The sequence below is a fragment of the Poecile atricapillus genome, chromosome Z (genome assembly GCF_030490865.1).
Source record: "Poecile atricapillus isolate bPoeAtr1 chromosome Z, bPoeAtr1.hap1, whole genome shotgun sequence".
Lineage (NCBI taxonomy): Eukaryota > Metazoa > Chordata > Aves > Passeriformes > Paridae > Poecile > Poecile atricapillus.
Genome location: NC_081289.1, coordinates 133,167,225 through 133,228,172, shown reverse-complemented (window position 1 = coordinate 133,228,172; position 60,948 = coordinate 133,167,225). Strand labels below are relative to the sequence as shown.

Here is a 60,948-nt window from a genome sequence, read left to right as displayed (position 1 = left end):
TAATATAACATTACTTGTCAAAATGTTCAAATATGAATCTAACAATTCATAAGTTCAATATGGTGGTTGATCAAAGGTGGTATCAAATCACAGGTTTAAGTGAAATATGTAAGTGAACTTACTCATCACTTTACCAAGTGCATTTCTGAAATGCCCCAAATATTGGCTGAGCATTTATTCTAAACTGCAGTAACGCATTTAAAGAGGCTGCTTACCTGATTTCGAGGAGCACAACTATTTCCCTTCCTCACAGGGCCGTTTTTCAATGCTTTCTCCCTGGCATGGTCTTCCATTGGGCCCTGGTGCAGGATTATTACAGTGGCGAGTTCGAGTGCTCTCTCCATTGATGCAGGTGGACCAGGCACTCCAACAGCTCCAGCCTCCATCAGTCACAACTGGTATTAAGACATCATGTAGGATTAGGCCATCTACCACTTACAAGGTAGACCAGGATTCAACTCAGTTATGGTGACTCTGCAGATCACTGCAGCCTCCTAAACACAACCCATCACAAAGATTTGGCATTTAAAAATGCATTTGTCAGTGGCAATGCTTAAGAGCCCTGGGCTTTCAAAATTTTTGTCATGCTAGTAAACAAGCTCTAAGGTCCATTTTGGGCACCTGTGCATTAAAAACCTGGCCACAGAGAATGAATTTATTGCACAATAATTTTTTTACATTGGTGGTTGTGGAACTGCATTGTTTTCCCCTTTCTCCAACCTAATGTTAAACTAGCACAGTAACTGTGAAACATGATCATGTGCTAGCAGACATCAAGCTTTTGCAGAGAACTGAAGACAAAGTAGTTTAAGACATGGTGAGATTGCTTTTGTCTGAAATCAGTTCACCAGTACTGCACCAGGCTTCAATAATACTCCTGTGTACTTAAATGAACTTTGTGTCATTCCAAGACACAGTAATGTATGTGGGACAATGAACTCCAGATTAGAGTACCCTCTTTATGGAAAGAACCCAGTAATTTACCTTAACTTCCACACCTTGCTCTTGAGATTTGACAGCAGTAGGTATAAGGAAGTGCTATGAAATGCTTCTGTTCTTATGAAGGCTCATTTTGTCAGCATGTTGCTACAACAGATTCATTTCAGTTTATTTGGAGTATTTACTAACCTTTCACTAATGTAGACTTGGGAATTTGACAAGCAATTCCCTTAAAATAACTTGAGCATAGGCATGTACAAACTCCATCTACCAGCACAAGGGTGCCTCCATTTTTACAGGGCTCACATTTGCACACACTGTATTCAGTAATGTAGTCTTCAATTGCTCTTTCCAAATTTTGTTTCTTTAAATATGCATCTCTCATCTTAACTGGAACAAGTACATGTATGGGAGAAGGCTGTAGAAGGAAAAAAAGCCCACGTATCAAAGTTCTGAATCCTTTTGATATAACCATCACTAGAATAAAAATCGGAAGAAACAGTTAAGATAAAGACAATGAGTGAAAGTACATTATAAACTTGGAGTCTCACCTCCATCTTAGGACAAAAGCTTTCAAACTGTAAAAAGCCACAGCTTTGAATAATCTGTACTTACCCGTTGCTGTATCACTACTGGAGCATCAACCAAAGATTTAGCCCACTGTATGTAATCCTCTACATCAACCACTTTGGATCCTCGCAGTAACATTTCTTTGATTTTAACTGAAAAGTCAATCTTTCCCCCCTCAACTAAGGAAAGGACATCATCAATGACAGCGTTATCATTCATTTCTGCTGCAGAAAAAAAAAAGAGGATGAAGAAGGATGTTTAATGTTCATGCAACTGGAAGAACAGCTGTCCTCCTAGTACAGCCAGTCCCTCTATGTAAAATGATTATAGAAAAACTCTTCATTGTAACAGAATTCAATATCTCTTTGCTCATTCCTCTTATGTGGGAGGAAATCTTTTATTTTGCAATTAAATTAGAAAGCTCTAGATCTGAAAGGAAAAGAAAGGATAGGACAAACTGAGATGCATTATGGAGATCACAGTCCTTTGATGACAAGCAAAAGATAATGAGTTTGATCTGTGTTCTACTGTAATTCTTCTGTATCCCCTGAGCTAAACCAAAATAGGGCAGGAATTAGAATAATAGGAGCTTTTGCTTCATAATTAAAATACAAGAGCAGAGCACTGAAAATTATTACCTCTTATGCACTTAGTAGTAATTATCCTTCCCTTTTGCAATTCTTATTCTAAACAAAGCCCATCTCCAGACACATAAAAGAGCAGAGGGCAACAATGAGAGGCAGGGGAACACAAACAGGGCAATCAGAGAAAGGGAGCCCCTGCTTTGACTCCTCCCAGGCCTGCTCCAGCAGAGCCATTAGCCCTGCAGGATGGTGCTGAGGATGAATCAGCAGCAAGATGAGTCAACAGAAGGGCTCTCTGGATGCACAGAATGGCATTTTGGGATTGCACTAACTTAAATACTTAACTATATAACTATATTTACAGGAGTGCCATTGAAAAGGTAAGGGGGGGGGGTGTTTCAAGCTGGCTTTGGGAGGAACAAAGTAGAGAAAATAAAGAAAATAAAAGGGGACTGATTTAATATAGAAAAATGGCTGATCTGTGAGCTTCTCTGCTGTGTACTGTCCTTCATCTTTGCAATCTGTCCCAGCTCACCATTAAATTATGTTCTAACTCTTTCCTAGTGTAAAGGGACTCTATTCTGTGTGCATGCATGTGTATAGAGCCCTGTGTGCCAGCAGGTAGAGCTGGACAAGGGCTGATAGGCACCTGGTGTTTGTGTCAGTAACAAGTGGAGCAAGTGACAATACATATACCAGTGTGTGATGACTAACAGGTTTCAAACCAGACTAGCAGGTGAAGATAAGTGGCTTGGGATCCAAGTAGCAGAGCAGCTGTTGCTGTGGCCTAAATCTGGTGGCTATCTGTGATGCAGTGAGAGCAGCAGTCAGCAAGAGATGACCAACAGATGTCATCTACCTGGTCTTCTGCAAGACCTTTTGTACAGTCCCACATGACTTCATTGTCTCTCAATTGAGACATAAGAACCTGAAGGATGGACTTATTGGTGGACAAGAAACTGGCTGTATGGGCACAACCAGAGGGTTGTGGTCAATGGCTCTATGTCTGGGTGGAGGCTGGTGATGGGTGGTGTTCCTCAGGGTTCTGTTTGGGACCGATGCTCATCAGTATCTTCATCAATGACAGAGTGGGGCCAGGTGCACCCTCAGAAAGTTTCCAGATGACACAAAACTGAGCCATTAACACAACAGAAGGATTGGATTCCATCCTGAGACACCCAAACAAACCTGAGAAGTGACCCCACAAAAACCTCATGCAGTTTAGCAGGTCCAAGTGCAAAGTGCTGCACCTGGGTCAAGCAATAGCAGGCCTGAGCACAGTCTGGGAGAAGAACTCATGGAGAGCAATCCTGGCCAGAAGGACCTGGGGGTGCTGTGGGTGAGAGGATGGACATGCCCCAGCCATGGCACTCACAGCCCAGAGAGCCAAACGTGTCCTGGGCTGCATCCAGAGCCCTGTGGGCAGCAGGGCAGGAGAAGAAATTTTGCCCCTCTAGTTTGCTTTCATGAGATCCCACATGAGTTCAGCTCAGAGGTCTCCAGCAAAAGGAAGATGTGGGCCCTGTGGAGCAGGCACAGAGGAGGCCATAGAAATGGACAGAGTGCTGGAAGAGCTTTCCTATGTGGGATGGGCTGAGAGAGACAGCCTGGAAAAGAGAAGACTCTGGGGAGACCTCCTTGCACTCTTCCAGTACTTGAAGGCGGCTTATTGAGAGGAGGGCAATATTTTTACTCGGTTAGATAGTGACAGAACAAGGAGTTTTTAAACTAAAAGAGGACAGATTTTGATTAAATTATAGAAGGAATTTCTTTACTCAGAGCACAGTAAAGCAATGGAACAAATTACCCAGAGAAAATGTGCCTTGTCCCTGTAAGTGTTCAAGGCCAGGTTGGATGGGGCTCTGGACAGCCTGATCTAGTGTGTTGAAACCCTTTCCAAAATGATGTGTTGGAACTAGATGATCTCTAAGGTCCCTTCCAACCCAAACCATTCTATGATTTTATGTCTCCAGAGTGAGACAAGTGGAGGAGCTGGATACTGGGTTTCTAGGCCAAATACTGGAGAGACTTCAGGTTTCTGGGTTTGACTGAGATTTGTTTGCATATGAGTGCATTTCTGTCTAAGGCAACTGGAGGTAAGAGGGTCTGTGGGCCAATTGCTGGATCAAGTGAGCACCTTTTGGCCAGTCCCTGGAGACATCCACAGTGTGTGTTTGTCTTGGTGTGCATCAGAGAAACTGCACCAGCCATCGGAGTGGAGCTGTGGGCCTGGTGTTGTATATCTGTCACTAACAGGAGAGGCCAACAATGCAGTTTCTGCGTCAACTGGCTATTTAAGGCCAGCTGCTGGAGTTATCTGTACTGATTATATATAAATATTGTGGGGGGACTGAAATACCCAAGGCTTGTGTTGCCTTGGACAAGGTGGCCTCCAGAGGACCCTCCCAACACTCGACCATCCTGTGATTCTGTGATATTGCCCACTAAAAGACTTTCTCCCTGATCAGATGCAGAGGGAAAAAGAAGGAAGCCATTTGTGACATTTGTGTTTGCGAGTGCTGTATTTTGTCTGTATTTATTTGTGACCAGTGATGTGTGTATGTATGTATATATGAATCATGCTGGTGTATTCATGTGTGTGCACACTGGGAAGACATTCTCAGGCTGTCATGACTTGGGAGCATGGAAGAATGTGAATCCCACCTGTATTGCTCTACTGGATTTGTCTTTTTCCTAACAGCAATAACTATATTGATTATTCAGGAGAAGCAACTGGTATTATCTTTCCAGAAGCAAAAGATACAACGTAAATCAAGGATATACTTACATTTCTCCTTCACATGAATATTTTCACATTTACCACTATCAACATTAAAATTGGCATGTATGTTTTTATATGCAATATTGGCATCTAAGTGATAGCCAAGACATTTTTTCACATCTTCTACAGTGATTCCTGGAAGTAGAAATAGATAATTAGATAAATAAGATGATCATAAATAATGAGACATTATTATTCTTACAGAATACATTTCAGGGCTATTGGAAATGTTACTGCCTTTCGTTTTCCCATTTATTTTTTACTTTTTCCTTGTCTATGTAGTGAATATGAGGATGACTGTAATTGAAGTGCCTGAAAAGATGCAGGTGAGATTTATGGTGACTAGGAAAATACCAAAACTTAATATCTGTTTTCCCTTATCTAGTTGAAAGCAGGTGTCTATTTAGGAACCATGTTTTTTCCTTTTATTATATTGCAATTTCGTCTTTTGCAGTTGCTCAATGTTTATTCTTTTTATATACTAAATTACTGAATTCTCTCTGTCTCTCTTCTAACCTCAATTATATTTCTACACTAACTTTCCCCATAAAATTAATCAAAGCCACTGATCTCTTAAAAGCATGATTTTCCCATTAATTCTAATCTTCCTTTACCCACTACTGTTTCCAGCACCTTCTTTCTTCTTATTAAACCCAGGCATATCATCTGCAACTTCAGCATCTTGTTCAGAAAGAATTTTGCTTAAAATTGGGGCTTAAAAAATCCAGAAATACAATCTTGAGGTGCTAACAGACTAATAGTGGGAAATGAAAGGGACATATTTGTTCCATGTCACTTTTCATAGCCTGAATATTTGATAGTAATATTGTTATTGGTGCTGCAAGCAGCAGATGCTTATTTTCTGATCTCTAAAATCAATGCAAGAATTGCCTTTTCCCACTTTATGCCAATGCTATCACTTTAATCTGGCAAGAGCCCGCATATATCTGAACTGCAAATGTGGGAAGATTAAATTTCTACTTTGCTATTTTAATGAGGGTAAGGAATATTCCAGTGTGAATGTTGAAAGCTATGAAATCAATTTCAGCTTACTCACATGCTCTGTGTGGTTTCTAGAGAACACTTCAATTTATTCCTTGTTTTTTGTCACCACCATACTCTTAGAGTGACTGTACCACAAAAGGGTACCAACTACCAAATAGGATTTCAGGTTTAGGCCAGTTTTCTTTGGCTCTGAAGATCTCTTGTGAATCATGCAATTATTGATAATATATTCACAAGGTTTGTTTAAGTTTTTTTTTCCCCTCTTAGTCACAGACTTAAAACAGAGGTTTCAAATAGTTCTGTAAGTTATAAAGGTTGACTCTTCGTTAACTCATGTAATTCTGTAATGTCACTTGTCTGCCAAAGCAGCATGCACTTAACTGTGCTGTTCTCAGTATTTTCCACATACACAGATCTACGATCACATGTCTCTTTGAAAGTCTGGGAACTTGGTTATAGCAAGGCCAACAGAAATACCAATACAATAGCAAGGCCAATACCTAGTCGAGACATAGCATGATCATCCAGCACATAAACAAGTTCATATTTTCCTCCTACAGTTCCAGAGACCGCATAGTGAGTTCCATAATCTTCTAGGAATTTGAAATACTCCCCCTTGTCATATTCAGCAGGCAGAAATTTCAAATCTTCAAGGAAACTATCCGTGAGACGGACATCACGACTCCGAATTTGGAACCTTCCCAGCTGAATCTGACCTTTTACATGCAGAAAGGTTTGGTTCTGAATGCAGGGAGAAGAAAAGAGAAGAGAGTGCCATTCTGGTGTTCAGCACAGCATGAAAATCTATTTTACTTGTAAAGAAGCTGCAGCAGTTTTTAACATGGCATTCAATCTAGCATTATGGAAATGGGACAAACTTATTCGTAAAAATTAAAAAGCACTCTGATATAAATTAAGGAAGCAGCAAGAGAGTCATTTTAGTTCTTCCAGTTTTGTAGAACTCTTCCCTTACTCATTTCAGCAAGGTCTTTGTGATCTATTTGACAACAGGTCTCTTGAAGCACAATGCCTACCGAAAAGGGGCTTTCTGACTTTCATGTTATGAAAGTTCTATGTAGCCTGCTAAATAGAAGAAGCTGCCCACTCAGGTCAGATGGAGTTTCCTCTTTGTTTGTAGTCAGAGCAGACCTAAGTTCTCTCTCTTTTTGGATCACTTCCCTGTTATTCTCAGACTGGGAGAAAGAGGGGCACAGCTCCAATTAAAACCAAAAAAACCCACCAAACCAACATCATAAAAGGAAAATTAATGAGGACAAAACTCCATATTATATATTTGAGCCATACATACAGTGTAAGTCTAGGTACAGCAATTGATATTTTTAAATTACACACCAGGTGATTTTATATCATATTCTAAATTGGGACCTAGCTGCTGCCTGTAACTTGTGAAGTAAAATCTTGTGAAATAGTTGCACTTAAGATTCTAACGGAACACATGCCTTCCAAACCCCATTATTATTTTCAGTATTTATGTGACTCCCTTAATAGTAGTGCCTAATAGGAGGTATGTAAAAGGGAGCTAGCACCTGACCGTGTTATCCAGCACCATTTAAAGGATCTTAAACTGCTGACTCAGATGCTGCTTACGACTGGCAGAAATCTTCAGGCACCTAGATCACTGTGAGGAAATTTTTGTAGGTGCAGTATTTTTACCAACCAGCATACACAGATCGTTTCTCTCCAGGTGCCTCCAGGCACCTCCAGGATTCTGACTTTAACTTTCAGGTGTGCCCTGAAGGGAGCTCCTGCAGGGACTGTTACTTCATTATCCTGCAGCCACATGACTTTGCAGTGATAGAACTCTGCTTGTGGCAGATTGTGACTAGTTCTCTGAACTTATCTCTCAGCAAGAATTTGAGTTCAGAATTCCTATCACTAGCCACTAGACTATAAACAGACATTAAAACCCCCTGAGCTATAGAGCTTGATCTTTTCTGCCTGTGAAGATTCATGGTTTGAGGTTTGTTTCCATCCCAAGAAAACTCATACCAGTACAAAGGCAATGCTGAATTCAGCTTACCTTTATAGTGCAGATCTTTGTCTTCAGCATTGTTTTAATTAATCAGTGATAAAACTTAGCTTAGCTTTCCCTTGTATCTATTTGACCTCTAGAGCTCTGAATGGGTCATAGACAACAAGACTGACAAACGTGAGAAGTTTAATTAGTTGAGGCAAATCTAGTATTCCTGGCACATGGTGTACTTCAGTTGTATGGAGCTGATATGCCTTGCATATTATGGCATATTGTAATCACAGTCCTTGGCATAAAGTGTGGAAAAGGACCTGATCAATTAATCCCATTAGCACACAGCAGCCGGATTACGCCGTAATGTTGTGTTCTCTTCATTTTAGCTGAGGAAAAAGTTTATTTTCTTCACAGTGGCTAGCATGGGACTATGTTTGGGTTTTGTGCTGAACACAGGGCTGATAATACAGAGATGTTTTTGTTATTGTTGAACATTGCTTACACACGGCCAAGACCTTTTCTGCTTTTGTACTTCTGTGCTGGCAAGGGAGTTGGAGGTGGTGGGGGGAGACACAGATGGGACAGGTGACTTACACTGATCCAAAGGATTTTCCATACCATATGACGCTGGGCTCTGTGTATAAAGTGGGTTGAAGAAGGAGGGAAGTGGGGATATTTGGAGTGATAGTATTTGTTTTCCCAAGTCACATTACATGTGATAGAGCCCTGCTTTTCTGGAGAAGCCTGAACACCTGCCTGCCCATGGGAAGCAGTGACAGAATTCCTTGTTTTTCTTTGCTTGTGTGCATGAGTTTTGCTTTCCTGTTAAACTTTATCTCATCAGTTCTCTTGTTTTTACCCTTCTCATTCTCTCCCTGAGCCTGATGGTGGAGGAGTGAAGGAGCAGCTGCCTGGGGCTTGTCTGCTGCCTGGGACTTAACCACAACATGTCTAGCATCAATTTTTGTGGTTTATCTCATTTTGGCCTCAATAATGTTAAGCTTACTTCTTTACTATCAAATAAAATGGAGTAGGGTCTTTCCACTGTTTCTAAGGGCAGGAGATGTGTGGTTTATGCACAATCCCAAAATGGATTTGCTTTTCTCCAGACTGCCTACGAGAACATTCCCTTCAAACATGCTGTGGGGAAGTGCAGGATGGGAACTGCTTATGAGAACTAGCACTGACTAAAGTCGTGGCAGCATGCTGGTAAAACTGTGGATTATCATGTACCAGTGCTAGTGCCCGTGCCTTATAGCTCTGGCTAGTTTATTAGTACAAATGTACACAAATGTCTGAGATCTGACCTTTTGGTCATTATTCCTAAAATTTATTCTGTGTTTATATAGTGTAGGTGTGCTCAGTGACAATTTTTCGTCACAAGACTTGATCTAATTTTCCCACATTGCACTAGATCAGGGCTGGTCTTTAATCAGGATGAAACCAGAGGTCTTGATCCTTTCTAACACCAAGCCCTTGATGAAGATGAGGGTGCTTGCTAGTCAAAGATAAACTGTGGGAAAAAGAAGATTCTTTGAACTGACATTTGTCCATGTCTGAAATCTTAACCCTATTGTCATCAGTATTTAATTTCTTAAAAAATAAATTTTTAAAAAAAGCAGCAGCAACTGACTAGAATATTTAGATTATTATTTCCTAATTCTAACACTGCATAAACTCTGTACCATTTGTAAAATAGTTACATTAAAACCTTTAGAAGAATTAATCTCACCCTTTCTGTGTAGCTTTGCAGGATGGAACCAAATGTGTAATTCTTTCTGTAGTCATATCTGAAATTTCCTTCTGAAGCATTTTTGTTACTTCCATCAGTAGGTGTGTATTTCAGAGAGAAGTCAGCACTAAAATGTTTCCGCTTTTCTATGTAAACCTCTCGTAACATATTCACACGATCATGGTAGTACACAGATGAGAAAGTTTTGTCTGCTTTCGTCTGAGAAAAGATAGGAAAAAAGATTGTATGAGAAAACAACAGACAATAGTAGAAAAATCTGTGTAGCACTTTAAAGCTGTACTTTTTGCAGATCATATCAATGCATTTTCTTACAGCTATTTTTCCTTCTAAACCAAAACAAATGGAAATAGGACTCCCTCCACAAACTACCTCATCAGGATCAGATCAGTTATTCAAAAGTGAACAGAAAACTGCAATGACAATAATTTAGTGAATATTAAATCTCAGCATGTAACATTGTCAAAGTAATTTATGTGTGTCAACAGTCCCTATACACTGTCTACAGCTTCCTTGTGAGGGAAGAGGAAGGGCAGGCAATGATCTCTTCTCCCTGGTGACCAGTGACAGGACTTGAAGAAATGGTCTGAAGTTGTGTCAGGGGAGGTTTAGTTTGGATATTCAAAAAGTTTCTTCACACAGATGGTGTTTGGGCACTGGAACAGACTCCCCAGGGTGGTGGTCACAGCTCCAGCCTGACAGAGCTCAAAGAAGTGTTTGGACAATGCTCTCAGGTGTGACCCTTATGGTATCCTGTGCAGAGCCAGGAGCTGGACTCAATGATCCTTGTGGATCCATTCCACCTCAGGAGATTCTATGACTCTATGTGAGGAATAAGAGTCTCTCTTTCCTAAAACATGGTTAAGATTTGCTAAGAGCTCCTTGTCACAGGTGGCTTCCTGTGACTCCGGGACTGCTCTGGCCAGGTGGGCCTGGCAAAATAGAGGGATTGGAACAATGGAGTTGCCTGAAGTACTTTAATGGTGGTAAAATAACAAACCACAGAAACTGCGTGTTCTGGGGTAAAGCTCCAAAGACCAAGGGATGTGGTGAACTTAACAATATTTAGGGGTAAGTGAGGGCAGGGGTCCAATCACGAACACAGACCAGGGGTGTAATCTTATATGTGACAGGTCCTGAACAAACTGAGAGCCAGAACCAGAAACATGGCCTATTATGGAATGATCCCAGTAGCATTCTAGTTTCCGTCCTTTCAGTATCTTTCCTCCCAGGTCTCAGGTTTATGTTGTCTGTACAAGTCACCTAAGCTAAGCCACTATTCATCCCAGCTGGTTCAGTTCCCATAGCTCCTGACTTGGGAAATAAGTCAGAATTATGATTCTGACTTCTTTTCTTAAGGCAAACAATAACTAATTCAGAATACCTGTTTCAGTGTTGTTTACTTTATTATACTTTAGCAGAACATTTTAACGACTGAAAATTGTTATACATCAAAAGCAAACATAACCAGAGATCTCTGGGTCAGATTTATTCATTTTAGGAATGACCTGGTTTAAATTGTATTTCTTTTATCAAGTTTCCACTTACAGTAATTTAGGAGGAAAAGTTGTGCTTTGATTTCTTAAAAGTATCTGACTTTTTTTCAACAATCAACATTTTTGGTTTTCAAGCCTCGCTGAAAATCACATTCTGAAACTTAAAAGCCTAAATTTTTTTTTTTTCCCAGTGGGACAGAGAAAATCATCACTGGTTAAAAAAAACAAGTAGGACCAGAATATTGTCATATTATGTCTGCCTTTTTATCAGTGGCTTTTACATATCCTTGAAAATATAGATTATTTGCTCTTTTACCTAGTAAAAGTTGGGTACTGTAATCCTTTCTGTAATCTTCTGTTCATTTCTTCTGCTCATATTTTAAACATTCCAGAAAGATAGTTTCATTTATTGGGCAAAGGTGCAGCATGAAGATATGGGAATTTGTCTGGCACAACTGAGCTTAACTGCCAAAGTAAATGACAAACCTCTTTTCCTCTGGACTTTAGCACAAGCTTGAGCCTAAAAAGCTGGTGCCTGGCTCAAGAGATATGCTGAGTCTTCCAAGAGTATGCCAAGATCAAACACATCTTATCTTGCAAAGGACCTGAACTTACATCATAAGTGAGAACAGCCACATTCCATGGCTTGCGGTAGTATGTCCGTGTGTTCCCATCACGCACCCGTTCACAAAGACCATTGAAAAAGTCATTGTCAAATGGGCTGGCCATTGGTTGCATCCCTAAAACATTGATTCTACAAGAGAAATACAAGAGAAGTTATACTTCAAAAGAGGACGTGTCAGCACAAATGACCTGTAGACTGGAAAAGCTGTATTCTGTTAGAGATGGAGACTGTGAAACTGAATCCTGCTCTGTCCAAGCAGCTTGCCTCCCTCATCTCTTGTGGTTTCTCATCTGTGTACTAGAGATAGTTACATCTTTTGTAATGTTCTTAAAGGATCATGTATGAGAAATAAACAAATAAAAGACATTAAACCTTGAATGCAGAGAAAACCTTAGGCATAACAGAAGGTAAAAAATATTTTTGCTTGACCAATATATTTGTGAGAAAAAACATTTGTTCTTGACAAGTACATCTGTGAGAAAGCATTCCTTGTAGATTTAAAATGTACTTCTCAACAGCTATATATTTTAATAACTTATATATTTTTTTGCTGGTAGGTGCTTGTTTATCAAGCCTGTACAACATCCATCAAATCTTTAGAAGGAATGTACAGCTACTCTTAGCATTGTCTCTTCTTGCTGGATGTGACCAAGTGGAACAGCAGCATTTCCTGGAGCATAAGAGAGGAAATCCAAACTATTACAAAACCAGGGAGGCTGGCACATCAGCTGTATAACTCTATGCATCTAAATACTGATGTGCAAGAAATACTTCCAAAAATAACTCCTTGGAGGATTCAGTATAATTTGTTTGCCCTTTTGTGCCTGTTTCATATATTTCAATCTTTTCAGTATTTCCAATATTTACATGTGGCAAATGTATGGGTACCTTTGTGAGGGCAGAAAGCGGTAAAGAAGTCATCAAACTCACCAGTGTCATTATTGCATCTCTGTATGACATTTTCGCATGCAAAATTTTAGTAACAGATTGTAATAGAATCTTCTAAAATTGCCTATATATTTGGTTTACTTCCCCATGCTAAAAAAGCACAATTTTTGCTCTTGCAAAGTAAGAAATTAAATTAATAGGATATATAATTTTCATTAAACACATGGTGGTGCTGTAGTATACTTTTCTGTTCAGTTTGGATTGCTGCCTTGTAACTCTATTTGTAGGTAAGCAATATGTTTTCTTTCTGTTAGAGATGAAAGAAATCCATCAGGATCTGAGAACAGAAAGATTCATTTTCAGCTTAGATTAATGATGAAATCTCCTGTAAACAACAAAGATCTGGGAAGTGGACAATGCAATACTGTTAGAAAGCTGCACATAAAGTGTTATTGCAGTAGGGCATCCCATTGTATAAATAGTCAAGAAATATTTTCTCCCTTGAAGACAGGCCTTTTAGCAAAGTAATTTACAATTACCGATTGGTTGTGAAATATCATTAGAAACAAATCTATATATGTATAAACTTTACATTTAAATAAAATCTAAGTTTATTCATGTGACGTGTATGCATGATTCTGTTTACTGACATTATGATTGATTTACACTGTCTGCATATTTTACCCTCACAAGTACACAAAATAAATATGGTAGTTAAGTGTTTTTGCAAATGCTACTTAGCATTTCTGAATAGACATGCTACCATGACTCATATTCCACTTTTGGGAATGTCATGGTGCCCCAGTTTTTTCAGCTGGCTTTTGAGACAATCCCAAACTCTTCACTAGGTTCAATATTACTTTTTACTACATACCCGTGTCCTGCAGTCCTGCCAACTTCAGACACATCAATATCATGGTTTCGACAAGGTGATTGTGGGTCAGATTCACAGTCGTCTTCATCAGAATAGTCTCCACAGTCATTGTCTACATTGCACACAAGTCTTCGCTTTATACATCGACCTGATCGAGGAATAAGACATTACCTGAATGCGTTTTTGTCAACTTGGTCTCTAAATGGCACCCTCAGCTAATCTTTATTAAGATCTTCCTTTAATATATTTCTACTGTTGTCATGAGGGATTAAAATCCTATGCTCTGGCACTTTCAAATAAAAAAAACCTGCAAGCTACTGTTACATACAAGTTAGTGGGATGACTGAGAAAAGTGAGTGGAAGGGTAACTGCTGTCATCTGAAGAAAATTGTTGCATCCTAGACTGTTCCATAGTAAACTTCAAATGTTAGGTTGTTTGGGGGGAAATATCAATTCAACATCAACAAAAAAATATTTATAAATCATTTAAATCGTTGCTATTTGGGCTATATTATTTAAATAATATGGACATGTAGTGTCCAAAACTATAGTGATTTGTGTTCTAAAGCAACAGGGAAGTAGTAACTTTTCTGAGTTTACATATCCCAAGTTTTACAAAGACTAATTTATTTTTTCTCTACAGGATTTAAAGACTTTGGTAAATTAGCTGTACCATAATAAAATAACACTTTGATATAATCAACCTCACCTGTAAATGCCACACAATCCCTGTGAACTAGTAGTTAAAGGCCTACTTTCTAATTTTAAATTGCTTTATTTGCACTTTTCAATATTCAAATTAAAAGTAATCTAAAAAAAATGGCTTGGAATTTCAAGTTTATTTACCAGCTTTCTGTTTTTGTTTTGATTAGTTTTATTATTATTAATTTTGCCTACTTTATTTTGAATTCTGATTAATCTTGAGCACTACAGTATCACTTTACAAAATTTGTATCACTTTATAAATTTATATCTATTTTGTATCTAGATGCATGCTGATCTCCAACTAGCATCTATCATACAGTTAGATATGTAAACGTACATATCCATTTGTTAAAAATCCTTTAGTCCAGGTTTTTATCCTGGTGATTTGTCACAAAACCTAGTGATTCAGTGGCAAGAGGGGCAGTTAAGCCAGAAGAAAGGATACTGTCAGTATGGTCAGCTTCTAACCATGGAGCAGAAGTTACAGAAGAATTTAAACTAGTTGCAAACTAAAATGGAAGATGAGAGGAATGTGCCCCTTCTTAAGCAGTTTTGCTGCTGTGGTTTTGGCATTGTGGCTTTGAACCCACCTGTCCATGGACTGTTTTTAAATGCTAGCATGAGGCTGATGTAACTTTTTCACAGAACTAAAATGTGGTTTCTGAGCTACTGCTTTACTTGCTATGGCATGAGAACAAAAACTACCTGAACTGCACTGAAAGTCAGTGCCACAGTCTGGTTCTGGTTCTTCAGGACAGACTTCACTGGTTTTACAGATCTGTGTGTCTCCTAGGGCCTCCAGGCATGCTTTTCCACCAAACTGCCCGAATCTTTCGATACGTCTGGAGCGAAACTTGAAAGAAAAATAACACTATTAATATTGCTCAGAGGGAAAAGAGAACTATACCAGAACATCATGGTTTCCAGCGGAGCTTAGAGCTTTTCAAAACTGAACATCTTTGGTGAATTTTTTTATTGACAATCCACAAGCACACTTCATAAATTAAATAACTTTGAATCAATAATTATGGTTAATAATACATAGCTAGAATGTAAAGCTACATTTTCACTATGTAGTTTACTTCACTATTTTTTTTTATTTTTCTCCAGTGTGAATAATTTATATTTTGTACGTTTTCAAGCCTTTGATCTTTTAAAACCTTAAAATAACTCCCCTAAGAAAATAAAATTTGCTTTGGAAAAGAAGTGGTGAGTTTTGTTGTTGTTGTTGTTGTTGTTGTTGTTGTTTGGGGGGGTTGTTTGTTTGTTTGTTTTTAATTTAAAAAGGGAAAAATGTATTGAAAAATAATGTTTTAAGTATACACATGGCCAAAATAGATACTTTCTATGAAGGAAACTTTTTGAATGAGAACGTTTGAGCAGTAATGCACAACTGGATATAGTTTTTTCTTACTCTGTGGTCCCAAATCTGACATTATTGTGGGTTTCATCAAATCACGAACATACGGTATTAAAAGCTGCAGTCTGACACTTTCTCATAGCCAACAGGCAGACAGACATCCCTTTGGTTGTGACTTTGGAACAAAGACTTCCAAGGACAGCTTACCCTTTGGTTGGTGCATGGGTCGCAGGGCCCCCATGCGCTCCAGCTGCTCAGTTTGCAGTCTATTGAAGATGGAGCATTCAGTTCCCTTGTTCCCCTGTGGAAAGCTTTTTCTGAAGAGCTGTCAAACAAAACATTCCAGTACAGTCCTGGGCAGTATACTAAAATGACATGTGAGTTTGTATTTAAACCATAGACCAATATTTTGGAAGAATCTTCAAGCTGATTTCTGTTTCACTTTCATACCAGATGTATCAACAGCTGCCTAATATTAAATTCTTTGGTTGTTTAAAATTACATTAAAAACAACTTTGAAGACTTAATAAGCCACGTCTTTTCCCCTTTTGTAGATTTTTGTGCATACAAATGCTCTTCTGGTGGGTCATGTTATTGAAGAGAATGAAACAATAATACACAGAGAACATCTGCAGTCTCCTATTCAGACAGTGGTTGTGCTCCCCAATATGTAAAGCTAGAGACTGACTCATAGCAGCACATCTCATGTGTGTCAAACATCTTTGTGATTTTAGCTAATTGACTTCTATGGTGCTGCTCTTAACCCTGGATAAAAGCATAAATGCCTTTCAGAGTTGAAAGTAGACTCATAAATAAAGGAACAGGATAACTTACGTTGCTAGAAAACAAAAGAAATGCTTTGCTATCTTATTATTCTTCAGCTTGCCAAGTTGAATACTCTTGCAGTTAGGCCTATTTTTTTTTTTTTTTTTTTTGTTTTAGAGTGACTTGTCATTTTGGGGCTCAGTTTTAAATATCATCAAACTTTCAGCTCTCAGTATATGTAAGGCCATTCCTTAACTGAAATCAAGTTTCTTTAAAGCACCCACTGGCAGATATTAGAAACTGATGCCTTATAGAATGACTTATCAAAAAGTCTATTTTAAAAGCCAAGGCTAGTTATTTACTGGTGACCTTATCTTCTATGGTAAATAACAGAGTATTGTAGTACAAAACACTTGCTCGCCGTAAGAGACTTCTCCAGGGTCAAGCTGTTGAGGTGTAAGCAGTTTATTAGACGGGTAAAGAGAGGGAGAGACCTGGGTCCGCCACCAGCCTCGGTGAACACATGTTCAGGGGATAGGGAGCAGAGTGGAGCAGGGAGAGCAGGAGAGGAGAGGTTAAAGATGAGGAGGGAGGAATCAAGAGAGAGAGGGAGAGCAGGAGGAACAAGGGAGGCTTAGGAGAGAGGGGGCGAACAAGAGAGGGGTAAGAGGGGGAAAAACAAGAGGGAGAAAGAGGAAAAAACAAGAGAGCGAAGTTCCTGTTACAATACCATATCTCTTTTTCTATAGTGAATATTCTAATTCCCAGTAACCAATCACTATGAGACACACCCACTAAATAATTTACATATACCTTATAAGAATTACTGCATTACCATACAGTGTTACATTTCAACCTCTAAAAGCTTTGCAAATTCTTATCTTGCTGCTGGACCTTTGGATTCTTTATCAGCAGAAGGACATTGTTTCATCAACCGGGATTCTCCTTTAGCTGGCTAGGCTATTGTTCTTTGGATAGCACTCAGTATCCTATGACTCAAAGCTAGCTCTCATTTCTACTTCGATTTTAGGCTTCATATTTTCAGAATCTTTTGCTGAACAATCATATTCATAAGGTTTCTCTGTTTCATCCTCCCCAACAGCAGAGGAATAAAGGAGCACTGAAGTCTGACTTGTCTTTTTTACTCTCAGTAACTTATTCCAATTTGGCCTTACATTATGAGTATTCACTCCCTGTGAAGCAATTCTCTCTGTATCTCTCTAAGTTAATGCTCTTGTCTTTGCTCTACAATGGGGCTTTCTTTGCTGAGCCCAGCTGGTTGGCAGATCTGCAGCTCCTTCAGTGCAAGGTACCTATGGGTTTTCATTGCAGGCAGGGCTCTGCCCTCTGCTCTTTGATCCTCTTACATTGCACAAATATCACAGCAGTCCAAACAAATGTAACCTGATTCCATAAGATTAAGAAATCTGCTGTTTGGACGACGAAGACATAGCTTTCTGGTGCCACTTATTCTATGTAAAGTTTACATATCTACTAAGTTGTTATTGAGAAATAAATCTACCTCTTTTCAGCTATCAAGCCTTAACAAGCTCAGGGATCAAAGACTTGCCCAAAATTTTGCCATGAGAGCTACTAAACACAGAAATTGGTTACCCAGGGAAATGGAAGAATGTCCTTCTCTGGAAGTATGCAACACTATTATCGGGACCCCTGGGTGACCTAATCTAAAGTCCTGTTTTGAGCAGATCTCCAGAAGTTCCTTCCAACCTAGACTTTCCCATGTATTTAAATTTCCAGTTGACTGAAAAGTTGTATTGTACTTGAAATTTTCATGTACAATACATAAAATTAGCCTCTTCAAAACCAAGTCTTTCATATGTAAGCAGCTCATCTTACAGGTATCTCATGCTAAGCAAGTAATTCTTAAAACGTTGCTGTACAATTTTTTATGTATTTCCCACCAATCAGCATGGCAGTAACATCAAAAGTGGGAAAAAATTAAGAACTGCTTTGGTAAATGAGTGAGAATTAGCTTGCTCCTTACTGTACCTGTAGGATGCCTTTCTATCTCCTTACTGATGGAGGACTGCAAACCTCTGAGTTACAACATCTATTCTGGCATCTTGGGTTGAAGACTCACAGGTTGTCCTTAAAGACGGTAGAAACAAGAACCCTTAGATGCCAGACCTATAAGATATATTGAGGCATCTGATGGGATGTGTGGAAGCAGATAGTAATCTATTCCTAGCAGTTACCAAGTATTCTGATGTAAGACAAATTTACATTGAAATATATTTATGAACTGTTAAATTATTGTTGTAAAATAGAGCCAAAAAGCCTTACAGGCAATAAGGATTTATCAAAAGAGGTCATGTGCCTACAGAAGCAATCAGACTCAAGCTACTTCAGGTTCCAGAGATTCTCCCAGAGGTTGTTGTAAGGCACTATTTAGAGTCTAAAGTAAAAAATCACAGGCAGAAAAGACTGAGCAGAAGTCTCCAATGCAAATGGAAATCTTGCCATCAATTGTCTGCAAACTAGAGTTGATGGTATTCTCTGACTGACTTTCAGGTAGCAACATTTTTGAATGAAGAACTTTTCCAACCTAAGTCATTATATAATTTTATGATAATCACAATTTAGCAACTTTTGCAAGAATATTCATTGAGTGATGTACACACACCCATGGGCCTTCTCCAGCATAGTGTATGAGATTCACATGATTTGCTGCAGATTCAGCTTTAGGGTTTTGAATTTATTTGAGGTTAAAGAAATAAAAATTTAAAAAAATCAGAAAAATCTCATTGCAAGTGATGCATAAACTCTGGAACATCACTAATACACTGACTATTCAGATTATCTGGGAAATCAAAGGGACATATATTCACCAACATTTTTTAAAAGAATTAAGATACTACAAAAGTTTGCAAATTTGTCACCTTCACATTTAATTTGAAGAAAAAGTGTCACTGGAAAACCACATTGAAACAGATGCTAAGTCACACAATTTAAATAGGAGAGCAGGTAAAAACAGTTCAGTCACTGAAGAACATCAGTGAAGGTGACGACTGAGGGCACAAAATTCAGAGGTGGGCATGGAAATCAAAATACCTTGTCTGCTATCCTTTATTGAGAGGTTTGAATCTTTGTAAAGCAAAAACCATTTCACAATCAGTACACAGAACGGTTTGCACCTTGTCTTGGATTGCACAGTGCACTCCATGCAACTTCAGGACACACAGCTCTGGTGATTTGGTGCTGAGTCATACTTCAGAATAGAGAGCTCTTGACTTCATCAGTTAAAAAATGGAAAACTCAAAAAAAAAAAATCTTGATTTGATAATTATCACTGACCAAGAAATAAAGCACATCTCTCCTGAATTTGAAGACATGATAGCATTACATGAGAGCAAAACTTTGCCAACTGTAGTTGCTAGCACCATCTTCAAGCTGCACAGCCTTTTGTATGCTGGGGAGCCAAGCTGCTGGCCAGTGTTGCCTGCTACCGATTCCCTCTAATCATCATATCTTCTGTCTGGACCATTTCTAACTGAACATGCTAAACTTGTGCTTTAATAGGATCTGAATGATAAAATAGTAATAACCATCAAAACATAAGGAATAAGTGCCTGCCCAATCTAGTGGCCTTCTATGGTGAAATGCCTCCATCAGTGGACAAGAGAAGGGCTGCAGATGTCATTTATCTGGATTTATGTACAGCCTTTGACATGGTCCCTTCACAACATTCTTCTTTTTGAACTGGATGGATCCAATTCCATACTGAAAGATGGATAGGAAAATGGTTGGATGGTGAAATCCAGAGGTTAATGGTCAATGGCTCAGTGTCCCAGTGGACATCAGTGACAAGTGGTGTCCCTCAGGGATCTGTACTGGGATCAGTGTTATTTGGTATCTTCAATAATGACACAGATGAAGAAATCGAGTGCACCCACCGCAAATTAGCAGATGACCCCAAGCTGGGTGGTGCTGTTGACACTCCTGAAGGATGGAATGCCATCCAAAGGGACCTGGACAAGCTTGAGAAGTGGGTTCATTGGAATCTGATGTGGTTTAACAAGGCCAAGTGCTGGTGCTGCATCTTGGGACACCCCTGGTGTCAGCACAGGCTGGGCATGAACAGACCCAGAGCAGCCCTGCCCAGAAGGAGCTGGGGGTGCTGTGGGTGAGAGGCTGGACATGCCCTGGCCATGGCACTCACAGCCCAGAGAGCCAAACGTGTCCTGGGCTGCATCCAGAGGCCCGTGGGCAGCAGGGGAGGGAGGGGATTCTGCCCCTCTGCTCTGCTCTGCTGAGACCCACCTGCAGCACTGCATCCAGAGCTGGGGCACCCAGCTCTGGGGTCCTCTGAACAAGAAAGACATGGATCTGTCAGAGTCCAGGGGAAGCCACAAAGATCATCAGAAGGATGGAGCACCTTTTCTGTGAGGAAGGGGTGAGAGAATGGGGATTGCTCAACATAGAAGAGGCAGTTTAGGGGTGACCTCACTGCAGACATCCCATACCTGAAGGGAGCCTACAAGAAAGATGTAGAGGGGCTTTTTATAAGACCATGGAGTGACTGGATAAGGGGAACAGATTAAAAGAGAGTACGTTTAGATTAGATATTAGGAAGAAGTTCTTTGTTGTGAGGGTAGTGAGGCACTGGCACAGCTTTCCCAGGGAGAGGAGCTGAGGATTCCCTATCCATGGAAGCAATTAAAGCCAGACTGGATGGAGCTCTGAGCAACCCAGTCTAGTAAAAAGTGTCCCTGTGCACAGCTGGGACCTTCAAGATCATCTTGTCCCTACCTTCCTGCTGTGTGCAGGGACACCTCCCACTAGATTAGCTTGCTCAAAGTCTCAGCCAACCTGGCTTTGTACCATAGCATCCCTGGGCAACCTGTTCCACTGTCTCACCACACCCACAGCAGAGAACTCCTTCCTAATATCTAACCATAATGTCCCCTCATTCAGAGTGCACCCATTACTCCTCATCCTATCATTATAGTTCCTGATGAAGAGTACATCTCCAGGTTCCCTGTAAGCACCTTCAGATACTGGAAGGTATCTTCCATACCTTCTCAGTTGTTGTAGGGGCAGTGTTTTGGTCATCTAGTTAATATCATGGCTTGCTCTGGACTTGCCTCAACACATATCTATTAAAAGGCTCAAATTTTTTCATCACTTAGTTTTGTACCATTCCTGTGCATGACACACTTGTGGTAGAGTAGCTCTTTAGTTGTTCTCACATGATCATTTGGTAGGGACCAGGCTTTTGTTCTCCTCCTAGTGATACTTGCAGTGAAAACACAAAGGCTGTATTTCCAAAGCTTAGGCAATCTAGGAGACTTTAAATACTAAAGGAAGCACTTTCAGCATAGAATTGAGCAGCTTCAGAAAGAAATAGATTGAGATTAGGTATTTTCACATAGCATGCAAGAGAAAAAAAGAGTACCTGAACTTTACCTGCCTGCAAAGCTATCAGGCACCTTTATTGTGTGACATATATCCAAAATAAACAAATCATTGCTATCTGACTCCTAAAAGTACAGTAAGAAATGGCTTTCTTTTTTGTGGGATATCTGAGCAAGGTACCATTAGAAATGTCCACACTGGATGTTTATGCTTTTGTTAGAGAAACAAAACAGTGGAGACAGCTGCAGAAGAAAAAGAACACTTACCTTCTGCTTTCCCCCCAAACTGAGGCAACATTGCATAGTATGGCTGTAAGCTGCAGAATAACATGCATTATTCTCATTTTGTAGGTGAACAGACTAGAAATGTCATGACTGAATTTGTAATTTATTTATTTCTTCCTTTTGTTATTTATTACCAAGAGAACAAACAAAAAACAGTGTGTACTGAAGAATGCCAGTAACTGGCCAAAACTGCTTTACTGTAACTGCTCTAAAGTCCACTTTTCAGAAAATTCCACTTTTTCCCTGAATGGGGAAATACTGTGAAGTACTTGCAAGGTTAAAAATAAACCAATTTTGTTTAACACTACCTTTCAAATACAGGAAAGACGTTTTGTATTGAATTAAGAGAACCATTAACTGCCTAGTAAAAAAGCTGTCATAACAGTGACTCATGTAAAGAACAAATAGTTCCTAAAGCAGAGCTGTTTACAAGAGCAAGTTCAGTGTATAACAGCTTTGGAATCCTCATTTGGAGAACTGGAGGACTAAAGTCCCAAGATTCTTCTTTTATTCCTTCCCCAGCCAATATAAAAGAGCAACACGTTATTTTTGTGGGTTTGAATGAGACTAAAACTCCTTTAGCTTTCACTCTGTCACAAAAAAACCAAACCACAAGCCAGCTCTTTAGAAGAGCATTCCTTTTTGGTAGTTTGCTGTAATCAGGTTAAGATTAATCCATCATGTGTTGGACACAAGTCACAATTCACTCATAAATAACTTGATGTTTAGAATTACATAGCTGTAATAATAAATGAATAAATAATAATGAAATACAATCTTGAAATAATGATCCAGGATAAAGATATCTTAAATGGCTGTGGCTAATTGAAAAAACAATAAGAGTAGTTTTATTGTTTTCCTCTTCCCTGCTTTTTGTGGCAGGGTGCGGAGAGTGGGGGGAAAATATCCCCCCTGCACAAGCTTTGATTTGGATTATTTCATTTGAAGAAATTTTCACCTGCTGCAGCCTCAGCTTGATGAGTCCAGTTACAATAAACTCATTATTAGGCAAGAATGCAAGACACAGACACTTGTAATATTGTATTGTTTCATCAAAACTGCTATCACAGTTCATGGTTCTTTAAGACAGAGACTCTGAGTAAACAGCTATTCAAAGTTAGCTAGGAGATCAGCAAGCATCTTTGGCCATCTTGTAGGAGGGTCTTGCTCTAAATGAGTATCCTGATGGCCATTTCAGAATCTGAACAGCAGTGATTTAAATCCTTAACTCCAATGCTGGTAAACATATTCCTTCATATGGGCATTAAGGCAGTCAATTATCCTTTGCATTTTAATACTAAATTGTAAGTTGCCAGGCAGTCAAGATTAAAAAAACCAAATCAACCAACCAAAAAAAACCCCACCAAACAAAAAACAAAACCCCAACAAAACAAACAAAACCAACCAAAAAAGCCCCACTGTGACACTCTAACCCCCCCTTAAAACCTGTATTTCAAGCTGGATAACAAATACTTTGCAATGAATTGTTTTTAACCCCTTAACCATCAAACAATATTAGAAATAAGCATTAGCATTATTTTAAATATTAGAATAGTCTAAAACAGCAGCTTAATAACAGATTTATTATTTTTATAGCTATCTCTGTTGAAGGAGTATATAATTTCCTCTGAACACAAGAAGGTGTTCTGAGATTTCCTAGCATCACTTTAGATCTCCTGCAAAGCTGGAATACACAAGGTGCATTATTGAAAGTTCTGAGTGCAATGCAATTTAAGTACTTAGCTCCCATGGCTCTGCAGAAAGAAGCAGGAAAGCATCTTTAGCAGCAACAAGCTCAGGCTGAGCAGCCCAAGGGACAAAGTTCTAGTGACAGTTTCTACTAAATCAGTTGGAGATTTTATTTCTTACTATGGCACAGCATTTTTTGAACAGCTCCATCCAATGCAAGAAGTTACAGAAAGACACTTTCTTCAAACAGCTACAGAACCTGTGAGGAATGCTTCTCAGCAGGCTTTGAACTTCTGATGTCAACTAGACCACAAGACTGACTTAACAGAAGGCAGAATTAACAGCCACACTGATGCGTATTTGGTATGAAGAGTTGCTTCTTTTTAATGCCATTAAGTAACAGATACTACAGTTTCATATAACAGTGTAACATCAATAAGTTTCTACATTTCCAGTTTGAGACAAATACTTAAATTTGTGATTTTATTTTTTTTTAAATTTTTTTTTGCATTACAGAAAGTGCAAGAGAAGTTTGTATACACAACTAATTGCATGACTGGCTGAATTGGATACTAAGGCTGTATTCAAGTTGACTTTCTCAGCTCCCCAGTTTAGCAACAGCTTAGGCATTTGATTTAACAATAACATTTCAAGTTTATACTTAACAATAACAGAAAAACTTCTGACACATCAGTCATCACCACTGGCCAAGAATGTAGCTGTTACAGGCAGTTGTAACTGGTTCAAAACCCTGTTAGTAAAGAGGCTCTTGAGAAGAGGCATGTTTTCCAAAAGATAGAATACTACCTCACATTAATAGCACAGAGATGGTGCATCTGTTCACAAGGAACCTAGGCATGGAGTGAAGCTATTTTGGTGTTTTTGTTTTCTAGCATGCTGGAAACATACCCCACTACACCATGACAACTCAAACTTAGCACATCAGGGATTCACTGAGATGTAAGCAAGAACCCTATCTTCCTGTTTCATTTGTTTGCCAAGCCACCTTAATAGAAAAGTAATCCTAGTAGATTTCCCTCCCTGAAAACTGCCATATTAGCACCAAGACAACAGTTAGTGTCCACAACTACCTAAATGTTCTGCAAGAAGTTTTGCAGCTTACAGTGTAGGCCTCTAGTACTCAGGGCTTCAGCAGTGCTGTTACAGACCCCGCAGTCCCTTAATGACACATTTGTGGTGGAATGATACTTTTTGTTAAATAGAGTAATATTATTTTCCTCTACACATACTTAAATTTTTGTGGCTAGAAGACCAAGTCATCTGTCTAGTCACCAGTTAGAACTGAGTAGCATCCACTTTACAACTGGCTGCTGCTGTCATAATGGGCAACAGACCTAGTTGTTTAAGGTGTGGAGTTTTAGCTACTAATTCAACACCCTTATGCAAAGGCAACAACTCTCCCCTAGGTACATTAAGTTCCTCTATTTTGGGACAGTAAGTGCCATGTAAAGGGAAATGGTACAAGACACATTACTCAGTGCTGTCAACCTCTCTGTAGAGGAGTGCAAAGAACTAAAGGTAACATCCACCAATTTGAATTTGGGTTTTCAGCGTGAGTCAATATCCCCATTTGCTTTGCCCTGAATTATCATCTTCACAGCATGTTCTTTGAGGGTCCATGCTTCAATCCACCTGGATATATTTTAGATTGCAGACATCATGAAACAACAGCAAGAATAGCAGACAGCAAAGTGAAACACGTAGAAAAATCACGTTGAGAAGAGGTCCAGTTATTCCATTTGTCCTTTTCTGGTTATGCCTGGTATGATGGAAAGGAATTAGTGTTAGGATGGCTATGAGATGTGCTTTATTGCTTAAACAGAGCCACTAGGAACAAAACTAAAGCAATAAATATCAACACTTGTCTTCTATCAGAAGCTAGACAGTATTTCAGGGGCAGACTGGAAGGTATGGCCGAAGATTTGCTGGATCAATAGACCATGCTCTTCAGTCAATGCTATGAAGTTTCAAATTACATTAGTTTCTAGCAACAAAAGTGTTTGTAACAACTTTTGATTAAAAACCAGAATAAGAGCCTAATAGCCTTATTCTTGTTTTATTCCAATTTACCCAGAGTCCAAAACTGCAGCTATTAAGGTGATTAAACTTCAGAAAGCTGTACATTGTGTACAGGGCACTCTATGCTAACATTCTGCCATAGATATCTGAAGGTATTAAAGTCAGTCCCTCTGAGTTCTGCAGCAAATACACAGTCACTATTTTTCTTCAAGGAAAGGAAATCTAGATCTGTTGCGGGCTTGGAATTTAAGTCTGTGGAAGAATCAAGTCTTTAGTTCTAAGAAGCTGGCTAGGCTTGGACAGAATGCAGCTATGTATAAGTCTGATAGAGGTACTATACCAGAAGTTCTTCCAAGCACTGTTTGCCATATTTCAGAGAGCATTAGTATTAAGCTACTGCAGTTTTTAGCTATCTCTTTACTGAACATTTCCTCAATAAATTTCAGAGGATGAAGTAGGTTGGCTTATTAGTGGAAGACTTACCTGATCTATGCAAATGGGTTGCCAAATTCATGACCAAAAGGACCAGAAGGTGGATTCTGAGATTCCTTCTAAGGAAAGAGATAAGCTGTTAGTGGATTTCCAGTTTTCACCAGTTTTACACTGCAAAGCTCTATGAGCTACTTCCTGTTCAAACACCTGTTCAAAAGTATTCATAGAAAGAATACTTCAGAGCACCTGCTAAATACACATTTACTGTATTCTTCAACAAAAGAGGGGGGTTCTAAGCTGTGTTAGCTGGTACGCTAGTCCAAGGCAAGGTATTTTTCAGAAAACCATGTTTGCTTCCAAACACTCCTTTAGAGCTAGTGTAGTCAAGATGAGATGTCTTTTAGTCAAATGCTAGAAGTCTTAAATCAACATTCTGGAATTGGTCCAGAATTTTCACTGATGGCTTCAAGTGCTCTGTCCCAAATAGAGTGATCTAGTGAAGCCACTTTCTCCCCCACAGAGTCCTTAACATGGAACTTCCCATTTGTTCAGCTAGAGAGCTTCACAATCCACACAGCCCAGTTTGTTCTAAAGAGGGTTATATATAACCAAAGTGGAGTATTTCTCCAACTACATTATTTGATAATCTTCTGTAGAGGGTCCCAATACTACAGAACTTTGCACCTCGGGAAACTGGTTGTGGAGCCAAGCCAAATGGAATAATGCTTTGTTAACCTTCTTGCAACAGATACCCTCTACTAGATTACATATTAGCCTCAAAGATGCAAAAGGTTTTTGTTGTAGCACCTCTAAAGCCAGAACTAAACTAGTGCTCAAACACAGGCACCACAGTTACTAAGGAGAAAAAAAAAAATTGATGGCTTTTTTTGTGGTGGTAATGCCATTTAGGGGTTTTGGTATTTGTTGTTTTTTTGGTTTGGTTTGGTTATTTTTTTTGCTTGTATTTTGGGGATTTTTTTTGGTTGTCTTTTTTATTTTTTCATTTGTTTTGTTGGGTTTTTACTACTTACAGATGAGGCAGCGAAAGGGTCTGTTTTGTCTTGACTTGCAAACAGGCCATCAGCTGGCGGTGCACTTTGCCGAGGAACAGGCTTTGGTGGTTCTAAAAAAGAGAGACATACTGCTATAATCACTTGACATAATTAACAAGAACTCAGGTCTGCTTGTATAGCAACACCACAGCTCATCTAATTAGAAACACACACAAAAAAAAAAAAATCACAAGGAAGTTGCTTGGAGTGACTTTGAGTCACAGTATTAACTCCTGCTTGTCCCTCACTAAGCTTAAATCAGATGGAAATTCTAACATTCAGACTTAGGTTTACCTCATTCTAGTCAAGTCATCTAGGCACTAGGTGTCAGTATTTACCCACCGCTGCTGATCAAGTCTTCAATTTAGTAGCTGAGACAGCCCTTCAACCCTCTATTTCAGTAACCATTAACTCCAAAATGTTACCAGTCATTTTTGGCAAACAGCTTGCTAGCTTCCATTTCATCATCATCTGTACTATCTTTTGAAATGCCTACTTTACTACTAAAGTAACTGCTGAAAACTCCAGAAGCACCTGAAAGGCTTTGCTGTTCTCCTCTCCTTGCTGGTACTGCAGGTGGCTTTGTCAGCTGGAAGTCTTTGAACATTTCCTTGACATCCTTCATTTCTTTATCCCCAAGTGGATCCAGAGCAATGAATGCATCGCTCTCTTTCTTGGACAGCTCCTTCTGCTGTGTAGTTCTGGGTGGTGGCTGAGGTGGGCTAGCTGCTGTTGACATGGAGGGCAGAGCCGAGGCTGTCTGAGCTGGTAGCGTTGGAGATGTGAACACACTGCTCTGGAAGGGATTTACAGCACTGGTTGGCTGTGCCCAAGAACTAGGTGGAACTTGCGCTGGCTGCGGCCAGAGACCAGAAGACTGAGTGGATGTGGCACCAAAAGATGAAGATTGGTTCCAGCCTGGCACTGCTTGAGTACCAAAGGCAAGTGGTTGAGTAAATCCTGGAGACTGCGCAGACATCATAGACCCATGGAAGACTGATGTAGCCTGAGTGAAGGAAACTGTTTGCGGGGTCCATGGTGATGAAGTGACTGGCAAACCACCTGGGGGGAGATTGTTGTTACACAGCACTTCAGTCATCTGAAGACCACAAGCAGGAGCATATCAATTCCGTAAAGGGTACCAGCAAAAGATTTTCGTGTACTGTTTGTGAAAATCTCTTGGTTTGCACTTAGAAATCAAACCATTTGGGGAAAAGAAGTGGGGAGAAAGGGTTTAATTTATTACTTTGCTGCATTTCAGTGCTGCAAGGACATAATTGAGATTGTTGTAAGGGAAGGACAAACATAGTTCTAGCACAGAAGTGACAGGTGGATTTGCCACATAATAATCATGTAAACAGAAGTCACTAAGACACTGTGCAGCAACATTACCCTGACTTTACAAGTAGTGCTTGGCTCACTTAAGCCTTGTGTACCTGAAGTAGGAAGCTGCTGTCAAAATTAAAACAGTTGATTGTTTTAATCCTGATTCAGTTAAGGATGCAGAATTAGCCCTCTATTTGCTGAATGTAATAGTTTAGGGCAAACAGCACATGGATTAAAGGGTACAGCACAAGAAGTAAAGAAAAACTAGAACCCATGTTTTGGTGTTAGGAGATATCTTGGAGTGGAACAAGACCTTTATTTTTGTAAACTAACCTAGACCAGCCAGTGGAGATGCTATGGTAGAACTTGTTTTGAAGAGGTCCAGTGGACTAGCCGGCTGAGCTCCTGCCTGTGACCCTGAGCTCAAGTTAAGGCTCTCCGCAGATGGCACAAAGAAGTCTGAGCTGAGTAAGTCATTCGATGCAGTCTAGAAAGAAAAATAAAAGTGAGATGCCATGGTAAGAACACATGCTAGCAAGATCAAGGCTCCCTAGTCCAGACCTAGAAGACTTTTTAATCTAAAACAGAGGAGGGAGTTTGGATGTATCATTTAGAGTATAAGATTTTCAAATATCACCCTTTTGTTCATGCTTACAGAAATACATGGCATTTAACAGGTAAAATATGTATTAGTCATGAGTCAACAGAAGAAGAGCAGGACTTAAAATGGCTGAATTATTTGCTACAAGTGAGCTTCCATCTGAACCCTACCCCTTTAAACACTACTGCTTAGTCTGCAGAAACCCCTGTGGTTGTGTCAAGGCCAGAAGAGTTCTGCATAATTTAAGTACAAGATAAATGAAGCTGATCCAGAGCCACCCTGTGCCTAATCATGCAAGCCACTGAAATTTCCTTCAGTAGGCAAATACTGAAAAACCATATGGGTTTTAGTAAGCCAGTACTGGTATCTTATTGTTATGAAACCCTAGGTTGATGGGCATACTGCTATCATAAATGTTATACTACTATCATGACAGATTCTGGCATTATATCAAGTGTTAATATGCATAGCAGCATACTTACCAGACCTTTATAGGAGTATGGCAGCATTAAAGAAGAGAGTACAGAATTTAGTGACCATAGCTACTATGAAACATTCATAGATATTAGAAGGCATCATGGCTGCAGAGAGGTTAGTGTGAGCAGAGCAGGCAGAAGTGTTGCAAAGCCAGGTATCCAGTTATACAGTAATAAGAAAGAAAAGCTTCCTTCAGCCAGCTTCTCCAAGTAAGATCATGCATATCACCATAAATTACTTGAACACTGTTCACCTTGACAGATCTCCTTCCTCTTCCTGGCTTGGTACTCTGTGGTGGTGGGCTAATTGTTATAGGCTCATGTGGCATGAATTGGATATTGCTTTCAGAATCCAGCTTTACTCCATTCTGCAGAGATGTTCCTTTGGAAGCACCTTCCACAACCAGTTTTGATGGGACTTCAAGAAAGCCATTCCGTTCTCTCTCTGGTATCACATTGGGAATTCTTGCTGCAGGTGACTTACTCTCAAGTGGCCACAGGCATGTGAGTGCTTCTCGTTTGCCAGTTCTATTAGAAATCTGGTCAAACTGTTTATCAAAGTAGTCAATATCACCGTTTGAAGCACCGTTACCCACTGATGTCAAGGTAGTTGGACTTCTCTTCTGATCAGATTTTAGAGAATCAAATGAAGGTGGTGCAGATTGGGCTGGCTGTGTGAAAGGATCATCACTGAAAGGGTTTGGATTAGGTGTAGGAAAGAAGCTGAGATTGGTAGAGAAAGAACTCTCAGGCAAGAAGTGTGTCTGTGCCTTTGGTTGTGGAAGAGAGGCTGTGATGCCATTCAAGAAGAGATCCTCTTTTGCAAAGGTTTGTTTGGTCTCAATTTCAGAATTAAAATCCACTAACAGAATCTCTTTAGCCTCCTATTTTTTCAGAGAGAAAAATGAAGTTAGTTATACATAGATTTTGCTGCACAGTGAAAAAGCTCAAAGAAAATAGCTGCAAAAGAAGAGATCCAAGTACCCTACACATTACACCAGTAAACAAGTCAAAATCACAAAGGCAGGCACTGCTGTCTATAGTCAAATTACAGCTATTTGGTCTCCAAAACCCAATACTGAAACATCTGTTTTCAGATCCCACAGTTAAACATCGTATTCGTGGTCTTCAGTCTAGTGACTGTAGAGTCAGTAAGAACTAATTACACAAACTTTCATGGGGGTCAAAGACCCCCGTTTGAGTCCTAGTCCTTAATTTTGACAAGTTGTGAAATCCCACTGCCTTAGTAAGACTTCAGGTTGCAGACTCAGCTTTAGAATAACGCTGAAGAGTTATTTGCCAGTGGAAGGTAGCATGTTATTCTCCACCAAGCATGCAGGGGAAGGGTAAGGCTTGGTCACTGGCTGGGTTGACAGCACCAGCTGCATCATGCTGATGGTGTCTTACAGTGCCAGATTTAAAATTATAGGATTTTTGCGGTCATACTGAGCTATGATAAGGTTTTGCACACCTTTGTGCAACTAGGCCAAATTTTGAGCTAGACCTACTGGAATGACATTAGTAGAATTAAGTACTAGAATGACACCTAGTGATCAAGTGGATACTTCTAGAGCCCTACCCCACTAGTACAGTGATGATTGCTAGGCAGATGCCTCAGTAAATGCAGCACTTATTACAAGGACTGAATTTGCTTCCTAAGAAAAAGCCAAGGCAAGTAAGCTTGAGTCTACTTACTGTGGGGCTGCTCATATCAGGGGGTGTTGACATATCCCCAAACAAGTCCATCTGGTCAACTCCCTTGAAGCCAGAAATATTGAAAGAATTGGCATCTGTTAGAGCTCTCACAAGAAGCAGCATCATGCAGATTTACTTAAAATCTGCAGTAAGCACTATAAACACTATCTACAAACATTGCATTTCCTACAAATTATGGAGACAGTCAGTTATGAACTTTTTAATGGCATCAAGTAACATTTTAAAATTGAACCTACCAGTTTCGTCTTGTCAGCTTGATCAGCAGGCAGTTCTTCACCACCATTCTGTAACAGACAGATAACAATGTCAGAAATAACTGTAATTTCAAAATTTGCCTTAAGCAAGGGACTTGCAGGCTTTAAAAAGCAAGTAATGGAGAAGGAAAGCATGATAGAGATCACTATTCAGTATTAGTTCCACAGACTCTTTTCACTTCCATTTCAATGTAATTGGGCACCTGATACTGCCTTCATAATGCTGGCAGCATAATGAAAGTCAAAGTTAGATGTGGTGCAGCAGCATATCTAATCAAGAGGGGCTGAGTGGAAGTGACCTACCTCAGTCTTACTTGCTTCTTCACTCTAAAGAAAAAAGGAAGACTTTTAATACCTAAACATCATGTAGGCTATCAACAAAAGTCAAATTCTATCACTTTGGAGGAGCTTACCAGACCCAGGCAGCCGGACTGGTGGCACAACCAATAGCTCTCAGTATGTCTGGGTTTAGGCAGCGCTTAGTATCAAGTCTTACAAGAGCCCAAAACTCAGCCAAAACTGAAACAAGCTTTATGCAGAGTCATGCAGTTTCTGTATTTTTACTCACTTTTTTCTTTTCTTCTTCTTCCTTCTTCTTCATATTATAAATTAGTTGGAAGAGGTCCTTAAGATCAGAAACCAGAGGCTCAGCCTGGAAAAGAATGTAGATTTTAGGCCATGTACTACTTTTACCTGGACTTCTAAAGCTGCAATCTGTGCAACAAGCCAAACTTCCCTAAACAGTGCAAGACTTGGGTTGAGATAACAGGAAAAGCAAAAGTTTAAAGACCTGTTTAGTCTTCGTACAAGAGTCTGCTTATGCAGAATCCAAGGGGAAGGGACACAATCAGTGTAGGACTGTTACTAACTCTACAAAAGTGGTTGTAAACAAATTTGTGCTAACGTGCACAAAAGTTTTGTGCTAAAACTGTGCAAAGTAACAATACTTTTTATATTTTTGCTAAAAAGCTGGTAGCAATACTTTTTAAGTGTAAACAAGTCCTAAAAGTGCAAAATTCATCCAAGCCCTCTGGTAGTCTCCTTGCGTTTGTCTATTTGCTACCAACTCTCACATTGAGTGTGGAGAAAGCTTCCACATATATTACTACTTCTATTTTAAACAGTATACAAATAGCAAATGAGCCAGGTGAGCATAAGGTAAGATTATCATCTCCTCAAATGTGTGAGGCAGAGACCAGCTTCAAATGGGATCTGAGACATGGTGACAGTTTAATGTGAAATAGAAAGGCAGGGCATGCCCTGTACATCCATTAACAAGAATGCTGTCAAGATGGAGACGAGTTCAGCTGCACTGCTTTGGAACACCTGCATCAGGCATACAGCAGCTTGTCAATGTCTAAGTAGGACACATCCCCATCTTCAGCCACAACCACCGGCTCAAGCAGAGAATGCTTTGAACAGATCTCACTGTTTACACCTGAGCACCGTCCTCTCCCAATCAAAGGGTTTAGATATGCAGCTGCAGGAAGATCCATTTCAAGAATTATTAACTTTAACAAGGAGTAGAGCTGCAGCAGACTAGATCTGCAGAAGTCCTTGCTTCTGAGCTAGACAGGTTTATGACAAAAACACCTAGTAGCAAGTCAAGACCTGTCTAAGGCCTGGCTGAGCTTAAGGGCTGGCAAGCAGCACCCTGTGGTGAAATGAAGGAATAGACTCCAGAGTACATACAAAAGGCTTTTGTGCTTAATCTACAGTTCCACTGAAATCAATACAATTATTGGTCAGAATGCTGACAAATTCAACAGACTTAGAAGGCCTTGTAGCTGTTACTGAAGTAGTAACATGCTCCAACAAGGAGCTCCTCAGTTATATTATTATAAAATAATAATAAAGACAAGCTGATAAACAAAAAATACTTAACTTCAGGTTGTTTATGAAGCTGAATAATTCTTAGTGGCATTTTTAAGTAGCTTTTTCCAGTATTGCTTACGTACAGATTCCCCTCAGAGAGATTAACCTTGCACACAGGATTTCTACATGTGAGGAACTTATCACAGAAGGATCAGAATCCCTCCCAGCAAGTTAGGGTTAGGAGGTCCTAGGAGGACCAGACATATAATTTACAGGCCCCAGAATCACTGTTCAATTGAGCAAGTGATTTCCCTGCTGCACAAGACAAAGTATGACATGAACTAGGCTAATGTAGTTAGTTCTATATTCCTGTTAATTCAGAATGAAACTCTGGATATTTTACTTAAGAATTAGTACTTTCACAGTGGGAAGCCTGTGTTAATGGCTCTGTTCATCTCACTAATGACTTTCATGGTACATAGACAAGCATTGTTAATCACAGTAAGCAAGACTACTTGAGTGCTTTTATTCTGGACTACAAAGAAACCGTGCAGGACAGAAGCCAGTAGTGACACAGACAATTCCTATTGTCTTTCTTTCAATAAAATCTATCCATGCATGCTGGATTCCCCAAAGGAATTTTGTGGGATTTCCAGCAAAACACTAGACCCTTATCACATGTAAAATGTTTACACAACAACATTATCCATAGCATGTGAAAGAAAGTGTCTGATTCATACCTGTTGGGCTGTTTTTATGGCAAAAAATTGGTGCTGGCCTTCTCCTCCACATATATAGCCGAAGGCACGATTGTCTGTTACATCCCGAGCAATAAAGGAGATTTTGTTTACTGGATGCTCATGCTCTATGACCTGGAATTGGGAAAAAAAATAACTACTGGTTTAAATTTATGGAAATATAATCACCACTGTTCTGTGTAGCTAGAATGATTGAGACTGTTAAAAATCTTCAGTCTAAACCTCAGTATTTATCAGCCTTTGACTAACCACAATAAGATGCAGCTGTCTTCTGACAGGAGTCTTCAGCATCACAAACATTTCAAAAGCCAATTTTTATACGTGGAAATGGGGTACAGTGCCCAAGTAAGAATCTAGTTCATATTGCTCCAACATCCAGATTCCTCACTAGCTTTAAGAATCACATTAAGAAAATAAGTTATATCTTACCCCAGTTTTCTCATCTATAATCTTGATTCCAGAGAGGGAGATGTTCACCCAGATCTTCTGTTTGTGTTGACCCTGGGAACGGGCTGCTGCTGCCATTCCCTAAAGAGAATGAATGCCAAAGTATTGATGAGACTTCTATTGGACTGAGCTTTAACTTGTTCTTTGTAACATATTATTGCTTAGGTCTAAAGTCATACCACAGATCTAGGCAGTTTTCTCTGTCTTAGATTCTTAAAACAGATTTTAGTCCACAAAACTGCTGCAGTAGAGGCATCTTTACCTGCTTTTCCAGTCTGATTGAAGGTACGTGAATGTTCAGTACTACAGAAGTAATGGTCTTTGTTGCTGCAGGGATTAATTTATATTTTAGCTTGTCTGTATCTGAGTGTCACCACTGATACAGGATGCCAACTTGTGCTTTGAGGTCAGTGTTAACTTGCACAGCAATCACCCCTTCCCCTCCAAAACCCAAGCTCATCATTGTGATGAAATTCATACTGCCAGCATTCATACTGGATGCCTATGGACCCAAAGGAATGTTCCAAGACTTTCAGAGAAATGTCCTTTGAGCCAGAGGTTTAGGAAGCAACATCCATCTAGAGGGTGCTGTTAGTAACTACATCACCATTAAGCTGTATTTGAAATTTTTCCAAACTGACTGTTTGATCTGCTTTTTGAAGGCTAACCAGAGACTGTTCCTTACGTCACAGATCAAGCCCTTACCTTCAGTTTCATCATTGAATCCTGACTCATTTTGTCTCCTCTTGCCTCGGGAACATCATCTATGCCAATCAGTTTAGCCTTGTATTTTACACCATCACCTTTGAATCTAGCCAAGAGGGTTTCATCTGTTTTTTCTGGCCCTGGAGACAGAGAAGAAGTTTAGTGGGTCTGTTTTTGAGGTTATTTTTATGTTTGGGTGAGTTGGGTTTTTTTGCTTATTTCTTTTTCTTGGCTGGTTGTTTTTGGTTTTGTTTCTTCTTTTTTTTTTTACAATAGAAATAGCTATGTTGATATTTGTGATCTTTAAAAAATATACACCATGTCCATGTTAAAACTGTCTCTTGAGTACAACTGACTAACAATCCATGTGCACTGCAAGACAGCTACTCCTTTATGGTCACAATACTCTTGCAGAACATGGCCTCAGTTCAAAGAGTGGAGCCTTGTGCTTAATGTCTGGGAGCTTCAGAACAATTGTTCACCACATAAAAGCCTAAACTGTGGATAAGCAAAAGTAAGGTGTGCTAAGAAAAAAACACCATGCAAAAATGGTACTCCCCATAGCCATACAGGGTGTTCAGTAAGGCCTTTAGGTGTTATCCCCGTGTTCTGATGTAGGCAGATCTCTTCGTGCTGTGCAAAAATAATTCCCAGTTCCCATACTAGAATCTGATATCAGCACCATCATTTCTACAATGAGTCCTGGTACTCTTGTCCTTCTAAGTATTTGGGATTTTAACTAATTTGTTATTTCTGCTGCTCCTGCTGGAAACTGCTTGCTTTTCTTCTCTACATGCTCAACATAGCTCATGTATGCACCTAGGTATGTATTTTTATATGAGGTAGTTATATTTACATGACCTAATCTATCAAAAAATAGATTATCTGTTTCATAATAATTCTCATGGAATGTGTTTTCTAGCTTCCCTGGATAAGAATTTGTATCCAGCACAAATCTCCTTTCTGGACTGGAGGGACTGTGGAGGCCCAGGGCCCTGTTACCAAAATGCCTCAACCCTGGAGGGGCAGAGGCAAAAGGGGAGAGACACTCCTCTAGAATAGAGTAAGAAAAGGCCTCCCTCCCATGGGCCTTTTGCAGCCATATGTTGGTGCCTTTTGGGTTCTGGTGTTCTGATAGTGTGTGGGGATTGATACCACCCTTGTTCAGCCCCTGTTTACCATTCATGTACCCTTCCTAGAATGTTCTTCCTTCCCTTAACCCCTATTGGCTCTGTTTTGCCACAGTGTTCCACTCCTGTTATCCCCTTGGTTCCCCAGCCCTTATCCACTCCCCTGCACCACTTTCCCTTGCCCCTATTGAACCTTGACCCTCAGATCTGCCCCTTTTGCCCCTCATTTAACCCTGTGCCCTTAGCCCAATCCTTGGTTCTTATCCCTGCACCTATTTGAGGCTGTGTTCAATAAACCAGTTGTTGGATTGGCAAATGAGAACCCATCCCTTCGTCTTAGATCATCTCTGGGCTCTGAGACACTGGTTGCTCCCTGGGATCTCACTGCAGCACACGCTATAACAGGGGGGGAGTCAGGTTAAAGTTCAGACTAACAAGTGCTGTGGTGGTCCAAGGTCTGGCCACCTCCTCAGGAGGCTCTTGCTTCTCTGGGCTCTTCCTTACTTGTCAGGCTCAGCAAACAACAGAGGAACAGAGAGCTTTAGAACTTAAGGCTAGAAAAGAGCTTTTAATGCTAAAAGCTTACCTTCTGGTTAAGTTTTTATACTGGCATATTTACTTACTCTTCTGGTCAGCTGCAAAACTCAGTTATTTCAGCACTAGTGGGAGGGATGATCTTAGCTTAGGCAAATTCAAAAGATTAAGAACACAGAATAGAGTAGTGCCAGTAGTAAGCATTTCTTACCTTTCTTTTTTTCCTTCTTTGAAGATTGTGCCTTTGGTGGAGCCTGTTGTTCAGGCTGGCTGTTGGTAGCAGTAGTTTCAGCTTCAGTAGACATGATGGAATTGTGGCCAGTTACGTTCACTGTAGGCTTAAAAATCCAAATAACAGTTAGAAGTCAGACATAGTATTTTTACCTTGAAAAAGAAATATTCTTATTGAATATAACATTGAAGTTGTTAGTCCATCAGAGTTCCACTGAACACTGATGCCTGACAAAGTCTGAATGTGTAAGGAGTGATCGTACGGCAAGTCTGGCTCAGAGTCAGACTACACAGAGCATGAAGTTACAGCAGGAGGTGATGAACCCTCACCTCAGAAATAACTTAGCAGTAGGGCACACTGATCTACATCAACAGGCTCTACTTGCACCGATACAAGTCAATCTGTCGCTTTTTTACCTTTTAAGGCTATTTATAGAACTTCAGGTATTTTGGGCTATTCTCATTCAGCGCTGTCAGCTGCATCTCTAAAGTAGTGTGGGAGAGAAGGCAAGAAACATTTGCTAGGATCTGTTCCAAACACCCATGAGGATGACACCGAAACACCCAAAAGATGCCAGTAGATATTATTCATGTTTCTATATCCCGCGAAAGTCAGAGGTTATACCACCCAACAGGTAAAACCAAATAATTTCCTCAGGCTGCAGACAGATGGTCCCAGTAAGAACGCAACAGAACCTCAAGCCAAACCCCCCCACACTTGTCTTAACAAGCAATCAAGTAACCTTCAGATTTTCAAAACCCCTGCAAATTGACAATAAACTGCTGACTTTTAGGATTTACCTCTACGCCATGTGACCCTTTTCTCTCTGTATTATTTAAAAAATAATTTAGTCGCTATGTTTTGTTCCAACACAACAGAGGTACTCAGAGAAGCTTCATAGAGTTATGAAGATCTAAATCAAGACAGAAAGAACTAGATATCCACATCTGCTACAGAAATAATTCTATCAGTCTTGTCTGGGATATTGCAATGGCTGTAGTTAATACCTTGAATTTTAAGATAACAAATGAAGTAAAGAAATTGTTTAGGTGATTAAATAATTAGGCTCCCCTCTAATTACCCCTACACTCAGGCAAGCTGCTACCCCTTTACTCCAGCATTTGAGACACAACTTGTATGTAGATACAAGTGCTGAAGAACTGCATAGCCCCTTGCATTAGAAGTTTGCTTTTCTCAATAGTCAGTTCCTCATTTGCCTTAGTAATACCTGATGCTTTACCCATTACTTGAAATGTACTTTCAGGATTTTGATCTCATTCCTGCCTTCCCTTCCTCCCCCAATTTACTGCTAAGTCAATAACCAGACTGACTCAACCAGCTTGCCACTACCTGAGTAATCGATATCAATTCTTAACTGATTCTTGACACAGGAAGAAGACAAATTGCTACATCTTAAGGAGAGAATTTCACCCTGAAAGCCTCAGTTTCCATTTAACCAAGAGGAAGGCCTTTAGGGAACTAGCTAACCTAAGCAAAATTAGACCTAGCTTCTTACCAGATGGTTTGTGAATTGCATTTAGCATTGGTCAAGTAAATCAACAGAGATAAGGGTGCTCAAATGGGAAAGAACTGTCAGGTATACCTGTTTTCCTCTGTATGCAACTTATCTGGGCACAGCTAGGGAACATTTGATGCAAGGGAACAAAGGTGTTGCTGTGAAAGTTTCAAGTGGTTCTGAGTAGAAAGAGATGTCAGAGGAAGAGTTTGTTTGGCAAGCCATGGTTATTTAAGAAATGTTATCATTGAAAGAGTGGTTTGTGTGTCCATTCTGACAAAAGGTCAAGAGGAAAACTATTAAGCCAGCAGGGATTTTGCAGAATACTTGTTACAGTGCTAAAACAAATGATATATATTTATATATATATATATATAAAGAGTATCATTTTGGGTGGAGATAGCTTTTATAAGCATAAAGAATCCCTCCCTAGATTTGTGAAGTCCTTCAGAAATAATGAAGAAGGAAAGCGAGTTAAGGTGTTGGACTATTAGTTAAAAACCCAATCCTATATGGAAGATTACTGTGGGAGGCCCAGAAAAGAGAAACAAGCCTTGCTCTCAAAAAGCTGAGTTACAGCTTTAGTACATTCTGCCTAGCTCCATTATGGAAAGAAGAAATAAGAAACTCATGGCACTGAATCCTGCATGTCAGTGATCCTTCTTCCTCTAATTAGTAGACCTACACCCAACTGTGGTTTACAGCTTTTATCACACATTGAAGTAAAATTAAGAGGCAATAAAAAAGAAATAATTTAGGAAAGAGTAAATATGCACAAGCAAGACCTCATTTTGGTAATGGTAAAATGGTCTTTTTCTATATGTTCAGCTGCCATCTTTGAGTTCAAAGCATCTCTGGTCATCATTGGCATCTGCCTCCATTGTATGGAAGTCAGGACACTAACTTTAATAGAACCAGATAGCAAAAAACACCCACAGTGGAGGAAGATGGGCAGGGATTACACAAGTGTGGCTGAACCTTTGCAAATATCCTGTCTTACTATGGAAAAACTCATTTTTAGTGTTAGCAATGCAATTTTAGGGCCATCTGGCTACTTTGCAGGACCTACTCTCATGTCTAAGATCTGGCAAAACTCATGTTCCCTGGTGAGATTTCATAGCACAACATGGTAATTTATCATACCTCTGGAGAAGTCGGTGTCTTTGAAAATCACCTGAGAAACAAAAGAATTAGTGAAACTAAGAATGCAATGATAGTGATGCCTTAAGTTTTAGCTTTCATGTTTTCCACATTCTGTACTGCATTAGTGTATATAAGCCTGAACTTCATGTAAAGTATTAGCAAGTTCTCCTCTCAGTTTTTAGTTAGACAAAACAATCCTTTTCCAGCCCGAGAACCCAGGACACAGTTGCAGCTTCAGGCCCAAAAAGTATAAACAACAGTGAATTGAGGAGAGCAGTCTGGGAGGATGGGACTTCATCCCATCTGATTACTGAAACTGTAATTGGACAATTAATCCCAACATGCAAATGGACCAAACTTATAAAAATGTGAAAATGTGTGACCCATTGTCCATCTTGGGTGTAGCCACAGCCAGGCTCTTGTACTGCCCAAGGTACAAAGGTATCCTTTGAAGGCCTTTTTAACTGTCTAGCCTCTGTTCTAGGTAGCCTTTCAAGGCATCTACAGACAAAGGCAACCTTAATACGTGTTCATATTTTAAATAACTTCTTCTTGATAGCTGAGTTAAGCCACATGTCTAGCACTGAATCATCTCCGGCTTCACCATAAAATTTCTCTGGGGTGGGGGGAAACATGTAGCTTGAGCTAGCATTCATCTATTCTGCTCACTATAAAAACCTCCACCACAAGTAAATATGGATTCTGGGCTTTAAACTCAAGCTACAACTCAGCAAGGTCTTAATGACCCTTATGTTTATGTTATCTTAATGGAATGGTGTGCTTACCATACAAGTAACTAAAAATTAAATCCTTCCATTTGTTTCTTGGGGACTTCCTTTCACAATATTCAGACTCTTAGAATTTCCTTAATCCAGCTGCAGGTGGAAGGCAACAAGATTAGAATTATTGTCTTACACTTTAATTTTGAGGTCATCTCAAAAGAGTCAGCCAGCAAGGTTAGAGATGCTTGTGCTTTTATGCAAGCGTGAAAGGAAAGTCAAGTCTTCAGATATAGAAAAGAGCAAGATCATTCCCCCAGCATCTATGTCAGCACTTAGTTTAAAGCAGTTTAAATCTTGTCCATGTAGATGAGTCCATTGCTACCACCACACCTTCATTACACACTAATCAGGTATACGGCTTATCTTCATTACTGTGCTAAATGCACTGTTTCAAAAATCCAAAGACTACAGATTTACAATGCTGCCATCTTGGGAGAAGTGCACCAAACTCTGCCTGTATTACACACATATCACACACATTTTTCTCAGCCACTTGTCAATTTACTCCAGACAGGGCTTGCAGAGAGACCACTAGCTGTATCTTCCTCCTTTCCTTCAGGGACTATACAGTGAAGGGCAGACAGACACTGATGACTCCTCAGATAAACATCATGTCAGGCCCCCAACACACAGTCCTTGATGTACGACTTGCTACCTACTGTCTCATGTCAGACTGCTCTCCTTTCAAGACTTATTCTTAATTTCTACACAGTTACCTTAGGAAAGTCAAAACTTTCTCAGTCTTAAAACTTCTGGCATACTGCACTCTTTGTGTCTTCTCTGAACTCTCTGCAGGGAGGGCTGTCAGCAATGGCAAGTCAGCCCTGAAATACCTGTTTCTTAGCAAGACTTGGAAGAACATGCCAAACGATTTTGTTGAGCAACGTTTAGTTTCCACTAGAGATGCTTTTACAGATATCTTTTATTTGAGAAAGGGGTGGCAACATGATAGATACCTTAATGATTATGTTTTTGTCCTGTGCACAAGTGAATGGAGAATCTTCATTATTGCTGTAGTTTGTCATAGAATTAAGGACTGAACAGAATTCTCACCAACACACAGGCTTTTCCCCTCGTCATCAGGCGAAGATAAATGTCTCAAAGTTGATAAGAGATTATCTGAGAGAAGGTTAGGGACACCCAAAAAGATAAGCTAAACATCTGCTCATCAACCTAATACTTTGTCCTCTTCTCAGCCTGTGCTCCTTCTTTGTCCCTACAAGTACATGACTCAGCTTAAAGAGCTATTGCATGTAAATATTAACCTTGAATTAGAATCTGCAAGGCCGGGAGAGGACAAGGGAAGCTTTTACTGCCAAGTGAAATACAGCCTGTAAGGATGAAGTAGTAACAGGAGGCACAGCAATAGTTCAACTGCTGAACATGCTTCTGGGGCAGGTTGTTTCCTCCCCAACTGTTCTTGAAGGATCAGTCAGGTTCTTCTGGTTAGAAGGCTATGTTAGTGAATTCAATACTTTAGTTTTCAAGCTAAGAAAACAGACTAAAGGCTAAATAGCAATTCACACAACGAACACTAGCAAGAGCCAAAGTTGTAAAGCCAGATAATCTGTTATCAGTAAATTATCTTGACTGGCAGCCTTCTGCTCACATCAGGAGTGTAATAGTGCATTTGTGTGAGCCCCTGTAGGGCTGACTGACATTTACATCTAACAACTCCACATCTGATTATCACATTTTCTGCTTACTTCCTGTTTCAATGGTAGTAGCCTTGAGAAGCCCTAGGCATGCATCAATAAATCAGAAACATAAAAGTGCTAATCAGACTTTTGCTTTTTAAACAGGATCACTCATGCTGAGAAGTCAAATAAAATATAATCTTAAATGTTTTCTTTCATTGCTAGAACACCCATTACTCTGGTATCTGACAGATACCAGAGTTCGAGTTGAATAAACCTTCTGTAACATGACACAAGAGATTACAATGATTTAGATGGAACATTCCAGATGCTTATTTGATGCAAGCATTAACATTAGTCTGTGTTCTCTATTAAAACCATCTAATTATTCTGTTATATACCAGCATATCCAGCAACTAAGATTCGTGAGAAATAATCACCTTACCTACAGGTAGGTTATACCCGATGTGTTCACACTTTTACATGACAAGTACCTGCTTGAAGGCAAGTGGTAGAAGAAAGTTCATAGACAGCTTGGGAACTATTCACCATGTCTGGAATGCAAGAGCAGTATTGTCAGAAAGATGGATGAATATGTACTTTTATGCTTCAGACTACAACCAAAGGTCCTGTGGTTGGTCTTATAAGAGAGACAGCTGAAAAGGATATTAAACTACACTGCCTGGTAAGTGTAGCTGTCATTGCCACAATTCAGTAAGGCCAAAATTAGCAATGCACCCATCACTCAGTTCAAAAGTCCTCTTGAATGTCCTGCTTAGGCTGTAGATTGGTAGAAATGTGATTTGTGTTCAAGAGATCATCCGCTTGATATTGTGACTTTAATTAAACCAGGGGCTTACCTTTTGGACCAAGTATTTATAGAAAAATGGGATTTTACTTTAGGGAACTTCTTATGTGTATTTTTCTTTTCAAGCTCCATTTGATGTTTTATCTTCTTACCCAAGAAGTGGATTGATACTTTGTTGAGATATTAAAGGCAGGCTTATGCCAAAGACTTCCTCTGTCAACATGAAATCTGGAATAAAGTGCAACAGTACTTACATACTGATGTTAGCACTGATGTGGAACATAGTCCAGCTGTCTTCATCATATACAACCAGTACTGAGAAACAGGGAAAGTTGATTTTCATTTACTTAGTAAGATAGAAGTGCAGCATTAGACACATCAGACACCTCCCTCGTGCTGCTCCCTTCCCTAGTACCAACTACAAAATAGATAAAGCTCTTAGTGCACTAACTGGCCATGGTAGTTACAGATGTTGGCACGTACCATTGCTGGTGCAGGGTCATGCCTGTGAAACCCCACAGATATCTCACCATTCAGCCAACTTGCCAGCTGCTGTTTCATCAGTTGAACAGAACAGTCTGTTCTCATCACAGTCTCTTCTGAACCTCCTGGTTTTTAGCAAGAACATAGAAATTCAAACTTGGTTCCCGAAAGTGTTTCATACACACTTGAATCACAGCCAAGAGAATATCACTAAGTTAGCAGCTGGGACTGAACAGGTCACACAGTTCAAGTGTGCGATTGGATTTGAACTTTTTTTTATCATTCTTGTATCCTATGATTTCTGAAAAGATAATTAGTTACTTGTCAACCCAGCTACAGCAGTGCTTCTATTCTGGATTTTTCTTCCATTTGTCATAGAAATAAATATGTCTTTTTCAGGAAGAGTAAAGCAGGGGGCTCAAAAGAAGTAATGACCAGGTAAAATAAGCTGTACCTGATGAACACATAGAACAATAGCAATTAATGAGTGAAAAGCATTTAATGAGCTAGTGCTATCTGGTTCCCTGAAGACTTGATCACAAGATGAAGGAAACTAGCACTGTCATAGTGTTTGATAGAGCTATTTTTCAGCCAGGAACTTCAGTATCCAAAGGCAGTGCCCAGATATCTAGCTAGTCACCCTCAAATTATGAGTTGTTCCAGGAATAAGACAGCATGTTGCAACAAGGCTTGATAGCAGCCTTTCCAATCTCTGTTCATTATCTATGGTAACCTATTCATTAAACTGTTGAATTAAGAAAACCCTTTGCTTTCAGTACTAGAAGTACTAATATCTGAACTCCAAACTCTTCCTTTAGAAAGAAATTGAAAGGGCATACTGGTATACCTTTCTAGATAGAGAACTATTACTTTGGAAACAGAGACAAATTAGATTAAATATTTAAATTATCCATAAGAATTTTTTTCCTGTCAGGCTTCAAGAAAGACAGTATGTTTTGCAACCTGCTAAGGGAGCACTCCTCTATACCTCTCTCCAGTTTCCAGTTCTGAAGCCACATAAATTAGTGGCACCTGAGCCAGAGCTCAGCTGTTTGCTGGAGCTATTGCTAAGGAAAGCATCACTTGCCCTTGGGATGAGTAATCTCAAGCAATATGGCTTCAGTGCCTATAGCTCAACCTTCATCAATATTCCGTGTTGAGACTCACTGGATATACCAAACAACATGGAAGCAAAAGCAGTTGTTATTCAAGGCATCTAGTGTTTATTCAGATGCAACTGAATTTGAACTGATCACACTTCATTTCCAACTGTACTCCTAAATCCCTCCTGCCTAGAAGGCCTGTTTTGGATATTCTTGCTTGTTAGTATAGTGAAGGACTCTTGCCAATAACCATGCTTTTCACCCCTCCTTCTCAGAGCAGGAACTTGACACATATTGAAGCTGTTATCATAGGTTATGTCAGCTGCATACAGTTAACTGTCTGCTGCTGGCACAGTTATCCTTCTTTGCAGTTTGAGTATATGCAAGCTGTACTGAAAGAGATTGCCTGTGTTCCGCACAGTTTACTCTTAACTGTGTTCTCAACCAGTTCACAAATTTATCTGTATGATATAGGATTTTCCTCTATTATTCTTGCATTCACACAGCCTAAACCCATGTAATCCTGGCCACGTTGTTGAGTACTGCAGTTTGCTTACCCAGCTTGGTTATCCCAGGAGCAGCCAAAAGTCTATCATCAAGCATTCATTTCAGCAGTAATTGAAGAGCACTCCACCTAGCCCCCAGATACTGTGCCTCTGAAGACACAAATTGTTGTAGCAGTTACTGTCACAGGAGTCACTCCATACTGCCTCTTGTAAGAGATGCAAATTATGTTCATTATGTATTCTGAGAAGACTGATAAAAATTCTGCTTGCAGAGCATACTTGTAGGCTCTTCTACAACAGTTCCAGTCTTGTTAGGTATTATGAAGCATACTACTTAATATAAGGGTTATACTTGCCTTTAAGATTAGTTATTACCAAGGCCCCCAGCTCTCCCTTGTATATGCAGCAAGAAAGGTAATGAATAACTACAGAAGACTCAAGTTTTAAAAAGTGGTACAGAAAGACCTATACCAGAGGTTAGAAAGGATTAACTAGGAATTTTAGAGTTTCACCACAGCTCTTATAATAGAAATCCTACTGGACAGCTAATAGGGTTTCACAGATGACTGTTCTGCAACAAGTTTCCCCACCATTATAATTACAGATATTCGAGGATGTTTACACTACTATTTGTATATCCAGACTATAAAGCAATCTTGACCAGGGTGTCTCTAATTTCCCATCTCTATGATAGTCTTGGTAGCATATTATAGGGATGCCACATCCCTCAGAAGCATACAAGGAGTATCTAGAGTTTACCTTCCATCAACCAGGGTAGCCACTGTTTGCAGACAGATCTGTGATTCAAGCTACTAGAAAACTAGTCCTTACTCATACAGTGACCTTTGTCCCTTGCCTCAAAGCGCAAATGACTGTATTATGCCAGGGCACAGAAGAGATCTGTAAGGCAGAAAAACAGGTTGTAATATTAAAATTAGATCCCCAATGCTCCCAACTTCTTTTGTCCCCTCCTAAGAGGAAAGTTTCATCCATAGGCATTTTAGCCATTGGCCTAAAATTATTAGGTGGGTGGCACATCAGCATTAGGCTTTGAGTACACTTTGCTAGAGGCACAGCTTCCTAGCTGACATTGTCATGAAGCCTCCTGACTTTCAAGGTGAAGATCCATTATTCTGTCTTAGACCTATTTTTTCTGCTGAAGAGATAACCCTCATCTTATTGCTTAAGGATGCAACATGAACTGAGAGAACAGCAGGAAATACAGCTCCAAGGCCAATAATCTGTCCTTAACTGGCCCTGTAATGTCTGAGCTTTTAGATTTAAGGGGACATGCACCAGCTATGAAGCTGTATTAAAAGCTTTTAAAACTAATTTAAAAATCACATGGATAATTAGGGGTGAAGATCTACTGGGCATTTCAGCTGAGGCACCTCATCCTCAAGCACTCCAGAGCATATGCAAGGCACAGTTTTTCAGATGAGGGGAGACTAGAATGGTCTAGGTCCCCATAAGCTAGGGCTAAGAAGACATGGATGGGAGAAGATGGTTCATTCAGCACTCAGCTGCCCAGCTTGTATAAACAAGGTAATCCTGTTGAAACTGGTACCTCTTGTTTATTGACTAGGCCTGACACTGTGCTTCATCCAGCTTCTTTATAACCCTGAGACCCTTGAACCCAAGGACAGCCTCAGAGCCAGGTTTCTAATGCCAGTTTTTCTTCTCAGTTACAATCCTTAGACACCTTATTCTATTTGGTCTCTTTAACACAACACCAAGTTGTGATATCATCCCGATTCTACTAACAATCCATTAGTCCACATGCAAGATCTAAAATTCTTCTCCAAAATCCTTGCAGATTACAAGTTACCTTCAAGCTGCTTGAAGCAGCTTGTCATTTCTTTTGACAGAATCTAGCCAGCAAGCGGAATTTGCATCAGCACTTTTTCCAAATCAAGCTGGCTTTCTCTAGATGTGGAATCTATTGTTTTTTTACTGGCAAATTCATGCTTCTGTAGTGGTCACATTGCTATCCTTGCCAAATAAATTCTGCAAGCATTCCTAGGGTTAACCCAGCTGGTCACACAAATTTCCTGAAATTGTGAGGTTTACTAGGAAAGGAGACCATCAACAGGAGAGAAAAATCATCAGGTTTGGCAACAATACCCAACAGCTATAATATATTGGTGCACTCTTACATCGTATCTCAAGCTACGGCTCTTCTACTTTGATTTTTGAGCAACCACACTGGATTCACCCTTCCTTGATATTAAGTGCACTTATTTGCTTTCCCACAGAGACAAAAATCTACCTTTTCCATAGGTTATAACCATCTGCTTAGAGTGCTTCTTCTCATGTTTGCTTGAGAAATAGAGGCCTTGAGCAAGAAGCATAAGAAGTATAGCCAAAGCAGCTACTGGTCTGCAGTGTGCAGGTAGTTTAACAAGTAATGTTCTTAATGAGAAAATAGATTGTGCAGAGATACTTAGCAGCACTGTAGATTAGACAATCACCTTTACCTTCACAAAAAGAAATTGATGACATAAAGCCTGAAGGACTCAGCATTCACTCCATTTTACACTGAGCTTTCCTATGCACCAAATAATGATGTTTGCTAGTTAAGCCTCTGTTCTGGTGACTCACCAGAGATTCATTTAACACTCTCACCCTCCTTACCTTTGCTACCATTTGGTTGTCCTCCTTCCAATGCAAACCTACTATTAATAATAATTTCTGCTTCAGATGTGACCACATCTTCACACCATCCAGGGAATTTTGAGAAGCTGATTATGCCTCAAGAAACATTGTGCTGGAAGCAACTGCAGTGATTCTTTGAACAGATGTAGTTGGTGACTCCCTCATCAGCTGCAAAGATTTTATTTGTACTACAATTCATATGTGCAGCCTCACCTACCACCAGGAAGGTCCTAATGGAAGCCGACACAAAGACCTGCTAGCATTATAATTTCCTAGCAGTTCACTATCAGACACAATGACATCCTTTCAATTTAACATTGCCCGTCAAATCTTCACAGCAAGCTAGAACACACACCTTCATAATCAATTCTCTCTAACTGAATCTGCATCTTTAATTCTGTCTATTTTCAGAGGTGTTGCCATCCTAGAGCATGCCTATGGCTATTCTTTACCATATGGTGTGCAAGTCTAAGCCTTCATGCTCTCAGATTCGGTTAATATTGCACAGCCTTGTTTGTGGAAGTTACAGAAGACTTCTGAAGAGAAAAATGTACCCTTTCAAGGCAAACTAGCTTAATTAGGAGAAGACTTAAAAATTCCCGACTCTCAAAATAATAAAATCAGCCTTACCAGTGAATTTGCAGTATGCATTTGAGTAACCAGTCTCAACATTTTTGAGGGGTAAAAGCTCCTTACAGAGAAGTCCAGCTGAGGAGATCTGTCTATGTTGGCAACACCTGCATTTATCTTATGGCTCGCTGCACTGGCACTGTCCCAACATTAAGTGTCACCATATAAAGGACATTAGACCTTTTATATCATCACCTGAGAAGTCAATTTCTCTGTCAAGACAGAAGACTAGTTCCAGATAATCGTCAACATCTACAGCTATCCCAGTTTACCCCAGACTGAAGCTGCAAGCAGAAATTCACCGGCAGACAGAAGAGTGCCCATCAAAAACAGAACAAAACCCTACTCCCGCTTCACAGCATCCTAACCTGTGTTCTCATTATCTCTGCTATTAGAGAGATTCTTTCATGCTAGTTGTTTGTTATAACTAACTAGTTATAGGAAATAGGAAATTTAGTGCTTATATAGTTAATCTGTTTAATGATTTTAACCCCATCCTCTCCACACACAAAACCGAAAGCGCGCGTTTATACTGCTTTGCCCTCATGCTTCCCCGGCCGCCCGCCTGGCCCGAGCTAGGAGCGGGATGCGGGCGGCTTCTACCCCTCCTGAGGCAGGACACGGTCCCGCAGCCTGGCTCGGGTCCCCACCGCCGCCGCCGCCTCCGGGCGCAGCGCGGCCCCGCGGCGCCTCTCACCCGCGGCTGCGGCGCTGAGCCCGGCCCGGGGCGCACCCTCCGGAGCCCCATCCCGCAGGGGCACCCCGCGCTCCCCCGCGGGCAGCGACTGTCACGTCGTGGCAGAAAAAAGCTCCCTGCCCCGGTGACAGCTCCTTCAGCCCCGCATCGCCCCCTCCCTGGCCGTGCGAGCGCCGAGCGCAGCTCGCAAAGCTCCTTACGGGCTAGATCCGTGCCGCTCCGTGCATGATCCGATGAGCGCAGCCGGTAGCCTGGCTGGGACCGGGGCCCCGGTTAAATATTCGGTTGCACTCTCGCCTTGAGATTAGTCAGCCACTCACAGCGAGCGATATGGTTTTAATCAGATGCTGGCAGCTGAGGACTACCCAGGAATGCGCTGCGATGTTTTTGCTGCTCGGTCTTGGCTACTCCCCCTCAACGTGTCGGTGCTCACAAGTTTAACCCCTTGCGAGCCGCCGCTGCGGGGCGGGAGGGAGCTGGGCACAGCGTCTGGCGGGGGGACGGAGCCCATGGGGGACACGCGGGAGGGAAGTGCGGGGACACAGGTGGACCCTGCGTGGGCACGGAATCGTCTGGCACCCACAGATTGTACCACCGTCTCCATCCTCCATCTCCCCAAACCTGTGACCAGCCGAACCAAAATATTGGGTCAGTGCAAATCAGTTTCTGGGTCACATGCAGACCTGACCTTTGTACTGCCCACTCATCTTTATTCAAACATCTATCATGTTTTTTGGGGTTTTTTTTGTTTGGTTTTTTTTTTTTTTTTGGACTTTTTTTTTTTCCCCCAGAGTACAGCTGTTTTCCAACTTGTATGAAAGAACCTCTGATTAAAGAAATCGTATTTTTGTCCTTGTAGCAGAATGATTTGTTTTCTTTTCAAGGCTGTAGACCTAGTTTACCTTAATTTTTTTTTTTTTTTTTATTTCTGTTCAAAACTGTGCATTTTGTTCTACAACAACATGCAATTAAAAAAAAAGAAAAGAAAAAAAGAGCAACACTGTATTTTTCTTGCTGGTTAAATACATTTTATAGATATTTTAAAATAGTCAGAAGATGGAAATATTTAACACAAACTTATTTTACCACTTTTTCAAGGCTCAAAACTGGTGAATGCATTTGGCAAACATCCTCATCCAAAGCTACTAAATGATACAGTGCTTTTCTAGATACAGTGTGGTATTCTTTTTTCTTCATTAATAGTTAGAGCTTGCTATTCCTCCCTGTGCCTATGGTGACTAGGAGCTGATAGTTGTGTCTCACTTGTCTGTATTAGCCTTTCATTTGGGAAGTGCTAATTTTAACCAAAAAGGACACGAGAAATGTCTTTTATACTCTAGCCTAATGTTCAAGGAAGGAAGTGCATGCTGCAGCAGTAAGGAGGCTTTTGCTACAATTAACAGGTTGCTGGCCACACACACGTTGGTATTTACAGGATTAGATCCGAATTCCTTGGGACACAGTTATATTCATGTTTAACAATGTCGGTTTTGTACTGGCACTTCACTGTACATTGTTTTGGACAACTTGTGCTAAACACCCACCAGCAGGACTGGAGCTTCTTGGTCCTGGGGCAGTATGTATTTTAAAGAATAATACTTAGCTCAGCATCCTTTATGAGAGTCACTCAGGCTGCCTGACATGAAGGTTGACATTGTGCCTGCTTTAAACGTGGTGCAGTAACAAAGCAACTTCTATGAAACAGGCCAGCCCAGAGCTGGCATAAGCAGGATTACCATCTGTGTTTTGCCCAAACTAACACCAGGCACATTTCACCAAAATACCTTGACTAGTCCCACTAATGACTACAGATATGATTTATACTATTTGTTGAATTTGGAAGAACGGAAAATGCTTTACATCTGCTAAAAGTGAACAGTTTAAGAGCCCTTTTGAGGTGCAACAAAATTACATCTAGTACAGAAATGACAAGGGGTCCTTCAGTATGGACCAGCACTTGGAACATCACTAACAGCCTGACAGGAAAAAACTTTTAACCTGAAAAGTGGTTAATAACTAACTTTAAAAATTACAATTTTCTTAGAAAATAAAAAAATATCTCAAGACTTGAAGGAATGCACTTTTTATTTTTTGTAAATTGGCTAAGAACATCTCTCCTGATGTCCCACATTGTTGTGCTAAATGCTAAAATTCAGAACTGTTACATTAAACATATGTAATAGGATTGCCTTGCCTTCTGAATGCAGGAGGAATCCAGGCAGAAAGCCCCACAGGAATTCAATTGTTTCATCTATACTGCACTGCATGAGGACATGTTCTACACTTTATGAAAAGTAAAATTATTTCTATTTCTCTACAGCAAAACCAGAATCAAATGCACAATATCTGCTACGACTTTAGGAGTGACCATTTAAAGGCTATGGTATAGAGTGAGTGCTGTTTCTCAAGATGATGACTTCTTATATTTTTTTGTGTCTGATTTTACTACTGCTGGCATAGGCTCAGCCCCCACATAAGGATTTTTTTGTGTAAGTTAACTGCTTTCTGTACAGAACAGTATCAGCCTCAGCACTTCCCAAACACAAGCCATTTTTCAGCAGGTCTAAAATTATCTTGAAGTTGCAGCTGGAACCCTTCACCTCAGTGAGTTTTTCTATAGCTTTCCGGATGTTAACTCTACCCAAACCACAGGCTGTCATTAGGATCACCAGGATTCCAGTCTGGGTGGAAACTGCAGTAGCAGCATGAAAAACCCCATCGAAGTGCAGAGACCTTTGGAAGACATCAGCTTTCATGAATGCCTGGAAAGTGGTATCAATAACAGTTTGTGAAAAATCTTCTTGCAGCAAAGCAGTCTGGTAGCTAATCTTGCGATGGCTTGCTCAGGAATGCATGGTTTATTATTAAAGTAATCTTTTAAGATTTTATTGGAATGTGCTTCCACAGAGATGTTTTTGCCTTTGTGTGCTTTACTATGTGTGTGTCATCTCGTCCATAATTAAACTTTTCACTGACAGACCTGGGACATTTTTTTCCTTAAACCTCCCACTTTGAATGCTGGAATTTCATTTGAACTTTAAATACTTCCTTGGAATTTGCCATAAGGTAAACTGTCTGCTCCCATACACTTTCCTGCACTGCTACAGACATTGCACACACACAATAAATGTCTGAATGTAAGAGAACTTGCTTTTAATTTACCATTAAAAAAAGGCTGACAGGAATGAAATAGTTGTTCAGATGCTCATGTTATCCCTAGAGTATTCTCACTTGGGAATATGTGGGGAAAAAAGTAATGGAAAACTGCCCTAAAAAGTACATTTTCAGTGAAGCTTCACTGCTGACAACTGGAAAAGGCGAAGTATGACAAAGGAAACATGAAGGAAGAATTTGTACTTCAGCCTTTGGACTTCTCAGCCAAGTTTCTCATGTGACTTGGACTTGCTGACCGCTTCTTTTTATAAATTCAGTTAAAGATAAAGTCCACAGAATATCTGAAGCAAAAAGCATCCTTGTTGTTTAAAAATCTGAAATTACAATCTATAGCTCATTTTAGCACAGCTCTAGGCATTTCTCCAGGAAATGCACATTGATAACCTCAATACCCAAATGCTGGTTCATCAAAAGACCTCAAACTTGTCTTGAAAATATTTCATCCTGGAATCAAGGATAAACTTGAATAATTATTTAATTGGAGGCTTGCTTCTTGAAGCCCAAATTTGGGTGTTTCAGACTCAGGCTGCCACAGGGATTTAAACTGGTAACATGTTCAGCAATTCAGAAGTCATTGAGTTGGAGAAGCTACTAGAAAGAGAAGTGTAAGAGCTATTGAGACTCAGATGAGGTAAAACTACTCTTAGTCTGTGCCTTAACCACTGAGGTAAACCCAATTATTTTAGATTGCTTTCAGTGGTATTTGCTAACAGGTGAAGCTAACAGCTCACTCAGCTGATGACTACTAATGTGTGGCTGAGAGTGGATAATTTCCAGTGTTAGTTACTGTCTGTCTTGCTTTAGTCCAGAATACTTGAGGAGGAGATGGTGAATTTTTAGGACTAGAATCATATGCCTTACCAGTACTGCAGCCCTCCAGCTCTTCCAAAACAAGAGACACATTGAGTTGTTCAGCAGTTTTTTCTATATCCTCTCATCTGCAGCCATGTTTTACCTCAGGACCATGAATTTGTCAAAGCAGAAAATACATTGGTAGGCGATACTATCTCATTTGAAAGAGTGCATTACCCTGACCCAGGTTAGATAAATAAGCACAGTATTCTGTTTGGCAGCCATTAAGATCAAGAAAGGCCAACACCTAAGCCATGTTCTCTGACTGTGAGGCTACTCTGTAAATAGTGGGAGGTGACTTCTTCCTCTTTTGACAAAACATGGCAGAATCTGTGGCCTGGTTGACAGTGCATGTGCATGGACATTCCTGCATTCAGGAAGGGGTCTTGGCCACGGTGTGCTTCTTCCCTGGCGTGGTGTTATATCCAGAAGAGAGGGAGAATTTCAGATCATTCTTCTTGGCAGTGTTTCCTGTTGGCTGGCTGCAGCTCCTTCTGTTTTCATGTATTACATATTCTGGCTCTGTTTTTTGAGTCCACAGCTGGTGCTTGACTTTTGGGCTCCATAATATTTAGCATCCAAACATGTGAGCCTCTTCTGGGGTCTGGCTCATTATTCCTAACCTGTTAAATGGAGTTTGACAGTTGACTTAGCTGTGTTTGCAAATTCTGGTTAAAATGCCTTGATTTTTAATCATCTAAATAGTTTTACAATCCGCTATTACAAAATATGTCTCCTTTCAGTTAATTGAAACCTGTCTTTGTTATTGCGGCACGTTTCCCTGTCTATACGTGTCAGTGTGAAAGCTTGTCCTCAACCCTTGTGATTTTTAAAACAAAGTTGCATAAATTAGGCATTATACACAATTTAGATCTAAGCAAATCCAGAAAAATGTGTTCAAATCCACAGGGTCTTATTTGATGTAACGTAACTGGGTGTAGACATCCTTGCCAATACGGGTTCTGTCGCATTATGGAAGATTGTTTCTGTAGTTCTGAGGTACATAGATTGAGCAGAAGGGAATCTGAGATTAAATATATCAGAAATTCCAGGAACTAAGCCTCGTCTTTGAACTTGTCCACCTAAATAAGTAACTGAGGAGCCCAAACAAGTACAAACTAAAAGGTGTCGGCTTAATCTACGTGAGACTGTGACATTATTTTTGTGTTTAGCTCATAAATTGTACAGGCCAGGAAACAACACTTCTGGGATCAGTCATCCAAAAGAAGAAACACATATGGTTCTTTCTTCTATTGTTTATACAGAAGCTACTTTGGTTACAGCCTTTCTGTGCTCATGTAGTTCCAGAAATCTTCATGAAATGGTGTTTACTATGTAGGTTATTTCACTCTGATTCAGTCAGTGCATCTTCAAGTAGCACACTGTTCTGAGAGGCCTGTTGTATTTCTGTAAGTATACTCAAAAGGTCAGATAAATGCTCTCAAAAATGTTGTTGGATGAAAATATGCAGTGCAGACCTTTGGACAGATATGATTTAAACAGATTTTTTGTCTGCTCATCTCTTTCTCTTGGTCCATGTACCTTGTTCCTCTGAGTCAGAAACATGTAGCATAGTGAAATAGATTTTTTGTGAACCCCTTAATATAGAACATAACATTTCTATTATGTATTCACAAAACCCTTTGCAAGTAAATAGCTTTTATTAACTGAGATTAAATAGAGTGGGGTTCAGAGGTGCAGTTTATGCTACAGAGTAACTCCACGTTCAAAACAGAATTAGAGCTCAATATCTCCTATAAAAGTACTGAAATTATCTTGCTTGAACAAAAGCTTTCACTTGATTGCTAACAGTGCCCAGACTAAATTTTGTTCTATACTTTTAATCAATCCTATTTAACATCCTCAAGGTAACAAAGGTGGTAACTTCTATAAAATTAACAGGATATTTATGATATTTAGATGCTGGTCATGTGATATATAGTCAATGGAGAAGTCTCAGTCTTCTTTGTGCCCTTTTCTTTAAGCTTTTCTTCTCACTTTATTTGTTTCTTAGCATTCCACAGAGATATCCCTGTACTTTTCACATAAGGCAGTACATACTGCCTTTGCTTGTTGCCTGGTTCTTCTTTCTCTAAATTTCTGGAAATACATCTTCAGCTAGGATTGCCCATTGGTCCTTTATCCTAATTTTCTAGAATAACTTCTTCTTAGTAACCTTACTATCTAATTTTCAACTCCTATTTTAGGATCTTCCTTTTCTACCTTGTAAATAGAACATCATGAGGAATACAGTGAAACTGCTGCCTCTTCCTTTTTTGTTCTTTTTTAGTTTGCCAGTCTCTGGCATCAGCTCAACAAATGTGAGATTTTTACCAGTGTTTGTGAGCTGACAGAGCTCCAGTTCAGTGAGAGGGACACATGTGGGGACCATCTAAACTGACCCATTCCTTCCATTCTATTCTATTAATTTTCATTTATCCTGAATTTTCAAAGTTTGGCTAATAATATTTTGTTCAGGTTGGTTCATCCTTACTGACATCTAAAAATTGTATTTCACCCGGGTTTGTATTTTTTGATTTTAGTTAACAGAAAGGGACACAGAGGATCATTGTGCAAACTCCTATTACATGTTCCTAACATAGACAAGAAAATGGAGATTCATCTTTTAGTGCTTTGCCTCTGAGAGGAAAAAAAAAAAAAAATTTAGCTGTTGAAAACCTGTACTGGTCTCTTATGACTTATCTTTAACAGACTTAGCTTTAAGAGACTATGATTTCTGTTTAATCTGAAATGTTTTTATCTTAGACAGCTGAGGTCTTGGAGTTTTGATACTTAATTTGTGGCCTTGTCCACATCTATTTGTCTTCACTTTACTCAGACTAGCAGGAAAGTTAGGGCAAAGCCTTTTAGCAATTTCAAACTAAATAAAGTTTGTAGGGTACTTGTAAGATCAGCATTAGGATATGACTCTTACTTCTTGGACTTCGCTCATTCCTGTAAACTTCCTGTTTGCAAAATTTTTCTTCTAAAAAGCTTTCTCTTGCTGTTTTTCAGAGTTTGATATTTCTGCAAGTCAAATTAGACTTTGTGCTTCCTTTTGTCATAACTGATATAAAAAATGTTGAGAAACATTTGCAATGCCACAAGATGATTAAGATTTCAAAAACCCAAGAACATACAAATCTTATTGCCTCTCCCCAGCTGTAGCATTCCAAGCAGTCTGGAAGATAAGAACACATTGTCATTACTAGAAGACAGATGGCTTGCAAAATGGATTCAGGATTTTCCTAATAAATGCAGATGAAAATAAATTTCCTAATAAATGCTCTATGAAAGAAATTTGGATTTTGATAGTGCAAAATATTAGAGAAACATAGAACAAATTCATTTGCAAAAATCCAACTATAAAGATGTATGGAGTTAAACACAATTTGCTTCTTCTTGGGAAAATCATGGTTGTGTATTCCTCATGTTGAGGAATTGACATTATAGGGTATAAACTACCGTATCAATGATCTCTCTAAAGTACATGGCACTAATTATTCAAAATACAGCTTTGTTTTCTATTAGCTGGCCTAGAGGTAAATAGAAAAATCATGATAGACTTAGTTTCTTGTAATAATAGCCACAGAATTCCACACACACAACGAGTTGCTGACAAGAAGCCTCACTTTCCTTAACCTCTTTCCCATACTTACTTCAATCAGAGCAGACAGAGGTTATATTTTTTATGAGAGGGCTTCTATCCAAGTTCTGTCGCATCCCATCACTTGGCAGTATATAAAAATGATTTGCTAATACCAGAGGCCCTCTTTTTCTTTAGGTCTCATTTGTTTAAAATATAAATTTCTGAAATATCCCAGGAACAATACCTATGTTATGAATGTTTGGTAAAAATGTGGCTTCCTTTTCTTATAGTTTCTGTTTAGGAATGTTCCTTTAAGAGTTACTATAGCAATGCAAACTGCTATTGAGACTGTAAACATTAATGATGACTTGGAAGTTGACACCCTGCAAAAACATTTCAGTCATTCTAAGTAAGACTTCCAACAGCACTGCCATAATATGCAACTCCTACTGAGAACAGCAGGATTCTGAGTTTTTGAAGAAAATAGTCTATATACTAGACAGCAAAACTGCAATGAAGGGAAAATAATACACTCTAATTTTGCAACAAACCAAAATTCCCATTTCAGCATATTCTGATGCCATATTCATTATGTTTTGGGAGGTCTGTCAAGCCATGTTTAAAGCAACATTTGCCTGCCAAGTCCAAGCTGGCTCTACATCTCTCTGGAATGAAACTTTTGTTGCTGTTGTTGTGGTCTTTTTTTTTTGAAAATGCAGTAAAAATATGTGTTAGGTTATATGTGACCATGAATATAACTTGTCATGTAGAAACAACAGAAACAACTCAACCACCAACCCAACTAGATGCTCACAGGATATTTTGAGAGGGCAAAATCCAAATTTGGGCTGCACGCCAAATAGCTTTAAAATAGAAGAGGGAAAATCACAGGTTTGTGTCTTGAACACATTTTTCTGATTGTTTTTCACAGATGCAGTTGGCAAAGAAGGCTGAGGAATGCTGTTTTCAGTTTCTGCTTACAGGGAAGGACACTTCAGTATAAGCTGTTGGGTATTTAGCATTCACTAACACACAGCCTCTCTGGGAAGAAACAGAGCAGCAGTTAACAAAACTGAGTGAGAAGGCAAATAGTTTTAGGGACTCATGACTATGTAGTTTTCTCTCTCCAATTAAATATACTATTTGGGAGCATTTTACAGCACAATTGGAATTTTTTTTGACTAAAATTGTCAGATCAAAAAAAGCACTACCAATGACAAATTCAAAAAATATTCCTCTCCCCAGGGTTTTGCTTTTGTCAAGGCCAAAGGTGGTGGTGGTGAGCTGGAGCTTTCCTTCCCTCTTCCTGTGCCACACTGGAGTCTTTGTGGCTTTTGGTGTTTTGCACCACAGGTTGTAGACTTGTTACAGGGTGTTGGGAAGTCTTTTGTGGTTTGTGGGGACCCTTCTGGACTGAAGAACTCTTTTACATTTTTGTCTGTGACTGTATGAGCCTGGACTTACAGTTCTCTCCAACACTCTTTCTGGAAACTGCTTTCTTTTACAACAGAGGTGATCTCAAGGGTAAATACCCTGTGAGGTTGCTACTTGTAGACCCTTGTAAATACAGCAGCCATTAATTTTTCTTGTGTTGCACTGCCCTTTTACAAGTCTTAATGGAGGGCCATATCACTTCAGCTTTGAGACTCCCCAAATCTGGAAGGTACGAACTGTCTTTGTTATGGGCTAGAAAATGTATAAATTCTGATTTTAAATATAAATTTTAAAGGGGAAAAACCCATAATATTTAAAAATTCAGATTCCACATTTAAATAATATTAAAATTTTGCAAATAAGGCCTTGACTTCCACTGATTTACACTGAGCCATCATCTTACACCAGACCATCTGAGCCACATACTAATACCAAAAGTCCCTGTTCTCAAGATCTCCCAAAGCCAACAGGCTTGTGAATCAGAGCACAGGAAATGATGAAGGGCACAAAGAGTTTGCTGCAATAGTATCCTACACAGAACACATATTGTTTTAATGACAGAACAAATGTTTTTAAGCATGTCCATCTTCTACAAGGATGGAATTTCTCCATAATTTGGAGAAAATTGATAAGCAGAACTTGAAAACTCATAGCAAGGTAGCTTAGAATCTACTGATAAAGCTGCCATGAGGAACTTCTTTCAAGTATGTAGACTGACAATGAGTGATAGTGCACACTAATATTCCCAGTGGTTAGAAGGGCCATTGCAGGAATGGCTCTGTTACTTTGTTGATACAAACTTTGTCTTAAGCTGATTTTATCAGCCCCCATTTTGAGCCTGTTATTCCTGTGCTGTATCTTCCCCCAGTACCAATGCACACCTCACTGTATACTGCTCCAAAAGAGGTGGCAACTGTATGCTGCAATACCCTGTCTTCATCTATCCCATGTTTTTACCTCCTCTTTCCAACTCTCTCTATGCCCTGAAGTTTCAAAATACATTCAAACAATCTGAATCCAAGACAGCACTACCTCTTAGAAGTTATCCAGCTACTTTCTATTTAAATCCCAAGAGGCCATACTGTTCAGAGTGTCTGTTTGGAGCTTAGAAAACATCTTCCATATCAGTTTCCATGCTGCTCACATGTCACAGGCTATCTGTATTATTCTTAATGAAGAGGACCAGGAGAAAGGGAGGTTTTGAAACAATTTTTCTACATCTCCATGTTTTGTTTTTTGGATTTTTTTTGTTGTTCGAGAACCCTTTTCCTGTTGTCTGGGAAAATGAATGTAGCCTTTATAGAAAAATAGTGATTTTTTTCACCCTAGGAAGATTCATTCAAGGTCAGCTTTGATAGAGCACAGCTGCGTAAACTTGGATTGAGCTGCTGTGAAAACAGCTGATAGATGTCTGGTCTAGGGCAGCTCTCAGCCTGGGAACCGTATTCAGGATCAGACACCTGCTCTGGGTGCTCGCTGGAGATACACTGCAGATGTGCTGGGCCAGCACAGACTCAGACTGGCAAAAGATCCTCCCTGAAAGCTGCCTGTCTCTGCTGCTGCCAGCTGTGTGGCCTGTATGGCAAACACCATGACTGGTCTAATTCCTAATGGGTGCACCCCCAAATTTCTGTCAGAATTAGCACTAGTCAGTTTAGTTCCTCAGAAGGTGGCACCACAGGAGGATCATGATGACAGCATCACTCTTTCTGGTGAGGGGTGATGTACACCTGCAGTTTGTGCTAAAGGATCTCAGGGTATCTGCTCCGTAAACAATACACATTTTGGTTGAGACTTACAGAAGCATGAATATGCAATATAATACAAAAACATCTTTCAAAGAGTATTGAAAGATTTCAGTTTATATGTTGCCTTCTTGCATGAGGTGAAAAAAACACATCCAAGTTCAGTGCAGCAAAAATACCCTGGAACCCATTCACCCGCCTCTGAAAACAGGAGTATGTATCTGAAATGGAAACCCTGGAACAGAAGTTGACAGGATTCCTACTCCATATATACAGCAAAAAGTCCAGAAGTATAATAAAGGGTAAAAGAGGGAAGTGTGTAATCCAACTAGATTTCAAATTCACACAGTGGAACTGTCAGGAGTAGCCCATCTCTTCCACCTCTGCCTGCTTCCTACTTGGGTGTCAGGTTAGAAGAGCAAGGTCTTTCATTACATGGCAATTTTGCAGCTACCCTAGCCTGTGTCAGGATTAGAAGAAAAAAGGAATGAGTAGTAGTGTGTCTTTCCATTTCCTACTTCTGCTTACTTCTTTCCAGTCTACAGTTTTGGGAGAAACATTTGCATTTCTCTACTGCTGTTCAGCTCTTTAAAAGTCTTAACTTTTAAGCTTTAACTTTTTATTAATTTCTTTAATAATTAATTCCACCAAGGGTACAAACCCTGGGGTCTCATGGCTTGTCTGTATGGGGAAGCTGAAGTTCAGTGAGACTGTTGATTTTCTGCTAAATCAGTACATAGCTGTGATGAGTGATGTACTTGAATTCTTTTCAAAAGCAACACCAAGAAAATATTGCAATACCACAAAGTATTGTGAAATCATTAAATTTGCTATAATTGGGGTGAGAGGAGGTGGTGGGTAGGGGCAAGGAGGAATTTTTTTTCCATTATTTCACTTATTGCACATCATTTCCATGTTCTCAAGCCATCTGATTTTGTTGAGGGACCAGAATTTGCTCTGTAGCACTCCACTGTGTCTCTCTGTTTTCTGGGGTCCC

General features: G+C 39.8%; 2 protein-coding genes across 8 annotated transcripts; both read right to left on the bottom strand.

Moving 5' to 3' along the window:
• Window positions 1-215: 215 nt before the first annotated feature.
• Window positions 216-22,085, bottom strand: C9 (complement C9). The gene is made up of 11 exons (XM_058825976.1): window positions 21,973-22,085; window positions 15,773-15,890; window positions 14,911-15,058; window positions 13,501-13,648; window positions 11,729-11,867; window positions 9,600-9,818; window positions 6,381-6,621; window positions 4,882-5,010; window positions 1,555-1,733; window positions 1,129-1,357; window positions 216-395 (listed from the first exon to the last, which is right to left on the bottom strand). The coding sequence occupies exons 1-11, from the start codon at window positions 22,047-22,049 to the stop codon at window positions 235-237; spliced, it is 1,788 nt and encodes a 595-aa protein (XP_058681959.1). The 5' UTR covers window positions 22,050-22,085; the 3' UTR covers window positions 216-234.
• A 1,380-nt stretch (window positions 22,086-23,465) lies between these two features.
• Window positions 23,466-49,532, bottom strand: DAB2 (DAB adaptor protein 2). 7 transcript variants are annotated; one of them, XM_058825969.1, is made up of 16 exons: window positions 49,358-49,532; window positions 42,770-42,829; window positions 37,177-37,303; window positions 35,302-35,441; window positions 34,579-34,677; window positions 34,132-34,263; window positions 32,145-32,228; window positions 31,880-31,903; window positions 31,559-31,606; window positions 31,302-31,364; window positions 29,861-30,490; window positions 28,863-29,016; window positions 27,738-28,265; window positions 27,183-27,274; window positions 26,203-26,267; window positions 23,466-25,459 (listed from the first exon to the last, which is right to left on the bottom strand). In XM_058825969.1, the coding sequence occupies exons 2-15, from the start codon at window positions 42,800-42,802 to the stop codon at window positions 26,208-26,210; spliced, it is 2,214 nt and encodes a 737-aa protein (XP_058681952.1). In that variant the 5' UTR covers window positions 42,803-42,829; window positions 49,358-49,532; the 3' UTR covers window positions 23,466-25,459; window positions 26,203-26,207. The 7 variants fall into 7 exon arrangements, with proteins under 7 accessions (XP_058681952.1, XP_058681953.1, XP_058681956.1 ...); XM_058825968.1 differs by having other exon boundaries at window positions 23,472-25,459; window positions 26,203-26,270; XM_058825974.1 differs by having other exon boundaries at window positions 23,475-25,459; window positions 26,203-26,270; window positions 29,861-30,154; window positions 49,358-49,531.
• Window positions 49,533-60,948: the final 11,416 nt, after the last annotated feature.

What these genes read in the sequence shown, in the direction of transcription:
- C9 (XM_058825976.1), bottom strand. Translation starts at nt 22,049, where the DNA reads ATGAGAATAATGCATGTTATTCTGCAGCTTACAGCCATACTATGCAAT. An exon ending in GTTTGGGGGGAAAGCAGAAG is followed by an intron (nt 15,891 to 21,972) that starts GTAAGTGTTCTT and finishes TTTGTTTGACAG; the next exon opens with CTCTTCAGAAAAAGCTTTCC. An exon ending in TATTCATGTGAAGGAGAAAT is followed by an intron (nt 1,734 to 4,881) that starts GTAAGTATATCC and finishes TTTTTTCTGCAG; the next exon opens with CAGAAATGAATGATAACGCT.
- DAB2 (XM_058825968.1), bottom strand. Translation starts at nt 42,802, where the DNA reads ATGAACTTTCTTCTACCACTTGCCTTCAAGCAG. An exon ending in GAGGAAGGAGATCTGTCAAG is followed by an intron (nt 29,017 to 29,860) that starts GTGAACAGTGTT and finishes TTTTCTTTCTAG; the next exon opens with ACTGCATCGAATGACTTACT. An exon ending in AGAACAGCAAAGCCTTTCAG is followed by an intron (nt 27,275 to 27,737) that starts GTGCTTCTGGAG and finishes TCTCTTTTTTAG; the next exon opens with AACCACCAAAGCCTGTTCCT.